The sequence below is a fragment of the Antedon bifida genome, chromosome 11, assembly GCF_963402885.1.
Source record: "Antedon bifida chromosome 11, ecAntBifi1.1, whole genome shotgun sequence".
NCBI classification, from domain to species: Eukaryota; Metazoa; Echinodermata; class Crinoidea; order Comatulida; family Antedonidae; genus Antedon; species Antedon bifida.
Window position 1 is genome coordinate 6,918,171 of NC_136236.1, and position 58,245 is coordinate 6,976,415.

A 58,245-nucleotide genomic window follows, 5' to 3' on the forward strand; every position below is an offset into this window, starting at 1 on the left:
TCTGAGAACTTACCCTCGAGATCCACGTTTATACCATGTTTTATACATTTTATTTAAATATCAACTTTTTTGATTTCTATAAAATTGAGATTTAATTAATTATAATTATCGGAAATTGACGTCGTTATTCATAAATCTGATGTATATGAATTTCTTTTCCTTTGTTCGTGTTTATATTCGTCAGATTTTTTTTGGTCAAATTCGTTTGTTCCGCAGAAAATTGTATCGGGTGAAAATTATGTTGTCATTCAACCATTCAGTAGGCCTAATTATACTTATTTCCAAGCACAATTTGACCCCCTTAGAAATTAACACTTGTACGGTATCTGTCTATAAACATGTAAGTAAAGATATAAGGGCCAAAGTAACATCAACAATTAGTATTATTATTAATTGTTTGTATTTATATTTCTGTAGTGGCACGCCGATTCTTTTGGCGCACAATATAGTTATGTGCTGTTGTTGTTTGATTGCTTTCCGAAATTAAAACAATACGTACTGATTGTACCGTCCCTTAGTATGCATACTATACATTTAATTATGTGTTGCCTTTTTTTCACTTCTTTCAGGTGGCTGCACAATAACCAAATAACTACATTACCAGCAAATGTGTTTGATGGTTTGACATCATTGACATCACTGTGAGTGCTTTCTCTTGTTTATCATACTTTTGAAATGTGTATTTTCGTTGTAGGATAACCACAGTTATTATAGTCACATCAATTTAATTTGTTTATGCTTTGCTACTTAACAATTACAGAATATTCATCCAAATTTAAAATAATATAACCGATATTTTTTTTTAAAATTATGATTAATGTATTCTTAATATTGGTAAAAAATATGTACACATTTAACACAAGCTCTTCTACGTAGTTTGTTGTTTTGATACTTTGATTCCTAAGTTTTATTACAGTAATTTGTTATTATAACTGGTATGTTTTATTAAATGAGAAATTACATAATTATTAAAAATGTGTAATCATTAGATATTGTAGCAGACAATACGTCACACTGTGTTGCACTTTGTGACAAAAAAATATTTACAAATCATGTAATTCTTTAATTAATTGCACCACATACTACCATGATATAACGAACAGTTCTTATGACACGAATCCAATCAGCAGTACATTAGGGTTATATCTATGGATAACATTCCCCTAGAAGGTATAAGTGGGAACAAGTTTAAGAAAGGATTTAGCGAAGGCAATACATAGGTCTCTACACCAGGCTTCTAAGGCATACAAGGTATTGTTTTTGCCTAACATAATCTTACTGACACATTTCAGAACGTGGTTAAAGCAAAGACCTCCATTTTAAGCCGGAGTAACGTATTCTGGTCTAACACACCCGATTATCGGTACTGTATCCCGATTTCTCCAGTAACATTAAAATTCGATAAAACAGCATCATTAAACATTATGATTAATGTATTCTTAATATAAATGATAAAAAATATGTACTAATTTAACATAAGCTCGAGCTCCTGTACGTAGTGTGTTGTATAACTGGTATGTTTTATTAAATGAGAAATTATATAATTATTATAAATGTTTATTCTTAACCTAATGATACAAGAACCACATGTGATACATTTGAGATTCTGTATTACCAAATTGAAATAATTGTCATATGTCGAGATAGCATTGACAATCGTTTAAAATCACAGACAATCCAGACGCATGGCGTTAAATGTTAAAGTTTCTCTATGCGGTTGTCCACAGTAAAACAAGAAGGAATAGGCACACTCGACATAATTGTTTCGATTCACGTATAATCTACAATAGTGTTATAAGCTTATTTTGCACGCGGAACAAATGTTATATATCTTCCTCTAAGAAAACGTCATTATAAGAGCCATTTGTTATCTATATAGTGTGGTGGTACGTATACGTTTGCGTTATCCCTCCATTACTACAGTAGTGAACTATGACATATTGTTTCATTTCATGTATGATTTGCAATAGTGTTGTAATAAGCTTATTGTTCACACGGAACAAATGTAATATATCTTCCTCTCATGAAAACGTCATTATGTGAGGCATCTGTTATATAATGTAGTGTGGTACGTACATGAACAGCGTTATTCCTCCGTAGTTAGGTGAACTTAGGAAATATCAATTCCATCGGCACAAATGAGAGAATCATTCGAGAACTCGTCCTTATGATTATCGAAAATTGATGTCATTATAATAAGTCTGATGTATATTAATGACATTGCATGCTTTTTATTTCTTCATGTTCATATTTGTCAGATTTTTTAAAAAGAAATTTGGACAAATCAGAATTTTGTATCGGGTGAACTATTAAACGGTGTTAAGGCACAGTTAAGTGTAACTTTATGCTTTAGTGTAATAGTGTTGTAATAAGCTTATTGTGCACGAGGAACAAATATTGTATATCTTCCTCTCATGAAAACGTCAGTTTAACTCTTTTCTTCATAAAAACAATTATTTTATTTTAGAAATTAATACTTCAATGAAATATGTCTGTTTCATGCGTAATACGTTCAAATGTAATATCTTTCTTTTTGCTCTTTTTGAGTTTTTCTATTTTGGCATTGTTTATGCGAACTCAAGACTATTTAATTCAGTTACTGTAGCACCGTCGGCGGCCATAACGAAACGTAAAAATATAGCAGAACACATGGATCATCGTCATTTAACTGTTGTATTGTATTGTAGATATTGATCTATGTCATCATATGATATGGAAAGTACAACATGATTACAGTAAAATATAGATAAAACATAATTATATCATGTAGAAGCAGTTAATGAAAAACAGCTAAAACATGCAAATAATGATAATACGAGCTAAAGTAGCATTAAACAAGTATTAGTATGTCCTTGTATATACCTTGTAATGGTTTCACTGCTGGAGTGACACGCCTAATTAGACATAAGCTTTTTTATACCTCTGCTGGCACAATTAGATAGGCCTATTTGTTGTTATGTTTTGTTTGTTTTTCGAAATTAATAAAATAGATAATGTTTTATCATACTATCCCTTAATACTGTATATATTATTTATTACATTTTTCACGATTTTCAGGTGGTTGGCCAATAACCAAATAACAACATTACCAGCAAATGTGTTCGAATGTTTCTCTTGTTTATAATACTTTTGAAAATAGTATATTTTCGTTGTAATAAAACCACACTTATTGTCACATAATTTCATTTTTTACCCTTTGCAAATACAGAATATTCATCCAAAACTAAACTTATGTATTGCATTTTTCACGGTTTTCACAGATCGTTGTCCGGTAACCAAATAACTACAATACCAGCAAACGTGTTTGATGGTTTGACATCATTGACAAGACTGTGAGTGCTTTCTCTTGTTTATCATACTTTTGAAAATAGTATTTGTGTTACGCTAGCGACCGGACAGGACAACAAACAAACACAGATAAACCATCATTGGATGGAAATGTCATTTATTAAAATGACGAATATTAAAACGTGTATATTGGTAAAACATAGATGACATATCACTTCTAGTATAAAACTTAATTATATTACATAATATAAAAAGGGGTTACGCCCTATACGTTATGTCATCTGAAACCATAAATCAAATACTGCATAACGGTGTTGGTAATGTTGCCTTGCTTGGCTGTTTGATTTCTGGCCGTGGTATGTCCGAATCCAGAGGGGCGCTGTTTCCTGCAGCGGATCTTGGGATGAGGGAGGTCGCACAAGGGACAGTTGTGTTTGAAAGTACAGGGCTGTGCTGTGCAGGTTTTTCCTGTATGGAAGGCAAAGCAGTAGCCCTTGGGAACCCCACGAAAGGGCTGATTGAATCCCGTTCTCACCCCTGAAGTGGTCATCGGGACCGATTGATATGTTACTAGCTTTAGCATCAGTTCGGTGTGCAGTACCTCCCACTTCAAGGAGCGTCCTTGACGGGCTCTCCTGAATTGTTCATCGTATGCTCGCCATGCATTGTTCTGTGCGGTAATTGACAACTCCAAAATGTTGTTCGCATATTTTAAAATGTTAAAACATTCTTTTGGGAATTTTTCCAAGAAAATAGCTGCATAGATGTGGAACGCCTGTTGCCATTCTAAAACCGTGAGCGGTTTCCGTTTTTGGTCGCTCTCGACTCGCACTTGGTTTCCTGCTATAGTCACCGACATATGCGGGTCGCGTTGGTTGGGGAGCAGAGACCTTATTTCGATATATTGATCGTTCCAAATTTTAGTTTTGGTGGGAAGCGGAATGTCCGACCCCAAGGCAATAGTGTCCATCATTGTCAATTGACACCCAGTTGACGGCTCACCTTGGAGAAGGTCGCTGATTAAAGGGGTAACCGCTTCTTCCATCGCCGATGGTCCATCTCCCTCTGGTGAATTAGTAGCAGGAGGCGCGTCGGTCGGTTTCTTCATCTGTTTTGCTACGGCCTCTGCCAATTTTTCATAGTCGATATTAGCTGTTAGTTGTTCCATTGTGGTTGGTTTTGGTGCCGCTGACCGGCGGGTGGACTTTGATTTCGGCATTTTACCTAGATAATAGTATATTAAAGAACAAAAAAAAATATATATATATATAAAGTAGTTGCGGGTTTATATCCCGTGGTAACATGTATGATTCACCCATCGATTTGCAAGTAACCTGGCGGCACAGCATAGCTGGTTATTACCCAGGTAAACATCCAAACGTGGGTGAGCCAACCAACCAAATAGAAATATAATTAACATGGTATAAAAAGCTATAAAAGCATAGTATGGTCGGCCCCACCACTTGGCCTGGAGGCACAGCATAAAACTGCTGGAAGTTACCCAGGACCAATAGTTGGTGGCTACGTTATTAAAAATAAAAATACATTCGGCGGAGAGTAAAAAACTGCCAATCGATGGCATAGTATAACACCAACCGAAGATAAAATGGCCGACCATAAGATAAAAAGCCTGGAGGCACAGCTGAAATAGCTGGAAATTACCCAGGAAAACCATGTAATAAGTTGGTGGTTAGGTACCGTAGTTATAGGTAGTAGACTACTAAGTAATAGTAGAAAATGATAATGATATAGTATAAAATAATATATATATATATATATAATATAAAATAGTAGCATCAGTATTATTGCATATTCTTATAGAAAATATTTTTTATATTTACTGATAGAAACATTTATTTAAATACTGGCCTTTTAAGAATTTTTTCTGCGTGCATCATCGCTCCTCTTACACTCCTCATATACTTGTAAATGCCTGATGGACCGAGATGGACACCGTCTACATGTAGATGAGACAAATCGCCCCATAATCCTCTGTGCTTCCATAGGGTCTGTTTCTGCTGCATAACGCAATTTAACCGGTTATTTTAAAATAGATTAAAAAAAGATAACAATAACAAGACCGCGTTTCTGCTCAATTTGTGCTCCGAAATAACCGGTTAAATCTATGGGTGGTCGTCGAGCAAAACGTCATCATTACCCAAAATGCAATACACTCAGACGGAAGTAGTAAGTTGGCTGTTTGTTTACATCGACGTCAGTACAGTACACACGTGTGTGATATCGCCGAACATCTCAAACATGAACATAATAAAATGTTGTCTCCGGGTCTACAAGTTTTGTTTTTTGTAAAGCCTACTTACCATCACTAATAAAATTAATTCTCATGCCACCTTCAATAAACATGGGGAGGGTCGTGCAGCGTCCGATCGCCTAGGATCATTATTATCTAGCCTAATTCCTCAAAAAGGCGATGTCATACGGCCCTTCCCACGTGAACGACTGTCTTTCGCGAGCGCGGTCCCACTGACACCAAACGGAAAAAAAACCAGACTCAGAATGTTGCAATACCTACCAAACGAGAGTATACAATTGTTAATTAATTATGAAAACCCAACTTTTATAGCAAAAATCGTCCGAATTTATGTTAAAAACGATGAGTTTGACCGCAAAAACTTAAATCAAACGAGTGTATCCAAGTCATAGAATATCGCACGCACATAGTGCCTTTGATAGAATAATGAGTGTTGAACATTATTTCGTATATTTATGTACTAACATAAATAATAGCACATTTTTATGCTTAATAAAATCATATGTAATATATTATCAAAGGCTCTGATAACCTTTGTTTTCGGTCGATGTGATGTTTTTATAAAAAATGATGATGTAAAACGATCAAAGTAAGATTGTTCATTGTTCTCCTATTAAAGGCACTAAGGGCGTGCCATAAATACGCTCGTTTGGTTTCAGTTTTTGTTGCTAAAATTCATCTTTTTTAACATAAATTCGGACGATTTTTGCTATAAAATTTGGGTTTTCATAATTAATTAACCATTATCTATTCTCGTTTGGTAGGTATTTGCAACATTCTGAGTCCCTTTTGTTTCCGTTTTGGTATTTATAGGACCATACATATACCCTTCGCGAGCGTGTATTAACACCTCAAATTGTTTAGCTTGGGTAGTCCGGAACTCCACCCCGAATTCCTCTTTTACTTTCGCAAAAATGCTCTTATATATCTGTGAATCTTTTCTATTGCCTGCCATCCTTCCCCGTAGTTTCTCTTCCCCCCACAACTGAATAACATATCTTGTGATTTCATTCATCCACATACATGTTCACTTCTTCGTTCGATTGTCAAAACCACGAGGAAAACACACATGGTTCGCGACGGTATCTGACCCGGGGTCACAACTGTCAATCAAATAACCGTTATTTCGTGTTGCAGCTAAGAATTGCTCAGCGATAACCGGTTAAACGGCGTTCTAACACCGATTTAAATTGGTGTTTTTAACCGGTTATTTTGCGCTGCCTTTTAACCGGTTACCAAAAATGTGTCCTGTTTCTGCTGGCAAGAAAATGGAGTTAATTTATTCACACCGATTTTAATTTATTCACACCGATTTTAACCGGTTATTTTTATGCAGCAGAAACAGGCCCATAGTATAACATCATGCCTATTTGCAAACCGCCTTTCTAAAGTTCGGTTGAGTTCAATGATCCTGTCGTTAAAGCGACCACCCACTACGTTCGGCGATCGTTTAAGGAGTTGACAAATCATCACGAGTTTACAACCTGTTCCGCATAGCAGGAAGTCAACTAAAGTGCATAAGCGTGCGACTATGTAGCGATTATCTCGGTCAGCTAGGTGTTTTCTCCAAGTTGTATAATTACAACATCAGGCGACACAGGCCAAGCATATAATAAAGATGGGTATTGATGAAGTTTAAGACCCCCTCTACATCTGTAGCCAATAACAAAGTTGTGTTTCGACAGTCTCATATTAGCCGCGTTGCGTTGGCATAGTCACGTAGCCTCCGAATAAAGGAGTGCCCAAAAAGGCATACCGTAATTGGCATGATACCTTTATAAATTGAAACAGTTACTTACAGAAACGAGGGAGAATGCGTAAAATACAGTTGAATTCTGAAGAAATCACGAATAGTTAGGATGTGATACGAAAAATTACTCTCCAAATATATAATGACCACGATGAAATGGAATTTGAAAATTAAGTTTTGACGCAGGACGTAGGTTTAGTCTTAATTAAAACAAAGGAGAGGATTAAACCACATGCGCCGCCGCTTATAAAGCCCCTCCAGCGATAGTGAGTGCTTTCTCTTGTTTATCATACTTTTGAAAATAGTATATTTTCGTTGTAATATAACCACACTTATTGTCACATCATATCATTTTTTACCCTTTGTAAAGACAGAATATTCATCCAAAACTAAAATAATATAATATGCCCGTTTTTGTTTGATTATGATTGATCACAAACCTTTATTTTAACACAAGCTCCTGTATGTAGTTGTGTGTAATGAGGCCTACTTGTATTCGTTTGTTTTAGATTAAATTATTATTATCATTATTAGTAAATGTTATTGAATGAAAAATAATATTATTATGAGAGGCATCGTGTAGCTATCCTTCCGTACAGTGGAATAGCACTTGTTCTTTATTCGCACGTGTCATAATGGGGGCGCATCGGTTACCTAATGTGGTGGCACGTACATTATTAGCGTTATCCGTCCGTAAGATAAACTTAAGTTAAAATTTGAACCAGCGTTATAGGCATCTGGCAACAAACAAACATACACATTCTCCTCTTTTTTTCTGCTTTTCAAGTTCTATAAATAAAAGGAGCACAATAATTGGGGAGCAGGAACATCCCGTCAAACAACTAGTCTCTTGATTTCGGCCTTCACACTGGGTCAGTAATAGCTTGCGTGTGAGGTGATAATAGGCGATAATTGTGTTTTCCCTCGCCTGCGTGAAATCAAACCTGAGGCTTTGCAGCATTGTAGCGTCGTCGGTTCCCACTTGTGATTACGCAATACAGCAGTTTGCGTCGATACGTCGCTGCGTTACGTTGCGTTGCGTTCTAGTGGGAACCACGCTTAAGTAAACAATATTACTTTATTGATATTATTATAATTTATTTGAAATTAAGATGAAGTTTACAGGGAACATACAAATAACACAATAATAAATATACCACCGAACGTCTGAACCTCTATCATGTTATATCAAAATATTCCGACGGGGCGGATCCAGGGGTAGCGATTGCTTTGCGCTACCATTTTTGAAAGCCAAATTAAATACGAAAACAAAAATAGACACGCCTCCGTACAACTGCGCAAATGGAGCGCACTTGGCAAAACTCAGAAATTCACGTATACTCTGCAATAGTGTTGTAATAAGCTTAATGTGCACGTAGAACAAATATTATATACCTTTCTCTCATGAAAACGTCAGTTTAACTCTATGCCTCTTAAAACAATTATTTTATTTTTGGAATTAATACTCCTACGGAATATGTCTGTTTAATGTGTAATACGTTCAAATGTAATATCTTTCTGTTGCTCTTTTTGAGTTTTTCTATTTTGGCATTATTTGCGAACAAGACTATTTAATTCAGTTACTGTAGCACCATCGACGGCCATAACCAAACGTAACTAGAATTTAATTCGTCACTTTGACGAATTATAGGTGATCATTTTACTGAAATTATTTTTTTTTAAACATGCACGTACGTTAACATACGATCGGAAAATGTTGATGTATGCCATCCTATTATATACGCTTATAGTGCTGAGTTGTGCCTATATGCCATATGTACAGTATATACTGTATATCTATATACAGTGTAGCATAGGTGAAATTACGGGACACACATGTTCTAATTTTTTGGCATGATGACGTTATCAAACTAAACTTTAAGATGACAATTTCGAAAGATAATTAATTGAGCAAAAAAATATAAGATTTGGAAAAAAATTTGGCACGTAGAAGCGCTGTGCGCGCTCTTTGAAATGTGTATAACTTTGACGAAAAATATGAAAAAACTACTTTTTCACTTCAACTGGCCATATGTTAACGTCACAACATCCGATAGGCTTAATTTTTATATGAATTAATATCTACATTTCATCAGCTTTCATAATAAATTATAATCATCAAGGTAACCTTCAATTCTGAAGAGCTGTAAGATATTCAAATTTACTGCGAAGGTGAAATTACACGGCCTACGTTATTCAAGTTTTTACGCGTGATGACGTCAATAAAATGAAAATAGTGTCAACTCATGATAAAGATAATTAATTAAGCAAGCACATACTGAAATTTGTGCGAAATTCGAGCACACATAACCAAGATGCGCTCTGTTGAATGTGATAATCTACACAAGAAGATAACAAATCCTAATATTTAAATTCAAGTGGCCATTTGATGACGTCAAAACATTTTGTACGTCAAATGTGTACATGAATTCATATCTACAACTCAATGGCTTCCAGAATAAGTTAAAAAAATCGGGGGTCATCTTGCATTCTGAAGAATTATTTTCATTTTAAAAAAGACCTATTTTTCACCATTTTCAGAACTTTTGTAAAATTAATGTGCGCATTTTGTCATTTTTAACGTGCTCGTATAGCGTTATTTTAAGTCGGAACTGACTCAAATTTGGTGAATGTACTAAGGATGGTGAGTAGAATGAGATTTGTAAAAAAAATTCATATTTTTTACGCTTTTTAAGTATCGCGCGCGCAAAATTTTTTTTTGCGCAGTAATTTTTGGAAACACGCAAATGGCCTAATTCATGCTCTAAATTGATCAAAACCTAATTTTGCGCGTTTTAAATTTTTAGCGCGCGGTTTCACATGCATGACCTTGAAACGCGCAACTTTTTATTTGCTAATATTTTTACCCTTGATCTGAAGTTTACGTGTAGTGAATTTCATTAATATGTGATAATGAATTTTGGAGATATGATTGATAATGTGATTTCGCAAAATGGCGTATAAATGTCGTCACGGATGAGTGATCACGCTGGAAAGCTTATTAGGATTAAGTTATATTAAGATATTAAGATATTCTGAAATTTTTGTAATCATTGACATTAAACTTTTTGAGATAATTGTTACACAAAATAGTGTACAGAAACAATAAAAAGAAAAAAAAAAAAAAAAAAAAAATAATAATAAAGATTTTATACAATAACAATAGGTGATCATTTTATTCTAAATGATCACCTAAAAATATAGCAGAACACATGGATCATAGGCATTAAACGGTTGTATTGTATATCGTAGATGTTGATCTATGTCCAGAAATCATATGATATGGAAAGTATTTCTAAATTAATAAAATAGATAATTAGGTGATCATTTAGAATAAAATGATCACCTATTGTTATTGTATAAAATCTTTATTAGGTGATCATTTAGAATAAAATGATCACCTATTGTTATTGTATAAAATCTTTATTAGTTATCCGCACTATGGCGGATAACTCCTTGTAACTGTCCTGTTTCATCATCTTTTTTTTTTTTTTTCTGTATTATTCTTCTTTCTTTCTGTCATTTTTGTGCAGAGCGTATCTCTAAAACGTGTAAAGTTAACATTTTATAACTTTGTCAACATATGGGCAATCACGTGAAGTTGTGCTTTCCTATAATTGAATGACGTCAGAGTTGCGCAACATGACTTACGCGCGTTTTTATGAATTTCGTGTATTTAACATAGATCGAAAACCATATAACAATTTAAATTGAAACTTAGCAAAAGTCTAATTTATATCGTGCGCTAACTTTTTGTGCACTAAAAATGGCATGTTTTACACGAAGTTACACGCGCACACGCGTTTAAAATTTTACAATGCGAAAAATCAATTTCTAATCAAATTTCTACGCGTTTCATGTCATTTTGAGCATGTCAAAAATTCCCACACGTGCGCAAATTTTTACGCGCGTGGTGCACACGTAGCGTTAAAAACGTCATTTTTTCGAGTGATTTATGTTTTTCCAGCCTTTTCTAGTAATTTTACCAACTTTTAAACAATTTCGACTTCAAATTACGTCATACGAGCACGTAGAATATGATAATTTGCGCGCTTTTTTGATAAAAAACTTCAAAAATTCGTCAAAATTAAGCCTTTTTTTAAACAATCGTAGTTTTTAAACTAAACGGTAAAAATTATTTTTATTAAACCTTCTGGAAGTTGATGAGTTGTAGATATCAGATCATGCATTAATTTGGCTAACTGGACATTGTGACGTCATCGTATGGCCACGCGAATATGAAATTTAGGATTTTTGTATCTTTTGTCATAACTCCTCACATTTAATAGAGCGCATCTCCACTTATCCGTTTTCCATTTTCACCCCGATTTTGATATTGTCTAGGTCAATGAACTATCTTTAGCATGAGTTAAAAATATTTTAATTTTTATGACGTCATCATGCCTAAAAATTTAAATTACGTGTGGCATTAATTTCATCTTTACAGTAAATTTCAATCTGTTATAGCTCGTAAGAATAAAATGTGATAATCACGATTAAAACGTTTTCTTGAAGCTATTGGATTGTAGATACAAAATCATGTGAAAATTTTGCCAATCGGATGTGGTGACGTCATCATATGGCCAGTTAAATAAAAAAAGTCGTATTTTCATATTTTACGTCATAGTTCATTACATTTAAAAGAGCGCGCATTAATATTTCACCTATTCAAATTTCTTCTACACGTTAATATGTTGTTGCTGAGATAATTTCCTTCCAAAATTGCTACCTTCGCGTTTCATTTTAAAACCATCAACATGTTAAAAATTGCAATAAATAGCGGGTCCCGTAATTTCCCCTATTCTACACTGTATGTGATATGTATACAGATTACACTGTGTATACTATTATTATATGAATCAAAATAATAGAATTCAGCAATAACAACATATCATAGTCTTCAGTTCAGGTCATAATGCCATAATCTTTTTCCGTGTGCAATATTCCAACGTATGGCGTGCACGTGGCGTTTGTCGTGCGGATAACTAACTCGTCAAAGTGACGAGTTTCATGTCTAGTTATTTTTTAGGTGATCATTTAGAATAAAATGATCACCTATTGTTATTGTACTTGCATTAAAATATTTTTCTTCTTTCTGTACACTTTTTGTGTAACAAATATCTCAAAAAGTTAAATGTCAATGATTACCAAAATTTCACAATGTCTTTCAAATACTGTAACTTAGTCCTAATAAGCTTTTGAGCGTGATCACTCACCCGTGACGTCATTTATACGCCATTTTGTGAAATCACATTATCAATCATATCTCCATAATTCATTATCACATATTAATAAAATTCACTACACGTAAGGTTCAGGCCAAGGGTAAAAATATTAGCAAATAAAAACGCACGTGCACGTTGGGTCATGCGCGTGAAATCGCGCGTTAAAAATTAAAAAAGCTCAAAATTACGTTTTGATCAATTTAGAGCATGAGTTAGGCCATTTGCGTGTTTTAAAAAATTACTGCGCAAAAACACGTTTTTGCGCGTGCGTACATAGAAAGCGTAAAAAATACCAATTTTTTGTACAAATTGCATTCTACTCATCTTCCTTAGTACATTCACCAAATTTGAGTCCATTTCGACTTAAAATAGTGCTATACGAGCACGTTAAAAATGACAAAATGCGCACATTAATTGTACAAAAATGCTAAAAATCGTAAAAAATAAGGCCTTTTTAAAATGAATATAACTCTTCAGAATGGAAGGTGACCCCTAATTTTTTTAACTTATTATGGAAGCCAATGAGTTGTAGATATAAGTGTAAATACACATTAGACGTACAAAATGGTACAACGTCATCATTTGGCCACATGAATTTTAAAAATAGGGTTTTTACCTCTTTTGTCATAGACCACCATATTCAACAGAGCGCAACTTGCTTATCTGTGATCGATTTTCTTTTAATTTTTAATATGTTCTACCTCAACCAATTATGTTACTCATGAGTTGCCAATATTTTCATTTTTAAACGTCATCACGTATTAAAACTTGAATAACGTAGGTCGTGTAATTTCACCTTCGCCGTAAATTTGAATATCTTACAGCTCTTCAGAATTGAAGGTAAACTTGATGACTATAATTTATTATGGTAGCTGATGAAATGTAGATATGAATTCATATAAAAATCAAGCCTATCGGATGTTGTGATGTTAACATATGGCCAGTTGAAGTTAAAAAGTAGTTTTTTCATCTTTTTCGTCAAAGTTATACAAATTTCAACGAGCGCGCACAGCGCTTCTACGTGCCAAATTCTCTTCCAATTCTTATATTTATTTGCTCAATTCATTATCTTTCGAAATTGTCATCTTCGAGTTTATTTTGATAATTCCATCATACCAAAAAATTTGAACATGATGTGTGTCCCGTAATTTCACCTATGCTACACTGTATATAGATATACAGTATGTACTGTACATATTGTATATGGCATATAATAGGCACAACTCAGCACTATAAGCGTATAAAAGGATGGCATACATCAATATTTTCCGATCGTATGTTAACGTACGTGCATGTTAATTAATGTCAAAATTAATTTCAGTAAAATGATAAAAATGATCACCTATAATTCGTCAAAGTGACGAATTAAATTCTAGTTTCTTTCTTTTTATTGTTTCTGTACACTATTTTGTGTAACAATTATCTCAAAAAGTTTAATGTCAATGATTACAAAAATTTCAGAATATCTTTCAAATAATATAACTTAATCCTAATAAGCTTTCCAGCGTGATCACTCATCCGTGACGACATTTATACGCCATTTTGCGAAATCACATTATCAATCATATCTCCAAAATTCATTATCACATATTAATGAAATTCACTACACGTAAACTTCAGATCAAGGGTAAAAATATTAGCAAATAAAAAGTTGCGCGTTTCAAGGTCATGCATGTGAAACCGCGCGCTAAAAATTTAAAACGCGCAAAATTAGGTTTTGATCAATTTAGAGCATGAATTAGGCCATTTGCGTGTTTCCAAAAATTACTGCGCAAAAAAAAATTTTGCGCGCGCGATACTTAAAAAGCGTAAAAAATATGAATTTTTTATACAAATCTCATTCTACTCACCATCCTTAGTACATTCACCAAATTTGAGTCAGTTCCGACTTAAAATAACGCTATACGAGCACGTTAAAAATGACAAAATGCGCACATTAATTTTACAAAAGTTCTGAAAATGGTGAAAAATAGGTCTTTTTTAAAATGAAAATAATTCTTCAGAATGCAAGATGACCCCCGATTTTTTTAACTTATTCTGGAAGCCATTGAGTTGTAGATATGAATTCATGTACACATTTGACGTACAAAATGTTTTGACGTCATCAAATGGCCACTTGAATTTAAATATTAGGATTTGTTATCTTCTTGTGTAGATTATCACATTCAACAGAGCGCATCTTGGTTATGTGTGCTCGAATTTCGCACAAATTTCAGTATGTGCTTGCTTAATTAATTACCTTTATCATGAGTTGACACTATTTTCATTTTATTGACGTCATCACGCGTAAAAACTTGAATAACGTAGGCCGTGTAATTTCACCTTCGCAGTAAATTTGAATATCTTACAGCTCTTCAGAATTGAAGGGTACCTTGATGATTATAATTTATTATGAAAGCTGATGAAATGTAGATATTAATTCATATAAAAATTAAGCCTATCGGATGTTGTGACGTTAACATATGGCCAGTTGAAGTGAAAAAGTAGTTTTTTCATATTTTTCGTCAAAGTTATACACATTTCAAAGAGCGCGCACAGCGCTTCTACGTGCCAAATTTTTTTCCAAATCTTATATTTTTTTGCTCAATTAATTATCTTTCGAAATTGTCATCTTAAAGTTTAGTTTGATAACGTCATCATGCCAAAAAATTAGAACATGTGTGTCCCGTAATTTCACCTATGCTACACTGTATATAGATATACAGTATATACTGTACATATGGCATATAGGCACAACTCAGCACTATAAGCGTATATAATAGGATGGCATACATCAACATTTTCCGATCGTATGTTAACGTACGTGCATGTTTTAAAAAAAATAATTTCAGTAAAATGATCACCTATAATTCGTCAAAGTGACGAATTAAATTCTAGTTTTTATCTTACTATTCTTTGGTACTGTATATATACTGTACTTATTTATTGCATTTTTTCACGGTTTTCAGGTACTTGTACAATAACCAAATAACTACATTAACAGCAAATGTGTTTGATGGTTTGACATCATTGACAGAACTGAGAGTGCTTTCTCTTGTTTATCATACTTTTGAAAATAGTATATTTTCGTTGTAATATAACCACACTTATTGTCACATCATTTTATTTTTTACCCTTTGCCCTATTCGTATAATTATTATTATCATTATTAGTAAATGTTATTTTTTTCGCGTGATTTATGTTTTTCCAGCCTTTTCTAGTAATGTTACCAGCTTTCAAACAATTTCGCCTTAAAATCACGTCATACGAGCACGTCGAATTGGACAATTTGCGCCCGTTTTTGATTAAAAAGTAAAAAAAATCGTCAAAATTATGCCTTTTTTTAAACAGTCATAGTTTCTAAACTACATGGTGAAGTTTTTTTTTACATATTCTGGAAGTAGATGAGTTGTTGATATCGGATCATGTATCAATATGACTAACTAGACATTTTGACGTCATCGTATGGCCACTCGAATATAAAATATAGGATTTTTGTCTCTTTTGTTATAGCTCATCACATTTAATAGAACGCATCTCCACTTATCCGTATTCCATTTTCCCCCATATTTTTATATTGTCTAGGTCAATCAATTATCTTTCGCATGATTTACCATTTTTAAAATTGTGATGACTTCATCATGTTCAAAAGCGTGAATAACTTTGGTCACTTTTTTTCATCATTCCAATAAATTTAAATTTATTATAGCTCCTCAGAATAAAAAGTGATACTCATGATTAAAACGTTTTCTGGAAGCTGTTGAATTGTAGATAGGAATTCATGTACAAATTATGCGAATCGGATGTTGTGACGTCATCATATGGCCAGTTCAATTATAACAGTCGTAATTTCATATTTTGCGTCATAGTTCAAGACATTTAAAAGAGCGCGCTTCCGTATTCTACGTATCCAAATTTATTCAACACGTTGATATGTTGTTGCTCAGATAATTTCCTTCCAAAATTGCTATCTACGTGTTTCATTTTGATGACATCATCATGGTAAAAATTGGATGAAAAAGCGGGTCCCGGTATTTTCACCTATTCTGCACTGTATGTAGTACGTATACAGATATATAGTGTATACTCTATATACTTAGACGTGACACAAAATAGAGAGCACACTAACATTTTTTCAATGGCATAATCGTTTTTCTGTGCGCAATATTCTAAAGTATGACGTGCACGTGGCGTTTGCGTTGCGGATAACCTAACTCGTCCATAGTGACGAGTTCAAATCTAGTTGTTATTATCATTATTAGTAAATATTATTAAATGAAAAATAATGTTATTATGAGAGGCATTGGTTATCTTTCCCTCCGTACGGTGAAATAGCTGCACTTGTTCTTTATTCGCACGCGCAACACATGGTTTGTATCTTTCTCTTATAAAAAACGTCATAATGGGGGCGCATCGGTTACCTAATGTGGTGATACGTACATTCAGTTTCAGTTTTATTTCACACAGCATAGTGCACTATATACATTTGTACTTTGTGTTTAAGTCTGAACCTCCAAATAAAACAAACATTAACTATTGTGATGACTGAAATAATCTAGAAGGAAAACAATACTTAATGCACTTTAAATAAGTTCTTATAAGTGCAAGAAAAAAAAAACTAAAAGCTATAAAGCATTATGAATTAGTAATTGTTATTATTAGCGTTATCCGTCCGTAAGATAAACTTAATTTATCATTTTCTAGAGTTTAGGCATCTGGCAACAACCACAAATCATACACTACCTTCTCCCATTTTTTTATGTTCAAGTTTATAAATAAAGGTGAGGTGATATCTGTTTGTACACATTACATTTTCCCCTCTCCCTCAGATTTGCACCTCCTCATGGCAATATTAGCTTGCCTTTCATTTGACATTGTTTCGAGTGCCAAACAAAGTCTAAATCGCCCACTGAAATGCTGAATACAAATAACTGTACTGTGAAATATAGCTGAAAAGCTTAATGGTTATCTATTTATTGTATTGTTATACAGTATTGTTATTAATATTGTTTTAAATCAATCCGTTTGAAATGTGTGTCTTTTTTTTCAATATTTGCAGGTCTTTATATGATAACGATATAACTACCATAGATGAAGGTGCATTCGACATTAGATTCACGTATAATCTGCAATAGTGTTGTAAAAACCGTATTGTACGCACGCGGAACAATTATTATTAAATATTTTGTTCATATCTCCCTCTTATGAAAACCTTAATATGAGAGGCACCTGTTATCTAATTTTGTGTGGTACGTACACGCATATCGTTATCTCGCCGTAGTAAGGTGAACTTAGGACGTATCTATTTCATCGGCACGAATGAGAGAATCATCTGAGAACTCACCCTCGAGATCCACGTTTATACCATGTTTTATACATTTTATTTTAATATCAACTTTTTTGATTTCTATAAAATTGAGATTTAATTAATTATAATTATCGGAAATTGACGTCGTTATTCATAAATCTGATGTATATGAATTTCTTTTCCTTTGTTCGTGTTTATATTCGTCAGATTTTTTTTGGTCAAATTCGTTTGTTCCGCAGAAAATTGTATCGGGTGAAAATTATGTTGTCATTCAACCATTCAGTAGGCCTAATTATACTTATTTCCAAGCACAGTTTGACCCCCTTAGAAATTAACACTTGTACGGTATCTGTCTATAAACATGTAAGTAAAGATATAAGGGCCAAAGTAACATCAACAATTAGTATTATTATTAATTGTTTGTATTTATATTTCTGTAGTGGCACGCCGATTCTTTTGGCGCACAATATAGTTATGTGCTGTTGTTGTTTGATTGCTTTCCGAAATTAAAACAATACGTACTGATTGTACCGTCCCTTAGTATGCATACTATACATTTAATTATGTGTTGCCTTTTTTTCACTTCTTTCAGGTGGTTGCACAGTAACCAAATAACTACATTACCAGCAAATGTGTTTGATGGTTTGACATCATTGACAACACTGTGAGTGCTTTCTCTTGTTTATCATACTTTTGAAATGTGTATTTTCGTTGTAGGATAACCACAGTTATTATAGTCACATCAATTTAATTTGTTTATGCTTTGCTACTTAACAATTACAGAATATTCATCCAAATTTAAAATAATTATAATTAATATATATATAATAATAATAATAATAATATTTTTTTTTAAAATTATGATTAATGTATTCTTAATATTGGTAAAAAATATGTACACATTTAACACAAGCTCTTCTACGTAGTTTGTTGTTTTGATACTTTGATTCCTAAATTTTATTACAGTAATTTGTTATTATAACTGGTATGTTTTATTAAATGAGAAATTACATAATTATTAAAAATGTGTAATCATTAGATATTGTAGCAGACAATACGTCACACTGTGTTGCACTTTGTGACAAAAAAATATTTACAAATCATGTAATTCTTTAATTAATTGCACCACATACTACCATGATATAACGAACAGTTCTTATGACACGAATCCAATCAGCAGTACATTAGGGTTATATCTATGGATAACATTCCCCTAGAAGGTATAAGTGGGAACAAGTTTAAGAAAGGATTTAGCGAAGGCAATACATAGGTCTCTACACCAGGCTGCTAAGGCATACAAGGTATTGTTTTTGCCTAACATAATCTTACTGACACATTTCAGAACGTGGTTAAAGCAAAGACCTCCATTTTAAGCCGGAGTAACGTATTCTGGTCTAACACACCCGATTATCGGTACTGTATCCCGATTTCTCCAGTAACATTAAAATTCGATAAAACAGCATCATTTAACATTATGATTAATGTAGGCCTATTCTTAATATAAATGATAAAAAATATGTACTAATTTAACACAAGCTCGAGCTCCTGCACGTATTTTGTTGTATAACTGGTATGTTTTATTAAATGAGAAATTATATAATTATTATAAATGTTTATTCTTAACCTAATGATACAAGAACCACATGTGATACATTTAAGATTCTGTATTACGAAATTGAAATAATTGTCATATGTGGAGATAGCATTGACAATCGTTTAAAATCACAGACAATCCAGACGCATGGCGTTAAATGTTTCTCTATGCGGTTGTCCACAGTAAATTTAAACAAGAAGGAATAGGCACACTCGACATAATTGTTTCGATTCACGTATAATCTACAATAGTGTTATAAGCTTATTTTGCACGCGGAACAAATATTATATATCTTCCTCTAAGAAAACGTCATTATAAGAGCCATTTGTTATCTATATAGTGTGGTGGTACGTATACGTTTGCGTTATCCCTCCATTACTACAGTAGTGAACTATGACATATTGTTTCATTTCATGTATGATTTGCAATAGTGTTGTAATAAGCTTATTGTTCACACGGAACAAATGTGATATATCTTCCTCTCATGAAAACGTCATTATGTGAGGCATCTGTTATCTAATGTAGTGTGGTACGTACATGAACAGCGTTATTCCTCCGTAGTTAGGTGAACTTAGGAAGTATCAATTCCATCGGCACAAATGAGAGAATCATTCGAGAACTCGTCCTTATGATTATCGAAAATTGATGTCATTATTCATAAATCTGATGTATATTAACGACATTACTTTTTATTTCTTCATGTTTATATTTGTCAGATTTTTTAAAAAATAAATTTGGACAAATCAGAATTTTGTATTGGGTGAACTATTAAACGGTGTTAAGGCACAGTTAAGTGTAACTTTATGCTTTAGTGTAATAGTGTTGTAATAAGCTTATTGTGCACGAGGAACAAATATTGTATATCTTCCTCTCATGAAAACGTCAGTTTAACTCTTTTTCTCATAAAAAAAATTATTTTATTTTAGGAATTAATACTTCAATGAAATATGTCTGTTTCATGCGTAATACGATCAAATGTAATATCTTTCTTTTTGCTCTTTTTAAGTTTTTTTATTTTGGCATTATTTATGCGAACTCAAGACTATTTAATTCAGTTACTGTAGCACCATCGGCGGCCATAACGAAACGTAAAAATATAGCAGAACACATGGATCATCGTCATTTAACTGTTGATGTATTGTATTGTAGATATTGATCTATGTCATCATATGATATGGAAAGTACAACATGATTACAGTAAAATATAGATAAAACATAATTATATCATGTAGAAGCAGTTAATGAAAAACAGCTAAAACATGCAAATAATGATAATACGAGCTAAAGTAGCATTAAACAAGTATTAGTATGTCCTTGTATATACCTTGTAATGGTTTCACTGCTGGAGTGACACGCCTAATTAGACATAAGCTTTTTTTTACCTCTGCTGGCACAATTAGATAGGCCTATTTGTTGTTATGTTTTGTTTGTTTTTCGAAATTAATAAAATAGATAATGTTTTATCATACTATCCCTTAATACTGTATATATTATTTATTACATTTTTCACGATTTTCAGGTGGTTGGCCAATAACCAAATAACAACATTACCAGCAAATGTGTTCGAATGTTTCTCTTGTTTATAATACTTTTGAAAATAGTATATTTTCGTTGTAATAAAACCACACTTATTGTCACATAATTTCATTTTTTACCCTTTGCAAAGACAGAATATTCATCCAAAACTAAACTTATGTATTGCATTTTTCACGGTTTTCACAGATCGTTGTCCGATAACCAAATAACTACAATACCAGCAAACGTGTTTGATGGTTTGACATCATTGACAAGCCTGTGAGTGCTTTCTCTTGTTTATCATACTTTTGAAAATAGCATATTTTCGTTGTAATATAACCACACTTATTGTCACATCATATCATTTTTTACCCTTTGTAAAGACAGAATATTCATCCAAAACTAAAATAATATAATATGCCCGTTTTTGTTTGATTATGATTGATCACTAAACCTTTATTTTAACACAAGCTCCTGTATGTAGTTGTATTGTGTGTAATGAGGCCTACTTGTATTCGTTTGTTTTAGAGTAAATTATTATTATCATTATTAGTAAATGTTATTGAATGAAAAATAATATTATTATGAGAGGCATCGTGTAGCTATCCCTCCGTACAGTGGAATAGCACTTGTTCTTTATTCGCACGTGTCATAATGGGGGCGCATCGGTTACCTAATGTGGTGGCACGTACATTATTAGCGTTATCCGTCCGTAAGATAAACTTAAGTTAAAATTTGAACCAGCGTTATAGGCATCTGGCAACAAACAAACATACACATTCTCCTCTTTTTTCTGCTTTTCAAGTTCTATAAATAAAAGGATCACAATAATTGGGGAGCAGGAACATCCCGTCAAACAACTAGTCTCTTGATTTCGGCCTTCACACTGGGTCAGTAATAGCTTGCGTGTGAGGTGATATCTGTGTCTACACTTTATATTTCCCCTCCCTCCATATTTGCACTTCCTCATGCTAAAATCAGCCTATGTGCTTTACATCTCAATAATTAACACACTTAGCTTTAATAATGTTTAAAAAAACGTGGTCACATGTGTTTAAATTTTTTCCGATTTTGTTTTCTTCAGTGCTGAATAACTGGCACTTTTCTAACTTCTAGCGACGCAACGTAACGCAACCTACGCAACGTAAGAAAATGCCCTTCCGATAATTGTGTTTTCCCTCGCCTGCGTGAAATCAAACCTGCGGCTTTGCAGCATTGTAGCGTCGTCGGTTCCCACTTGTGATTACGCATTCTAGTGGGAACCACGCTTAAGTAAACAATATTACTTTATTGATATTATTATATTTGAAATTAAGATGAAGTTTACAGGGAACATACAAATAACACAATAATAAATATACCCTAATTGCCCTATTCGTATAATTATTATTATCATTATTAGTAAATGTTATTTTTTTCGCGTGATTTATGTTTTTCCAGCCTTTTCTAGTAATGTTACCAGCTTTCAAACAATTTCGCCTTAAAATCACGTCATACGAGCACGTCGAATTGGACAATTTGCGCCCGTTTTTGATTAAAAAGTTAAAAAAATCGTCAAAATTATGCCTTTTTTTAAAGAGTCATAGTTTCTAAACTACATGGTGAAGTTTTTTTTTACATATTCTGGAAGTAGATGAGTTGTTGATATCGGATCATGTATCAATATGACTAACTAGACATTTTGACGTCATCGTATGGCCACTCGAATATAAAATATAGGATTTTTGTCTCTTTTGTTATAGCTCATCACATTTAATAGAACGCATCTCCACTTATCCGTATTCCATTTTCCCCCATATTTTTATATTGTCTAGGTCAATCAATTATCTTTCGCATGATTTACCATTTTTAAAATTGTGATGACTTCATCATGTTCAAAAGCGTGAATAACTTTGGTCACTTTTTTTCATCATTCCAATAAATTTAAATTTATTATAGCTCCTCAGAATAAAAAGTGATACTCATGATTAAAACGTTTTCTGGAAGCTGTTGAATTGTAGATAGGAATTCATGTACAAATTATGCGAATCGGATGTTGTGACGTCATCATATGGCCAGTTCAATTATAACAGTCGTAATTTCATATTTTGCGTCATAGTTCAAGACATTTAAAAGAGCGCGCTTCCGTATTCTACGTATCCAAATTTATTCAACACGTTGATATGTTGTTGCTCAGATAATTTCCTTCCAAAATTGCTATCTACGTGTTTCATTTTGACATGATCATGGTAAAAATTGGATGAAAAAGCGGGTCCCGGTATTTTCACCTATTCTGCACTGTATGTAGTACGTATACAGATATATAGTGTATACTCTATATACTTAGACGTGACACAAAATAGAGAGCACACTAACATTTTTTCAATGGCATAATCGTTTTTCTGTGCGCAATATTCTAAAGTATGACGTGCACGTGGCGTTTGCGTTGCGGATAACCTAACTCGTCCATAGTGACTAGTTCAAATCTAGTTGTTATTATCATTATTAGTAAATATTATTAAATGAAAAATAATGTTATTATGAGAGGCATTGGTTATCTTTCCCTCCGTACGGTGAAATAGCTGCACTTGTTCTTTATTCGCACGCGCAACACATGGTTTGTATCTTTCTCTTATAAAAAACGTCATAATGGGGGCGCATCGGTTACCTAATGTGGTGATACGTACATTCAGTTTCAGTTTTATTTCACACAGCATAGTGCACTATATACATTTGTACTTTGTGTTTAAGTCTGAACCTCCAAATAAAACAAACATTAACTATTGTGATGACTGAAATAATCTAGAAGAAAAACAATACTTAATTCACTTTAAATAAGTTCTTATAAGTGCAAGAAATAAAAACTAAAAGCTATAAAGCATAACTATGAATTAATAATTGTTATTATTAGCGTTATCCGTCCGTAAGATAAACTTAATTTATCATTTTCTAGAGTTTAGGCATCTGGCAACAACAACAAATAATACACTACCTTCTCCCCTTTTTTTCTGATTTTCAAGTTTTATAAATAAAGGTGAGGTGATATCTATATATTTTATATACATTTTCCCCTCTCCCTCAGATTTGCACCTCCTCATGGCAATATTAGCTTGCCTTTCATTTGACATTGTTTCGAGTGCCAAACAAAGTCTAAATCGCCCACTGAAATGCTGAATACAAATAACTGTACTGTGAAATATAGCAGACAAATGTAGTGGTTATCTATTTATTGTATTGTTGTACAGTATTATTATTATTAATATTGTTTTAAATCAATCCGTTTGAAATGTGTGTCCTTTTTTTCAATATTTGCAGGCATTTATATAATAACGCTATAACTACAATAGATCAAGGTGCATTTTCTGCTTTTGCTTCATCACTGTCAACACTGTAAGTTAATATTGTATAGACTTGTCATAATTGTCTTTTTTCTGTTTTCGTGTTTCGATGTTTTCTATACAGTGTGTACAAATACTATACGTATGTTTGTCAAAATATTTAATAATATACATGTAGTTGTTTGATGCTCTGTAAAATTATCGGAATCATATTCATTAATTCTTGTAGTAACTTTGCCATACAACAGCTTATGTGTCGTAGACATAGTCTGCAAAATCTGTACATTTTATAATAGCTTTGCTCTCGATATACACACATGGTACACCTGCAGTTTCCTTTCTCTCACTAAAAATTTCATTGCTTTCTTTTCAAATATGATGTTTGACTATTAAGTCTAATTTAAAATACCATAACAGTGCCATATTTAACACAGTGTCACCCCGGTCATAGACATGAACGCGCATTTGAGCACAACACGACTTTAAAACATTGGCATGAGGTCATTGTATCTTTGTCCAGTAAAGAAAAGTCAACATTAGAACAAATTGCAACAACAATTTTGTTTGGTTTTGTTTGCTTGATATGGTCCAAATGAACATCATATCTAAAGTTTACCAAAAAGAAATTGAGTTAATTAACATATATTCAAAATGACCGCCATTTACAACTTGAAGCCTCATAATATATTCTAAGTGATAGCACGGATAGATATAACAAATGATATGATAAATGTTATAACTATAATTATTAGCATATTTAAATTACAGTTTGACGTCATAACGTGTAGTTAAATATGTCTGTTTTGTAATGAAATTAGTTTAAATTATTGTAAATGTAATAGTACTATATAGGCTTAGATATAATATCTAAAATGAGCTGACGTAAACAATGATAACAAGAAGTGTTCCTTACCTTTCCGAGTAGCAAACAATAATTTGTGGATAAAATGTACTTACTACCCCAGATCTAGGCAAAACGCAAATGAGATGACCAATCGCAAGCAACAGTTCGGATGACCTATTTTTATATCGTGATTTGGCAAATTACTTACAGCGTCCGTGCGTTACGTCCAAGTTACGAACGAACAGGATAAACCACTAAAGACATAAGAATGAGAAATGTCTTCATGACTTAATACCACTGAATCTTTTACTCATTTAAATTTTAAAATGTTTTTTTGCAGTTGGATATATGGCAACGAATTAAAAAATTACAAAGATAGTACTTTTGAAAACTTGATCAACATAAACGAATTGTAAGTATTAACATGGTTTTTTAAAGCTAAGATCATCGTCAAAAGTGTGCAATTTATTAATATATACAATTAATATAAAAAAACATGAACCAACAAGTCGGTGTAAAGTTTACATTGATATTGTTATTGGTCCGATGGTCACATACTTCCATCAAATTAACTTAAAAACATGAATTTCGCATAAAATTTAAGATAACTTAAATCTAATCAAATAAAATCGACTTAAAAGTACGAACGTATATTCAGGTAAGACATCATTATCAAATTACTAAGTCGATATAGCAAGAAATTTCAATAATAAGTGTTTTTTCCAAAAAACATTAAAGATTGAATAGGCTATTTGTAGTTTTAATAAAGTTTACTACTAAAAAAAAAAGAAAAAAACAAATGTTTTCACTTATAAAACATAAACGCTAATCTGAATTTTTGGCTATAAATTACAGTTTGTTTAGAAATATTATTTAATATACTATTTAATATAATACAATTATATTATAATATAATGCATTTTATTTAATATAATAGTAAATGTTCATAATATAACGCTAAAACCAAATAATATAATACAAAACGTCAATAACTTGTTATATTTTTCACATAATATATTAGAAATAGATATAATATAATGTATTTTGATACATTAATTTGTATAATATAATGCTAAAACCAAGTAGGCCTAATATAATGCAAAACGTATAATTCATTACAATACAATATTTATAATATAATAACAATTGATATAATAATATAATATTTCGAATACTTCAGACAGCTGAGGCTTGCCATAATTTTAGGCTATAAATTACAGTTTGTTTAGGAAAAAACTTTTTTTTTTCTTGATCCATGGTCAAAGTGAATAACTATCATGTTTTTATTTATACATCACCAAAAATAGGCAATCGGATCATCGCCGAATTTGCTGCCTTGTTTATAAAATTGAAGTCTGCTATCCGAGAGTTACCCTTGCAGCATGTAAAGAAATATTAAAGGGAAAATTCCGAGAGTTGATGTGTCCGATGGATTCGACAAGAAGCACCGATGATTTTACGGTATTGTACAGTAGTATATGAATACACAGCACTGTGTTATTTTACCTTAACACTGACAATCCACCAAACTAAGTAACATTTTATTCTTCTTTTTTTGGTCTTTTATTTCATTCTGCTGTACACTTTACACGATCTCTATATATTCTCTGTATATTATAGACAAACAAAAATTAAAATTGTATTTTTTAAACAGTTACATTAATGTGTCGGGTAAAAGGACATTCTTAAATACCAATTCCATTAAGTTTTACAAATTCAGAAGCATTTTACAGAAATCCCTTTCTCGCGACAAGGGCCTAGTTTCGGTCTGGCTGTTATTATATTATCATATTTGTATTGCTGAGCGAAAGGAGTTATAAGAATATGTTGTTGAAAAGAAATCTCTTTAAAATGCTATTTTTATTTGCCATCCCATGATTTAAGTTTTGCTCTCCCTCTCACCGTTCCCATGCCTGTGTTAAACGTCAGTGGATTTTCATTTAAAGCGGTGAATTTGCAACGCGCGGAATCGATAGAACTTTGTCTAGTTTCGGGCGAATCTTTTCGCGTGACGTGTAAATGCTCAGTGGGTTGGCTCTTACCTAGTTTGCATGTGGACATATAGGCAATTGTACAATCCCAACCGAGGCCGATCAGGAATATCCCACTACCCCGTTTCTGAAGAGAAACGCATTATGATTATCGGAAACAACAACAGAAATCGGTAAAAAATATGATACCTAATTTACTTTCCATTTTTAATAATTGTTTTTACGTTTTTTTTTCTTGTGCAGACGGTGGCTCCTGATTTCTGAACTGAGAAGGCGATAAAGCATATTCCGTTAACAACGTTACAACCAAGATGGCCACGGATACTTTCATTCTGGCCATCGGCTTCTGGTTAGCGGAAGTGGCAGACATACGCTCTGCTTTCCATAGTAATTGTGGAAATACACTGTTTGTCGATTACGCTTTGTGTACAACTCGTAAAACTTAAAAACAAGGTTTCCTCTGAAATTTCCAGACGAAGACTAATAATTTAATCGTGTTTATATCAATTATTTTTACAGTTTATTGTTTTCTAAATGTTTTTTTATTGCATTTTGGATTTTGCATTAATGACCTTACAACACTTCATTATCACAACAATCAAGCCTAATGTATTTATTGTACAATGATTGTTTTTTCCAAATGCTACTTCATGTAATTCTGCACAAAACAATATTCAATACTGCAGACTTTAATTCCATCTTTCTGTTTCTATCCGATCCGATTTACTACAAATAAATAACAAACTTTATTTTGAGAAATAATACATTTATAGGCCTGATTTATGCAATGGAAAAGTCATGATAAGGCAAATTATACAATACATAACCATTGGTTATACTATAATTACAACGATATAATGATATGCCTATAAAGTGAATATAATACAAACACGTGCTTTTCCTAGCTGAGCTGTGGGCTACATAAGACTTATACTACTACTGTAGGTCATTCAGCAGCTTCATGCTTCTAAATAAACCCATTAATCCAGCCCTCACTCTAACTCTAGGCTTCTTTAAGCCTCTTAACCTCAGTCCATCTTCAGGCTAAGCTGTAATTGTATCTACTCAACAAGCTACATATTACAAAAGAACACTGCACAAGTATACATAATAAATAGGTCTAATTTGCATAAACCATATGGTTGTGCTGCGCTTGTGTTGATACCCATCACAATAGAATCACTGAAGTGTGACGGTTAGTTAAGTATAATACAAACACAGGCACAACACACAATAAAGCTAGGATTGGCACTTACACTTTCATTGGATTGTATTAGTTTTATGTAAGATTTGGTAGATAAGATTGTGTTTTATTTCAATTGATGTTGGCTTATTTCATTAATATAACCTATACATTTATCGATGCAGTTTGGTGGATTGTATTAGTTTTATGTAAGATTTGGTAGTTAAAATTTAGCATTTATTTCAATTGATGTTGGCTTTTTCATTAATATAACCTATACATTTATGGATGTAGTTTGGTGGATTGTATTAGTTTTATGTAAGATTTGGTAGATAAGATTGTGTTTTATTGATGTTGGCTTATTTCATTAATATAACCTATACATTTATCGGTGTTGTTTGGTGGATTGTATTAGTTTTATGTAAGATTTGGTAGATAAAATGTAGTATTTATTTCAATTGATGTTAGCTTTTTCATTAATATAACCTATACATTTATGGATGTAGTTTGGTGGATTGTATTAGTTTTATGTAAGATTTGGTAGATAGAATGTAGTTTTATTACAATTGATGTTGGCTTTTTCATTAATATAACATTTTTACATTTATCGATGTAGTTTGGTGGATTGTATTTGTTTTGTAAGATTTGGTAGATAAAATGTAGTATGTATTTCAATTGATGTTGGCTTATTTCATTAATATAACCTATACATTTATCGATGTCGTTTGGTGGATTGTATTAGTTTTATGTAAGATTTGGTAGATAAAATGTAGTATTTACTTCAATTGATGTTGGCTTATTTCATTAATATAACCTATACATTTATCGATGTCGTTTGGTGGATTGTATTAGTTTTATGCAAGATTTAGTAGATAAAATGTAGTTTTTATTTCAATTGATGATGTTGGCTTATTTCATTAATATAACCTATACATTTATCGATGTAGTTTAGTGGATTGTATTAGTTTTATGTAAGATTTGGTAGATACAATGTTGTTATATTTTAATTGATGTTGGCTTATTTCATTATACCTATACATGGATGTAGTTTGGTGGATTGTATTAGTTTTATGTAAGATTTGATAGATAAAGTATACTATATTATTATAAATAATGTTCGCTTTTCACTAAAATGAAGATAAAGTTATTATTATGAATATTTCATAGGCCATATAAAACAAATACTATAATTGTTTGTATCTCGATCCCCACTGATGAAATTCCTTTTTAAAGAAAAACGAATTTCAAGAGCTGATGTGGGCTAGCCGACCTCGTAAAGAAGCCCACCTCCCAAAAATAACAAATCAAAAAGAAACCACTCTTTATTTTGAAAAGGTAATCTCGAAAAGAGGCCCACCATCGATATAAAGCCTCATGTGATTATCTTACTTCTTTTTAAGATACGGTAGTTTAGGCTTCTCTTTTCTAGAGTGTGTCGGTTTGGCAGTGCAACGGATGTTATGCGAAGACATTTGTTGACCGCTCGTTTTCCGTTGATTTTCCATTGCAATTTGCCAAGTAACATTAACAATGTGGATTACTATAATCTATATAAATTAACAATTTAAAAATCAATTAAAAACGTTTTATTTCAAATAATATTATTACAGTAGGCCTATGTGAAGCGCCGCTGATTATGTGCTTATCATCTATAATGTATATCGCTAAATAAGTGTTAATGTTAATACCTTAGTTGGATAATACTGTAGGCATATAACGAATGTGTTAACATGAACAGAAACATGAATCTGCTTCAAGATTTGTTTGGACGAGATATATGTTATTATAGTGGAAATTCAGTAATTTAGTGATAATTGACCTATGACCCCTATCGTTCGTTTAACGTTTTTGGTACCAAAATATATCGGATAATATGACCAATACTGACGAATAGACAAACAGTACGGTAGGCTACTTACTTGCCGTTTACGCTGTTGTCGGTCCACTATATGAGAGAAGCCGCCTTTATTCTCATCTAATTATTTCCTTAGAAAAAAAAAACTTAAAAAACTTAAATATGCGAATCAATTTTTATCGAAATTACCAGACCAAATTTAAAAAACATCGTTATTGGAACAGTTTATAGGCCCCCCTCTTTTGACCCAAACACATTTTCAGATGAATTAGATTCTGTTCTTTCAACATTATCCAAAGAAAACAAGATTGTGTATATCCTTGGCGATTTCAATATTGACATTCTCAAATATGAATTTGATAATGAAGCCCGCCATTTTATAAATTCACTGTTTAGTAACCATTACCTTCCATGTATTCACAAACCATCCCGTATATCTAAAACCACTGCTACTCTGCTTGACAACATTTTTACAAATCAGTTCGATCATCACAACATATGTGGTTTACTTTATTGTGATATCTCTGATCATCTTCCTGTTTTCAATATTTCTTTTATTAATAATATTCCAACTGGCTCAGATGGGGAAGAAATTCATGAGTTTAGAAAAATAAACTATACATCCCTGGAAAACTTTCGCATTGATGTGGCTTCACAACAATGGCTTGAAGTTATAAATACTGACGATCCCAACACTGCATATAACAATTTTGACAATAAATTAAAATCACTTTATAATAAACACTTTCCCCTCCAAAAATCAAAAAAAAAAAAAAAATAAAATAAAATCCTGGATGACTAATGGATTGCTAAATTCAGAAACTTTATTCTAAATTCCTCCACTGTCCTTCTGTCGCCAATGAAAAAACATACAAAAAATTTCGCAATAAACTAAATACTTTGGTCAAACTGGCTAAAAAATTACATTACAAGGACACCTTCATTAAACATAAAAATAATATCAAGGCAACCTGGAAAACCATCAATTCACTACTCAACAACCCCAATAATCGAAACTCTGATATCTCTATCAACTATAACGGTGAACTGACTAAAGATCCCAATACAATATGTAATGCTTTTAACAAATACTTTGTAGAAATCGGTCCCTCCCTTGCTAACAAAATTCCCAATGTCAACAACTCATTTAAAGACTTTCTGCCAAATCCAACTCATAATTCTTTATTTCTTAATCCAGTTGATGAGACGGAAGTTATAAAAATTATCACATCCTTTGAAACAAACAAATCCCCTGGCATTGACGATTTTAAAACTAAACCCATTAAATATGTCGCCAATTTGATCTCCTTCCCTTTATCCCATATTTTTAATCTTGTTTTAACTAATGGTGTGTTCCCAGACAGGATGAAGATAGCGCGCGTTACTCCTATTTATAAGTCCGGAAACAAATCTGATCTCTCCAACTATCGTCCTATCTCAATTCTTTCAATTTTCTCGAAAGCCTTGGAGAGAGTGATTTATGAACGTACGTCCTCATTCATAAATAAATACAACATTCTCTACAAAAAACAATTTGGATTTAGAAAAAGCCACAATACTGCATCCGCTCTAATCGACCTAACTAATAAAATTGTTGATGGTTTCGAAGACCGTCACCTCACATTAGGAATTTTTATAGACCTCTCCAAGGCTTTCGATACAATTGATCACAATATACTCTTATTCAAATTATCTCACTATGGAATCCGTGGCCCTGCTTTAAATCTCTTCAAAAGTTACCTCTCTAATCGTGTCCAATGCACAAAATTCTCCAATTCAATCTCTAATTTCAATCATGTAACTTGTGGTGTTCCCCAAGGCTCCTTACTCGGTCCCCTTTTATTTATTCTGTACATTAACGATATCTATCTTTCTTCCCCATTACTTGATTTTTACCTATACGCTGACGACACAACTGTCACTTATTCTCACCCTGAAATCCAAACTCTGTTTAATACTACCAACTCCCACCTAGAGATGTTGTCCCAATACTTTGCTGCTAATAAACTTTCTATAAACCATAAAAAATGTAACTTCATCCTGTTTGGGACTCCCCAGAAGTTAAAAAATGTTGACCCATCACTATACAATATTACCATTGAAAATATTAACATCCCCTCTGTTCAATCAGCAAAATTCTTAGGTGTCCATCTTGACTCTGGCCTGACGTGGAAAACACACATTAGTGTAACTGAAAACAAAATTTCCAAAAGCCTTGGTATTATTTTTCGTTTGTCTTCATATTTACCCCCTAATATCCTACGCATCCTGTATTGCTCTATGATTCTTCCCTATTTGAGTTATTGTAATATTGTTTGGTGCAACACATACCCCACAAACCTTAATAAATTGCATACCCTCCAAAAGAAGGCTATCAGAATTATATCTGGCGCGCCTCCGCTTTCCCATTCCTCTCATTTATTTTCAAATCTTAATCTCATCAAACTTAATGATATCAACTTAATTCAACAAACCATTTTTGTCTACTCTGCCTTAAACAACATCCTTCCTCACCATCTTTGTTATATATTTACTTCCAATTCCTTCTATCATTCCCATCACACACGTACTAAAAATAAATTATCTATACCCTCCCATAGAACAAATTTTTTCCAACATAACATTCGATACTCTGGACCCACCCTATGGAACAACCTACCACCCTCCATTTTAAAATCTGCTTCCCCTAAGATACTTCTCTCAAAATTAAAAAAATACACCTTTTCTACTTATTAAATATTTATTAATCGGTCATGTCTCGATCTGCAGTACCAACAGATTTTTTTTTTTTTCTGTTATTCATATTTTAGATTATGAAATTTATTATGATTTTCTTCAATGCATTTCTTTTCTTTTTTATTTGTGTTAAGGCTCGCCCAACACAAGATGTTACAAACATCTTTCTGGGCTTTTGCCTTCATTTTCTGATATACTTTTATAATTCTGTACAATCCTGTTTCTTGTTTTCCTACTGTATGTATTCAGATTTTGTAAATAAATGTCTATTGAATTGAATTGAATTGTACTTATTTTATTTGGCCTTTTAAAAAATATTGATGTAATTGAATTTTATTGTTACAGTTATAGCATACAAGAGTTTTTGATTTAATGTAATAAATGTAATTTCCATTGGGTTGGTGAACCTGTCCATTATTATTATACCGTCATGGGAGTAATGGGCTTTTGAGTATATAAATATATATTTTATATTTTATTTTTTATATAACATCACCTGTAACATCAACATTGTTCCTGTTGGAATGTTTTTGAATAAATAAATAAATATTGGGGTTTTACTGTCCACAACAACAACATTATAATGGACAAATTAAACACTTATAATGACATATTTCATCAACCCCAATCTGTAACTTTGTTTGCTTTATCATGTTGTGATTAATTGTTATAACCATATCAATGTATAGTCTGGTGAAGATTCTGTGAAAAAAGTATTACTGCAAGCTTGGTATATTACTAATGCTTGGTTCCACTAGAGAGACGCAATGCACAGAGCGCAACGTTAGTGACCAATTACAAGTGATGGATTTTGTGATTGGTCAACTCACTTGCATCCAGCCTAGGTATTTTTTATGTATTTATAATTTATTTAATTCGGGTATAAAAACACATATATACAAAAAGCAGCAGAAGCTGAAAGTATTTAATTTATATAAAAAGTACACAATGTAACCAATATTAGCCTACAAGCGATGGGTTATTCGAACTACTTTCGCTTATGTGATTGGTCAACTCACTTGCTTTGCGTCTACCTATAGGCCTATCCTCTTGCATTGCGTCTCTTGTGGGAACCACAAGCTTTACTTTGTGTGAACATTTAGTAATATTTGATTTAAATAAAACATAGTTGTGAAAATAAAATCGTTAAAGTTTTTTTGTTGTACTTTTAGTCCTTTAATATTGTTTGGTGATATAGGCTATCGAGGCTCTGTGGTCAGATGTAAATAATATTATATTATAATATTATAATATTTCGTATTTAATTATTAGGCAAATGACCGATAGGCCTACACATAATATCGATGCCCTTTTCGGGAAGACATATTAAACTGGGTGCGGTGAGATGTACGACGGGACAGACAGCCGATTACAGAATATGGCAGAGATATTGAATGATATAGGACAAGGATCAAATTTCTAATTGTAACTGAATAGAATAGAATGCATGATTAGACGCAACCATTAGCGGCATGACTGATGTGAGTGATTAATGTGTTTTACGGACGGTTTCAAGGACTATCCTACCAGTGGGCAGTTCACTGGTCAAATGATTGACACTTTGTATCACCGTTTGTAACTGGAACTGTGACGACATTGCAAGAATACTAGGCCAACATTTTTAATTGAAAAGTGCTTTGGTATTAACATGGAGCTGAAAACTTTTTCTATCTTTCTTTCTAAAATAAATGGTCACTATAGATTCAAACTAGGCATAGTCCACCACCGTAGTAATTAAATTAACTAAATTAAAATTGTTGGTATTCTTTGGCCGTTGTTTGATAATTACATCTTGCCACGTTTTTTTTTTATAATGATTTGGCGATACGCTCCTATTAATTAGGCCTACTAGCAGAGGGTTCGATGAGTTTTGAAAAGTTATGGAAATGTGGTCTAACATATAGCAATTCAGTTTTTTAAGGCCCTTCTTACATGTCCGAGCCTTTGGAAATATCTATATCTTATCTATTTTTTTTCTCTTTTGTGGGGGCAACCCACTTTTATTGCAATGATAAACAATATGGTGAAGGTTACAGTATATATGTCTATCTATCTATATCTTATCTATTAATAATGCAACTAAATTTCTTCTTCTCCAAAACCACTGAAAGGTACGTGATCACATTTGGCACACTGATGTTTATTGAGGGGCCACACACGACAGGCTATGTCACTTTTCTGAATTTTAAGGATAAACACTAAAAAAAGGCAAAAAATAGCAGTAATTTGACGTCTCAGCGACCATGTTACGTCACTGTATAAACTACGCAACCTCCTATGTTGTGTACCGCCATGGCCGGATCTACAAATACCATTCCGGGCCGTTAAATAAACAGTCTTTAGTCAACCGATATCGAATGATCGCGCCGTTGAAATTTTAATGAATTATCCTTGGAACAGAATGTATTTTGTAAATCACGGTTTGGCTCAGTGAGGAAATCGCCGTGACCATTGATATCAATGCTTAGTAGGTTCGAGTTCAATCCGCGACATGTGTACTAATTAGGTATCACCGTTTGAAGCTAAAAATCAAAACTAAACCACAATGTCATTATAAAACTAGCAAAAAAGATACGAACAAATGCACACAACAAAATAGAAAAAAAAAACACATGAAAAAAATGTAAATGAAAAAAAAAAAAACACACAAATAAAACGAATCCAATAGCCTAGGTGTCGTGTTTCCACAAAACAAATGTATAGTTTTGTGTCATTGTTTCAAAAATGTCAATAAAAAAACACACACAAATAAAAGGAATCCAATCCGCTAAATATCAAATATCAACAAAAATACACCCAAAATGTTTGTGTCCGAGCGCATTACTGTTATTATTGCAATACTTCACATCTTAATTCGATAACTTACCAATTCATATTTTATCATTAAATAGTTTTAATCTCTGCCGACTGAAAAGTCTATCCCGCTCATGCACGTTGTCATTTTCTGAGGCCTACCCCAAATCCAGTATTGCTTTCATTTTGTAGCTTACATATATTTCAAAGTAATAGTAGTAATACTCCGTGTATAACAAAATCTTAAGTAGTTCCGAATTGAATTGTTGACATTTGTTCGTTTAAAAAAAAAACAATTTGTCGGGAAGCAAATTTTTATTTCGTACAAAAGTTGGGGCCCCTTATGTGAAAGATAGCCGAACTACTTAAGTTCCTAAATATAACTAAACCTAACCCTCTAAATAATCACTCTCTCACTATAAAGTAAAAAGAACCCCATAGGCCTACATCGACATGTAAGGTCCATAGCCTAATCCACTCGACTACACAGACGGCTCGACAGAAAACCTTTATTAGCGAATTGTAGTTAGCTCATTTCTGACGTAGCTTATGGACATTATTAATGAATATCCATGTTTATTCTATGTACAAAAAGAAATATTGTGGCCGGGAAAAGTACGCTTTTATTATACTTAATAATCATTTCATGCGAATAATTATTAAGGTAGGCAAAACGTGCGGAGCACTGGTTTCTGGTAGACCACACTTTAATTACAAAAGTAGCAAGTACGTAACAAATCTCCCATGCAAAAAAATTGCAAAATATCAAAACCAGTGAAATAAAAATAAAATATAAATAAATAAACTTAATTCGTGTTTCCGCAGCAATGTGTTTTTTTCATTCGATTTTTTATCCACTTTTTTTTTATCTCTACGTATCAAGTTTTATTTATTTTAAAAGGCCAAAACTCGATAAGCGAAAGCTTTTTTTTTTTTTTTTTTTTTTTTTGGTCTTTTGTCTTTAGTTTTGATTTTATGTATATGAAAATGAACAAACAAGAAAGAAAGACAATAAAGATTATATCAATAAAATAATTAATACACCACGAAAAACACCCAAAATAATTTACACAGCACAATTTTTCTTAAGCGTCTTTTATTTTCCAGTCAAAAGTAAAGTCAAAGTTCCATATCCACTGTACTATTGCTTTAATTTTTAGCCTACATATATTGAAGGGAAGGAATAGCGTATTACAAACCAATGGCCTTAAATACAGTAGTTCCGAATTTTATTCTTGATACAATTTGTTTTTATTTTAATAATTTGTCAAAGTACCTTTATCAAAGTGCGCTGTTATTATACTTGCCCATGCAAAGCTGTTTAAAGACCGTGCGGAGCACGGGTTACTGATAGTTATAGTTATATATAATATATTCTGTATTTTCATTTTGTAGGAAATTGTATATCATTTCAGATGTTTCGCGCTGCGTTTTTATTTGTTTCGCGCTTCGTCTTGTTGGCAAAAGTAACCCTCGATTTCCGCTCGAGCTTTCTCCGTACATACCGGTAATTAATGGGATGGTATTCATTTCATTTTTTGCACATTATTAAAAAATAGTTTTTTTAATAGTGGTTGAGAGGGCGCTAAGCTACGATGCAGTAAAGACGTGTATACTTGTAGCTCCTGAAATTTACACACAAATCATCACATTGTTTTAGCGCTCCGTTCAAAAACAACTAAATCAGTGCCGTATTTACATAATTTGTACACTGAAAGTAAAACTCTCTATTGAATATGGAAAAATCGAAAGCTAAAAAGGACAAAATAACCTATCATCTGAGGTCCACCCCTGGCCAAGACAGCCAATGGTCAGATTCGGAGCGGAAAAAATATGGGTGCGGCTCAACTGAACCAGAACATCATCCGTCAAATGCGATAACTCTCTTCAAAACTTGACCTAATACTCAACAAACTGGAGTCGATGGATAAACGAGTCAATAAGCTAGAAGGGTAAGGTGACCAAAATTGAGGAAAACGCGAAAAAAAAACTGTTGACCTACGTGGGCAGGCAAATTTGTTCTAAGCCAAGCAGCGAAAACATTGAAGGGCAATCCACTAAACAATAACAGTATTTTTATATAAGCGATGACGTATCCCGTAAGGTAAGACTTCTAAGACAAACACTAAAAGTAAAACATTTTAAAAAAATTAGGCAAAGATCGGACGTAAAGTTTGCCTTCATCCCTTTTAGTGTGCCACCAGTAATCAAGTACAAGACACATGATGGACTTTTAAAAACATATGTTAGATAAACAATAATTTAAAATAGGAGAAACAAGTAATTTTTATGCTAAGCCCTATAAAACAATAATTGTATTGCATTAGTCTGATATTCTATGACTTTGCAAATGTATGTTAAATTGTGTATGTTTGTTTTTTTATTTTTATTGGCTAGAGGTAGTACGTAATATTAAAACAGTCATTTATCATAGCAATACAGGTAGCCATTTGAACAGTACAGTAAAGCAATGGCTGAAATGCCAAGCTCAACGTTTACCATATTTTGTACATGCTAAGTAACCACACAATAGAAACCAATGGAACGATGCTCATGAACAATGCTGTACATGCCAACATACCATACTCAATGAATGAGGCTAACGTCATTACGAATACGATTCGCAACCAACGTTTACCTTTGAAACATCATTCAAGGGATATTCATTGCTTTAAAAATGTATGTATGTTTACTTTGTTATTATTGATTATTAACTGTAAATTAATGTAATGATTTGTTATATGCTTAGAAATGCAGACGGACGATTACACAGTGAACGATGGCAAAAACACTATGTCCATGGCATACCATATTTGGATAATCTATATATAAATTATGGTTAATTCCGACATAGGCGAGCACAATGGAAAAACTTCGATATAAATCTCCGCCTTGGATACCTATCTTATCTATCTTAGATGTACCGCGAAACGTAGATTTGATAGCATTAGTTTTCAGTACTACGCTATTGTTCCATTTTTAGTCGCGTGGACGCGACTCTATAGTTCACTATGTCGGTCGGTCGGTCGGTCTGTCGGTCTGTTGGTCTGTCGGTCTGTCTGTCGGTCCGGTATCACTATGCGTTTTATCGCTTTCTGACCTTATCTTGATATCAGTTTAATCTAGCTAAGTCAATTTTTCACAGTATATTCCTTATGGCCAGGAATCGATGTGGTTATGTTTTCACGGTGCGCAATAAAAAATTACGCGGTCTACGCACGATTTAACGAAATCACGTTTGTAATCATATCTTCAAAACCATGAATCACAATTAAATAAAATTTGGTACTCATAAATTTCAGGGCATAAATCATCATATGGCAATACAATTACATGCGTAGCGCATGTAACGCATGCGTACGCGCGCTTAAAATTGTCAAAATTTTTTTTCGATGAAATAGGAGTACGTTGCAGGCAATTTTAAGCGTTTACAAATTTTTTTGCGCGCGCACTGCGCGTTAAATGTTATTGCGCACTCTATTTGCCCGATTTCTGTTTTCTTGACTTACTTTTCAACTCGAAATTACGTTATACGAGCACGTCAAAAGTGACAGGCTACGCAGGTGTAAATTAAAAAAATATAAATGTTTTTACATTTCAACATTTTTAAACATGTTCAGTAATTTCGGTCAGTTGGTAGGTTGGTCGGTCGGTAAACACTAATGAGCACGCGACTGCAGCCATCTATATGGCCTTGTTTTTTTTACAACGACAAAATTTAGCGTTACCTATCGGAATTTGTGGATATCACAGGATTATTTTCACACACTTCCGCTGTTGTTCAACTGGCTTCCGGGTCCGTCACTTCCGGCAAAATGGCCGTTGGTGGCGACATTCAATAATAAATACAAATATTTTAGTGGTTCAACGTATTGTGAACTAGGCCTAGCAATTAATTTGTTTTAGATATTCAGCTGATCAATTATATTGATTAAAAGCATTTACTTTAGGTGAACTACAATTTGTTTTAGTAATTTATCTATTATTGAAGGCCTTTACTTTAATTAATTCTTGGATTGTGACACTTTTGAGTACAAATTTATGTCACCCTGTCACACACTGGAGAAGGCCAGAGGCATTGGCCATGTTTTCGAGGACCATTCGGGTACACCCACTAGAGGGTGCGCGAGCGAACCCTCTAGTATTGCTAATTATCAATCAACCAATAGGAACCAATAAAATAACGTACATGAATAACAATAATCTTGTCTACATAATGCCGGTACTCAACGTCGTGCAGGGCAGGCAGATAGGCATTGCCGAATACACCGTGGTTATTTTGGGTAATAACTATCACAATCAAATATCTTTCCTTTATCCAGTAAATGTTATTAATGATGCATTTAATTTCAAATTCCACACCAAAACAGGTTATTATTGACCTTCTTAATTATAATTACATGACGCTCACTTGATGAGCTGTTGTTTAGCGGTAATAGGACGAGCCATGTAGGCCTGGCTACCTATTTTCAAGAGCCATACCATGTTTTTGTACTTTATTAGATACGTTATCACTACCTTAATGTATGAATTGTATATATATATCACATGCACTGATGAAGTGCTAGTGTTGCCCGAAAGCTCTGCTAACTTTTCTGGCTGGCAAATGTAGAAATATGTAGTTTGAATTTACGGTGCCTAAGGAATTCGTTTAAGCGTCGGACGGTTTTTAATTGGTTACATGATCATCCCTTTTCCATTTACTTTCTACAAGAAACACACTGCACAAGCGAATTAGAATCAACATGGCGAAAAGAATGGGGAAACAACATATTATTCAGTAATGGCACATCCAATTCTGCCGGAGTATGTGTACTTTTTAAACCAAATGCTACATACAAATTTGATAATGGTTATCGGGATGACAATGGTAGAATAATCATTGCAAAAAATTAATGAAAAATCATTTACCATTGGAGGTGATTTTAATACACTTTCGAATTCGTCTGTCGATAAAAAAACATGGCAAGGGAAAAACGCATCCAAAATGCACCGAGAAAATTAATCAAGTTATAGACAAATTAGATTTAATTGATATTTGGAGAGTACAGAACCCAAAGAAACAATTATTTACATGGCACTCAAATCATGACTCCACACTAATATATTGTAGAATTGACTATTTTCTTATCTCATATTCTCTATGGGCACACGTAAACGACACTGCAATTATATCAGGCTTTAAAACTGACCATTCATTAATAACACTTTCAATAAAATGAATAAAATGAAATAAAATATAAAATGGATTAATACACATTTATTACAGGATTCCAACTACGTAAAGGATATTATAGAAACAATAAAAATCACCAAGATAGAATGTGCAGAAAATAACCCTAACACTATTTGGGAAATGACAAAATGTAAGATAAGAAGAAACACAATCAAATTTGCTAGTAAAAAAAATAAAATGAAAAAAAACAAAACATAAAATTAAAAAATTACAAAATGAAATACTAATAATATAGAAGAGCAATTTTGCAATAAAAATGATCAAACACTAAACGAACAAATTCAAATTTTAAAAAATGAACAATTTTATGAATTTAAAACACGTGGTTTTATGATTAGATCAAGAGTCAAATTTGTGGAGGAAGGTGAAATAAAAAACGAAATACTTCCTAAATTTAGAACGTGGAAATTATATAAAAAAAAAACATTACAAAACTTATTACTGAGAACAGTGAAATAACCGATCCAAAACTAATATTAAATGAAGAAAAAGTTTTTTACCAAACACTGTACAAATCTGAAGAAAATAACGACTTACAACACGCCTTTCTTAAACAAATTAAAAATAAAAAAATTAGTGACGAAGATAAAACAAAATGTGAACTCCCATTCTCCGAAAAAGATTATTTTGAGGCCCTAAATGAAACGGATAACAATAAAACACCAGGAACCGATGGTCTCCCAGCTGAATTTTACGAATGTTTTTGGACTGAAATTAGCCAAACCCCAACAAATTCATTCAAATACTCCTTTCAAAGAGGAAGTCTTTCTATTTCACAAAAGCGTGGGGTAATATCATTGATTCTAAAAAAAGACTTTGAAAAAGCATTCGATAATATAAGATGGGACTTTGTTTACTATGCAATAGAACAATTTGGATTTGAAAATAAATTTATAAATTGGATAAAAGTTCTTATAATGATATTTTTAGTTGTGTTATTAATAACGGTTTTTCTTCTGAATTTTTAAATCTTAGTCGTGGTTTACGACAAGGACGCCCTCTATCACAATACTTGTTTATTCTATGTGCGGAAATCCTAGGCAATGCAGTCCGTAAAACAGAAAAAATAGAAGGTATATCCTATATTTGCTGACAACACAGTATTCTATATAAACGATTCCAATTCAATAAAGCCCATCATGGACACTTTGGACTTATTTGCTTTATTCTCAGGGCTTAAGATAAATTATGAAAAAAGTAATATAATGAGATTGGGCTCATTAAGAGATTCGGTTTTAAAAATCCCACCAAACAAAACATAATATGGACTAACGAACCCATACGATACCTTGGTATAAATGTTTCAAGTAATTTAGATAATATATTTGATTTAAATTTTTGACCAAAATCTTAAGATATGATAAAATACTAAACATGTGGAGCCAAAGATCCATAACCTTATTTGGAAAAAATACTATAATAAAAACACTGGTTCTGCAAATTTTAACTTTTCATTTTTCAAACTTACCGGACCCACCAAATCACTTTCTTCAATAATATGCAAGGTAAGATGTTTAATTTGTTATGGAACGGAAAACCCGATAAGATAAAAAGGAAAATCATGAGCAACGAACAAGAAAAAGGAGGTTTGAAATGCCACATGTTACTGTCAAGCTCTAAAAGCATGTTAGGTTAAAAGATATCTAGGAAAAAACGATGGTAAATGGAAACTTTTTTTTTTTTCAAAGCGGCCTACATAAATTTGGAAACGACATTATTTTTTATAGTAACTTTTCAAAATCCCTTTTTTACCCATATCTTGTCAATAGACCAAAGGGTTATGGAGATATGATCAGAGACTACTGAATGAAAATCCTTTTAAGCTATTCTCTATGTCAAAGTTCAATAACTTTGCTTCCGGACATTTTTTAACAAAATATTGCATTACAATAAATATAAATATATAAGGTCTAAGCAATTTGAGACCATTTTTAAATGTTTATGACGAGCCGTTTTTAAGATACAGTACGAGGCAAGGTCAAGGGTCAATAGTACAGAAAATAGCATTTCCGGTTGCATTTAGTAAAAATGTTTCATTACAACACATATAAATATATATATTCCGAGTATTTTGATACTAATATCTTGTCAATAGACCAAAGGGTTATGGAGATATGGCCATTTGGTCGCCATTTTGAACTTGGGGCTGTTACCATGGTTACAGGATCGTGAAAATTTGTTACCTAGCATTTTTGGTATCCTAGCACTATAATAAAGTAAAATCAAGTGAAATCTCACTTTGGGCATTAAAATCCTACGAAACCCCTATTTTCATACATGAGGAACCTGACTATCATCTTTTGTGACATAATTCGCCGGTACGTGTCCTACCGTACCGGATTGATCGGACATAACTTGCCACCAATGACCGTTGCTTTTGCCAAGCAAGGTAAACCGTTGCCCTTTCTGAAAGTTTATAGACTTCCCATCTTTACTTTGATAGTCATACAAAGCTCTAAACATTTTTTGTTGTTTATTTACAACAATCATTCCGCGAACTGAAAGAAGTATCATGGGCGTCGCCATCACCGTTTATATGGGAGGCCCTCTATTGTCGACAAGAAAGCACACACTTTTTAAAAATAAACCTTGTTGTTGGCGCGCTGCAATACTGAATACACTTTTAAAACGTTTCATTTCATTTATTTAAAACATATTTATACAGAATAACATAATTCAGAAAATAAAATTTTGGTCAACTCGCTTGCGTTGCGTCTACGTTCTTACGTTGCGTCCAATTGGGAACCAAGCTTTATATAATAAGAGGAGAGAAGAACAATGAGGTTGTTATGATCTATTTATCAACAATTTGTCTAGCAGTACGTTAGCAAAGGAGTGAATTGTTAGTATTTAAATAATTTCATTTTAATATGAATAATAACTATGTGTGTGTTTGACATGAACATAATGAAAACAACAAACAGATACTACTTTTGGTTAAACAAAGATATTTTTATCTGGAGTGGAGTTGTGGCTTGGTGGTTATGATGCTTGACTATACCACTCCAATGGTCCTAGGTTCAATTCCCGTCATGTCAGGATTTTTTCTATGGTCAAAATTACAACTCCCCTCATTAAATAAATAAAAAAGCAGATAAGAAGATTTAATAATTATTACTTCTTTGAAACATAAATATTACGATGAAATACGTTAATGTATATATGCATTATGTATACAACTAATGGCTAAATGAAGACTTTAACAGATGTACTCGTATACAATCAATCAATCTTCTCTCAACGGTTGATAAACAAATAAATAATTAATCAAAAGATATATCTGATAATTCAATTAAACGTTTACAAGATCGGAGGTGATTTTTTTCAGGAGTTTAGTGATAAGACGGAAAAGTAAACTTTATTTAACACACGCTTTTGTATCAGCGGCACACGTTTATAAGACGCACCGGGCCGGCTGGTCCCCACATCCCATTGAATTCGCCTCTGAATTTCGTCACATTATGGTTACTCAAATGTTATTTTACTTTCTTTTAATTACTTTGGGATAACAATCCTGTAAATCCAACTGAAACTGTATATACAATGCCGTGTAGGCCCACGTCGCCAGATAACGAGAACTCTATATCGACACACATACATTGTCATCTCTTGTCTGAAAAAAAAGCACATAAAAACGCTTCTACCAGATCTAAGTTTAAATAATAGAATAACATAATTATTGCAACATCTGTAACAAACTCATAATTTATTTAGTATAGGCCTGGTTATACGATTTATCTGATCAATTTTTAAAATTGTCTAAAAGCAATATCATAATTTAATAAAGACCACCGAAAACAAGTGTTATAAGTTGAAAAGAATCACGGAGGTAAGTTTAATTCGCGAATATGAGTGAGTGAACTTACGGAATTGCGTAAAATCGTCAACAAATCAGTACAGAATTACGTAACAAGATGTTTATCTTTAGCGTTATCATGTTGATGGTTGTTGTACCGTTTTCAAGCTGTTCTAGTCGTGAGTATGCTTTCAAGTACTTCAACTTGTTTTACTTTTTAAATCAAAAAAATATCTGAGAATTGATTGAAAGTTGTAATTCTCCACAGTTTTACACAATCGTTTCTATCTTTAGCAACCGTGATACTCTTTCTACAGAAAACTGGCCAATACTGTAGAACATAGAAACAACAATTGCCCGACTGATTTTTTTTTTAAACTTATAATGTGTGGATTGAAAAATTTAATTCTCCGCAATTTTACACAATCATTTCTACCTTGAGCAACCGTCATTCCTTTTCTACAGAAAACTGGTTAATTCTGTAGAACATAATTATAAACAACAACTGCCCGACTAATTGTCTTTTTAAATCAATAACATTTGAGAATCCATTGGAAATTATAATTGGCTACAATTTTACACAAATGGTTTATCTCTCTTGATCAATCGTGATTCTGTTTCTACATAACATACTAAAAATTGTCTGACTATGAGTTTAAACAATAACATGAAGTCAGTCAGACGATTGTTGTTTATTTAATTTTACATTAAGTTAAGAAGGCTATGTTATTGGTAAATTGTATTTACCTGGTACATACATGTGTGTGAACACCAAGCTTTGGCGCATGTGCAGATTTAGGTTAATGGTAGGTGCTAACTTTCCTTGTACAGTTAAAACTGGACACCTGGTAGTAAACGGACTCGATTTATTTACCAGTATTTACGAAGTATACACACAAATCAAATATTTTTCATCAATACGTAATAATTGATAAAATTCACACTTTTATAAATGGGATAACTGGACTGTAGCAATTACGGATTAATTACCGTTTGTACATTTTTGTAATTTAATGTAATTTTATGTATTATGTGTACCCTATTTTATACTGTAGCATGGCCTGATTGAATGACCATAATTGTTGTTAAAACTATATATAAAAACACATGGATAGGTAAAAATAACTATTATTATGGGAGTATGTTTCCATACGTGTATGATCCAAAGAATTACCGGGGTAATAATGTGTAGCGCATTGAGAGCATGCTTATGCGCTATATAAGAATGAATTATTATCATTATCATTATCAGATTATAACCATCAATAACATTTAGATAGTAGGCCTATACAGGATTATCCGGATATATTACCTTTAAGGTTATTTTGAAAATATCAAATATTATGATTACCTAAATTATTAATCAGGCTATTTTTCTATCAATACAATAGTAACAGTAGGCCTATATACATTTATCCGTGTATTAATATTATTATCTTATTTCTCTTTTTGCAGAAGGTAACATGGATATTCATCTTGAATCTGAGAACTCATCATATGTATTTTGGTCTCCTAATTATCCGAATGATTTAAACAACAATTTTAAGTATGAATGGAAGGTTACAACCTCACCGGAGTTGGTTATTCGTATTGAGTTCAACGACTTTCAACTGGTGGACGGATTGGATTTTTTGAATATAGGATTTGCAGAAAAGGAAAAAAAAGTTAGCTTTACAGGTTTAGCATTTGATTCTATAGTTTCCAACAACAACACAATGTGGATTGCCTTATCCTTATCTACTGAGCGTTGGATAACAATTATGCCTAGAGGATTTAATGCAACAGTTACAGCAGTTGTTCCAAAGGGTAAGTGATTTTTCAAAATTTAGAAAAATAATTATTTGTTTATAAATTGAATTGATGCAAGAAAGTATTCACATTTTATGCTAACCTGAGTTTACACAAACTTAACATATAAGTGAAATGATAATTGAAGTTATTATTGTCCGCTGGAAAAAAAATGTGTTGGATTTTTTTTTATGAATATGTCATTTAAATGTCACATCAGAATTTATTCACATTGACCAAAACTTGGATTTTAATAAATAAACTTACTTGAAAGAAACTTTAATTTAATTTAAAGCAGCCCAATGAGGTTTTGTTGAAATTACAGTAGAAACACCATTTGTTACCGTTTTTTCTACGGAATTGATTAACTTTAGGCCTATTAAAACTACAGTCTTCCTTTTTCATGTTTTTGTTGGAAAATGAGACGAGAATGGGTGCGTTTAAGATCAATTTTAAAAGTAGGATACTATGAAAATACTTGGTTTTAATATTTTTTAAATTAATAAAACATTATTGTACTTTAAATATTTAAGAAAATGTCATACCATGCTAGGCCTACCTGGTTAGGCTTATTGACGATTTCATAGAAGAAAACGCAACTCCTTGCGAACATCCTAAAACACTGTAGATAACATACTCAAGTATGTTATTGTTTTTTTCGTTTGTGGTTTTGATTTTTTCCAGATCAAGTTTTTATAACAAAAATTAAGCCGAACCGCCGTCTATACTTTAGAATGTTTCTGCCATAAATTAAATATTTAATTATAACCTAGTCTATGCTCTTTTACTTGATTCAACCACAACATTTAGATTACTCTACTTGTCACCCTAAAATCTCAGAAAACTTCAAGCAATTGACGTCGAAATATCAATTGATCAATTGTAAGAAATTCACAACCGTTATGGAGATTTCCAAACATAACACAAAGCTTCTTTTTGCAAAAGAGACTTCATCCCGGTAAAAATTCCGATATTGTTAGAAACGAGAAAATAATGAATCACCTGAATTATAAAAAATGATTCCACCAAAACACCGGCTCTATGATAACTACTCTGGAGAAGGCAGCCAATTAGCCAACTCTGTGATGGTGCATTGTTAGAGACTATACCAATTCCACCGGCAGACGAAATTAATTTGGACACATTGAGAGACCTTTGAAGCAACAGGAGATTTCTTTTGTAATCAATATTTATCGCGGCAAATCCACAAATCCAAAATTGCAGATGTACAACAATAGTGTATCAAAATGATATTAGATTATGATATCTTTGAAGAATGACCTATCAGAATTAAGATACACCTACCTTTTAACAACATCCAATCCTACTCAAGAGCCAAATCCTATACAATCAATAGTTAAATGACAAGCATAGTTAATACATTTTTATTGCTATTGTTTTACTGTCCATTTAATTAAATTCGAAACTAGTAGCTAATTTCACAAACATGTTTTTTTTACAGAACAATTAATATTCCTAACACAGATATGTCCAACTGGATGCGATTGTATATCTAACTACTTAAGCTGTCGGAAATATATTAATACAACAGCAGAATCCGTCAAGAACTACAATAATCATCAACCAATAACATTCTTGTAAGTATCATCCAAGAACCTGTTTTGTGCAAACTGTAAACCTACATAAGACAAATGTGGTTACATATTGAAACGTTGATCGCAGTTACGTTATTTCTAAAGCTTATTAAAAAAAAGGTAATGTTATTATGATTATATTATTTTTAATACAAATTATAGAAATGAAAATGATACAACGGAAAATGAAAATTAGTTAATTGTAAAAATACAGGACTATCGTGGACGAATCATTCCAATTAGCACCATCCACACAAAACCACGATTTCAGTCCGTGGTGTTTTTTTCTTCGATACTTAAGTTCTGTAAATTGGTTAAAACATCGTACACTCATTCGAATTGTATAAAAAATGTATTTCCAAAATGCCCCTCACTTTTTACTACCTCAAATAGTAACAAAAAGAATAATACAATCGTGCGAGAACAGAACTGAAAAATCCTCAATTGAAAACCAGCATTGAACCGCACAATAACCACAGAAACAGGCACTATTATATTAGTACACGGTGGGTTAACACATAAAGTAACGGATTTTAGAATCAAAGGTACTACTAAATAACAAATATGTACATATATTAAATGTTTGACTTCCTACGTCCGTAAATTAGAAAACGAACGGTATTTTAAACAATTTTATTATTATTTTGGTACTTGATTATTCATAACTTTAAAGTGGAGCTCCACCCAGAAAAATTGCTATTTTTCATACATTTCAACTATTCTTTAAAAATATCATCCCTCATACTTCATATTTTTTTGAAAATGTTTTCAATGAGTATGATTTTCTTGAAAATCACGCCTTTTTGCGTTTTTTTTTTTGGGGGGGGGGGGGGGGGTGGGGGGGATACCTTGTAATTTCCTATTCTTTTACATGCAAAAGGGGGGTATATTTGAATATTCCTAAAAAATTAATTTCTTCACTAAAAAAAGAATGTAAAATGTTTTTATATGTAATTTTTCCAGATCTTTTTATTTCTGGTATTGTTATTGCGTATACATTGCGCAATTTCGCGTAAATAGACACTCTCCCCCGTTGGGTCCAATTGGGTTTTTTTTACTTTGCGAGGGAGTATGATCACGTGACATTTCTCACGACATTTTTCACACTGCAGCTGGCGATCTGTTATTGTCGCGATGTTATTTTTGACGGGCGAAAAGTATATTAAAACATTCTGGATGTGACCCTATCATGTTTCACTGTGTAATAAGTGATTATGAGATTATTACTAAAATGTCAAATTTAACGAGATTTGAGAAAGACGTGGCTATATATTCAATAAAGCTAGGCCTAGGCCTACTAGAGTCTAGGTATGTAACGATGCTGCTTGGCCTCTAGCTGGCTGCCTGATAGCCTTACAGCAGTGAAGTTTCAATTCTGGCACCCAATCTCGGCCTACCCATGGGCCATGATAGGGTGCCTGAATAATTGCTTTTCAGTCAGACATAAGCTTCCACATCCGTTACTATTCTTTACTATTCTGAGCAATACCAGTCTTGTTTTGTAGAGAATTTTGTGTTTCACAATTCTTAATGTGCGAGAAAACCCAGGAACGATAAATGGGACGAAACGACCGAGCATTTTCGAACCCATGACTACAGTCCTACCTAGAAATGAATTCAAGCCTAGCTAGCTAGGCTGAGCAGACGATTTAGCTAGGCCTAGCTTAAAATTAATAAGCAATTTGATTAAGATTATTATGCTGTTGTTGTACAGTGCAACTCATGATGTTACATGTAAATTATGCTGACATTTTTATCGGAAATATTACTTGGGCCTAAACAAATCGTATTAATTGTGTGTATAAACAGAAAAATTATTTTACAACTCCCTGGTGTAAAATTGATTCGCCATTTTCCAACACATAATTTACCAAAGGGGATACATTTCACCAACGCGTTCACCGGCGACTAAAACGCGTCAGTCGCTAAGTGTAACTCGTTTTGCGACGTATTGTAAACTAATAACCCCTAAGTTACTGAAAAAGTGTAATGTAGTAAAAAAACACTATTTTCTGACCGATTTTTTAGAAATTAGTTTTTGGGAAATATTGGCAAATCTTCCCTGTTTTTTGTATGTAATCACTTTCAATTAAACATACTTAACATAATATAAGCTGAGAAAGTCTGAGTGTAGCGCCACTTTAAAAAAAAAAGGCTGACTTTTGGATTGAATCAATGTGTGAGTCTGTAGATGCACCGTTTGATCTCATCGGGCTAGTTATCAGATAACATCGATCTTTTGTACATATTCTTCATCGTTTAGTTATACTTTAATTATTGCACATGTAGGCTACCATCAGATTGCTGTGTTGGTTTGAGTCTAAACATATACTATCGTTATCAGATAACATCGATCTTCTGTATAAATGTCTTTCTTTATCGTTTAGTTATACTTTAATTATTGTAGGCTACCCTCAGGTTACATCAGCTGTGTTGGTTTGAGTCTAAACATGTACTATTTTTCTCTATTCTATAACAAATAAGTTACACACTCTTGCTACGTTTCTGCTTATAGTAAGGGATTGATTATTTATCAATTGCCTTTAAGGTATATTAAAATGTTATCTCTCCGTCTTAGATTAGTAATTATATAAACGAACAACCTATTCCTGACGTACTACAGTACGTACTAAATCGATATATTTTGTATTTATAATTTGACTAATATTTTAACGTTTGTTGTACCGTTATCGACTCTTTTACTCTTTCACTAACACGTACAGTACACAATAATAGTACATTTCAGATAAATTATTTTACGGGTCACTATTTTATCCACTGACACATACACACCAAACTGTAACTATTTTCCCCAAAGAAGAAAACCTCAACTCGTGAACTGTTATTTACCAACTGTTTTTATTTCGAAGGGATTTAAGTAATACCGGCATTACTACATTGCATGAAAATGCATTTGGTGGTTTGACATCATTGGTTACACTGTAAGTGTTTATTCTCATTTTGTTTTCTTACTTATAAAAATTCAAATAAATCATGTTATTTGTGAAATTATACATTTAACGGTATGTTTAACTGTTAATCTTACTTTTAAAATTACGGTACGTTAGGGTGTATTAATCGAAGTGAAGCGTTATGGTGGTATGACTGTGAACAATAACACATTATTTGATTTATTCTTAATTGTCAAAGCAGATAAAAGGGTATTTTAGTTGATGATTTTAAGTTATATTACTATTGTGATTTATTGAATTACAGGTATTCATGGTTTTTCTTAAATCCACCTATGTTATTGTTTCAGTCGTTGATCCTTACATACGTAGTATACTATATTATAGAAAAAACGCTTCGTATCTTTCAGTATCTGCTTAAATTATTAAACAAATAATGTGCGAGTATGTAGCGGCGCTATATGAGATTATTATATATTTTTATCGAGTATTCTTTATACTTTTATGTCACTTTTTGGCAAATGTATACTGATGTTTTCCTTCACATTCTGCCTTAGGCACAGAGAAGGAAGAATACTTTCACGTGCTAGACGGCAAATACATCATTACATCATTGATTTTCTGTAATTCTAAAAATGTGGTAGGCAAACATCAGATTACATTTCAGCAAGGTGCAGAGACTTTACCTATATAATAAATAAATTACAAAGCTAAATCATATAAATTATTAACATCTTAACCAAAGGAAAAATGAATTCGTAAGAATTAAAAAAACTACCAAATCTAGTTAAAAACCCAATGATCTACAATCTGTCAATAAACTTTACACTGTTTTTTAAATAATAATTTAACGTTCTTATTGTTATCGACCATCTACTAATACACGTAATACAATACAGAAAAAATACTTATAAAAATGTAAAGGCTCTTAGAGCTGATACGTCAAGAAACCGACTGTCTTTTGTACCAAATTCAACACATATTTTAACTCAAAGATTGTTAAGATCATAATAGCGCACATGCAATATATATTTTAAAGTTTTACAGTTGATGGATGTTTTAATTAATGTTTTTGTTCTATGTATGATGTAATTGTGAATGTTTTACCATATTTTTCTGTCGAGGAAAACAATGTACATTTTTTATTTAATAAATAAATGTTAACTTTTTGGTTAAACCAGTTGACAAGTACTTACTTGCTACGTTTTTATATATGAAACGAATATAGATTTGATTTGATTTGATTTTATTTGAGGTTGCTGTTTACAATTGTCAGTAAATCATGTTAATTGTGATTATTATACATTTAAGGGTAGGTTTAACTGTTTCTAAATACCATGACGTTCAGGATGACGTGCTGATGTCTTACAATATATTGTAATATTAGTACACTATAGCATTAATACGTGGAAAGGTTAAAATGTTTGTTTGTTAAAGCGTTGTAATGGTGGTATGACCGTAAACAATAACAAATTCTTTTATTTATTACATAAAATATGTTTTTCCTAATTTAGTGTATTTTGCAAAAGAAATATTCACAATTTTGTCCTCAAAGATGAAAACCTCAACTCGTGAACTGTTATTTACCAAGTATTCATGTTTTTATTTTAAAGGGATTTAAGAGGTAACGACATTACTACATTGCATGAAAATGCATTTGGTGGTTTGACGTCATTGGTTACACTGTAAGTGTTTATTCTCATTTTTGTCCTTACTTGTAAAAATTTAAAAGCTTTACAATTGTAAGTAAATCATGTTAATTGTGATTATTATACATTTAAGTGTAGGTTTAGTCTAAATACCATGACGTCCAGGGTAACGTGGTTATATCTTACAATATAGGCCTAATGTAATATTAATACACTATATCATCAATACATTGAAAGGTTAAAATGTTTATTTTGTCAATGCGTTATGGTGGTGGTATGACCCTGAACTAATTATTATTAAAGCGGATGCAACATAAAATCTGTTTTTTTCCTAATTTAGTGTATTTTGCAAATAAATCAAACGATACATTTAAGTTGTATTAACACGTTAACAGAAAGTGGTACTCATCTTCAATGTCATTCCTGTTACAAACTTGACATAGTCTACTTTCTCCTTTTTTCTCACACCATCTAACATTAATTCTTAAACAAAATGTTAAACCTTCTATAGATTAAATAAATAAAACAATACTATCCTGGAAGAATAAAAAAAAAAAACAGCACCACAGTGGGTTAACCCAGGCCTAATGTAGGCATAATGAATGTCACAATTAAAGGCACTAAGATATGTGCGTATCATATTAATTTTGAGGCTTCCTAAGTTCGTGAATTATAGCTTTGGATCATGTTGTATCATTTCGTGATCTGACCGCCCAATGCTTGGACATCTCGTTGCTGTATAAGCATTTTTAACATTTCCATAGAACATATCAAGTATATAGTGCCTTCTCTCGTAGCAACGTTTACATATTGATAAAGGCGTGGAATTACCTTTGTAAGCTCTTTATAGGATCCTTTGTGGAAATCACCTAGCTTTATTGAATCGGGAGATTTGTAGCGTATGTGTCTATCTCAGCGACTTTAGCACAAGTTACTTTAAAGTATTCTTTCGGGTGTATAGGCCTATAGATAATGATGACTATAGAACCTGCTAAAATTCCCCTGGCGAGTAAAAGGTACGAAGAGCAATTCCAGATTACAAGAACAATTTTTGGATCCATGATTCGAAACAGATTCATTTAACCAAGTTTCAGTGAGCGCCATAAGGCAACTGTCCCTGTATTCGAATACTGGCATTTGCAGCCAATTCACTAAACTTGTTTTTGAGTGAGTGAGCATTACCAAAAATAACAGATTGATTGATTGATTTTATTTGATATTCATACATAAAAGTTAAAATATACAATGTATAAAAAGAATACCTGGATAACCCATTAAGTCGACAAAAAGTAAACTTATTTCCAATGGGGTCCAATCCGTAATGACTGAAAAGTGAGTGGTTGGGCCTAGTACAATTATCGTTAAGTATGACTCAGTAAAAATGAAAAAACAAGAAAATACATACAAGACAAGAAAACATAAAAAAAAACAATATTAAAAATAGCTTAATTAAACTGAAATACCAAGCTGTTCATTATTAAAATATTCTTTAAGTTTTATTTTGAAGGTTGCATTATTTTGTATTGATTTGAGTGAATTGGGGAGCCTGTTCCAGTCACGGATACCTAAGAAATAAAAAGTCGTATCATTAACGCCAGTAGCCTTAGGAGTGACAAAATTAAATGTTGTACCCCTGGTGAAATGGTTGTGATGATCAGAAATTAACAAAAAGTTATCCTTAAGGAAAGAAGGCGTATTAAAGTTATAACGAATTTTGTGAACATAATTTAATCTTAAAAACTTATTTCTGAGGCTGACATTAAGAAACCCAAGATCGGAAAGCTCTTTGGCACCTATGTGAGACCTCGGACCAACATTTAAAATGAAACGTGCCATCTTGTTTTGGGCAGTTTGTAATTTATGTTTAAGATTCTTATTGACACCGCCGTACCATGCCGAGGCAGAATAGTCAAATGTACATTGTATTAAAGCAGTGCTTAATAGTTTACGACATTTTTTATTCAAGCACGAACTTTGCCTATGTAAAAACTTCAACCTTGACTTAACTTTACTGATAACACTAGTTGCAATGATATCACATGATACATATTGGTCTAAATCAATACCCAAATATTTAACTTGCTTAGTACTTTTGATTCTACGGCCCATTAATTCTACAGAAAACTCTTTTACTTTGTTAAGCTTCGCTCTGCTACCAAAGATAATACTTTCGGTTTTGCCAACATGTAAAGATAATTTGTTTTCAGTTAACCAGTCCTGGCACTTAGCTAGGACAGTACTTAATTTATGAGCGATTTTGGTGGCATCGTGATGAGAATACAGAATCGTAGAATCATCAGCATAAAGCAATAATTGAACATCAGAATCAATACAAGAAGCAATATCATTTAAATAACATAGAAAAAGAATAGGGCCCAAGATGCTACCTTGCGGTACACCATGAGTAACTATAAGAGGTTCAGAGCAGGTACCATTCACACTGACAACTTGTGTGCGGTTAGCGAGATAAGATTGAAACCAGTCAGTACACTTAAAACCCATGCATTTTAGCTTGTTAATTAAAATCACATGATCGACGGTATCGAAAGCTTTTTGTAAGTCAATTAGAACCATTCCAGTAAGAAGGCCTTTGGACTTATTGTTTTTTAAACCGTCGATGAGATTTATGAGGTTGCTTTCAGTTGAATGGGCCTGCCGAAAACCGGATTGATAGGCATAAAGTATATTATTTTTGGAAAGATACCTTTCAACTTGTATAGCTACAGATTTTTCAAGAATCTTAGATACCGTAGGCAGAATACTAATCGGCCGATAATTCTCAACATTTGTTCTAGTATTTTTCTTAAATAGAGGGGTAACTTTAGCAGTTTTAAGATCATGAGGAAAACAATTAGTTTTAAACGAAAGGTTAATGATATGAGCTATCGGTTCAGCCAAGATTATCGCACCGTCACGTAAGAATCTTGAGGGAATATTATCTAGACCGACGCTTTTGTTTACATTTAGGCTTTCGAGTTGAGTTTTAACAAATTCTATGGTAACAGGCTCTAGCTTAAACATTTTTCCTTTTAATTTAACGTAGTATTTAAGAAGATCGTTAGTGGACATGGTGAAAAAACCTATGCATTTTGGGAGTTTTTTGACGAGTGTTGACGCAACATTCGTGAAAAACTCATTAAAACGAGAGGCAACGCCTTTTGGACAGAAAGTTTGTTTACCATTGTCATCGAGAACGATTTTAGTGTTTGTTTTACATTTCTTCTCGTATCCGAGCTGTTTGAGGGTTTTCCATAATTTTTTAGGGTTGTCTTTATTTTCATCAATCTTATTGAGAAAATAATTAGATTTAGCTTTTTTGATCAGCCGCTGAGCTTTGTTCCTAGAGGCACAATAATATTTGTATATATCTAGATTAGATTTATCTTTCTTGAATTGTTTTAAAAGTGTGTCTCTTACTTTGATTTCATCGGCAATTTCGGAGGTAAACCAGGGTGCTATGTTTTGTTTAAGTCTAACTTTTTTTATTGGCGCTATTGAGTCGATCACCTTAATGATGATATCTTTAAGAGTTAACCACGCGATATTTACATTGACATTATTAGTGACAACAGACCAATCGATATCGTTAAGTGTTTCAAGATAGTTATTTACATTATAGTTTTTTAAAGATCGTAATTTTGCGGAGTTGTGTTCATTTTTATGAACATGAGACTTAGGTATTTTTCTAGTGCAATAAATAAGAAAATGGTCACTAAGGCCAATGTTAATTACTCCAGATTGCTTCACATTATTTTGTACATTAGTAACAATGTGGTCCAAACATGAGCTTTTTTCTTTTCCTATTCTAGTTATATCCTTAATAACATTACTAAAACCATAAAAGATGGCATTGGATGTTTTAATTTTTACTTCGAAGTTTGACGCGTCTTCGACATTTGTCCACGCTTCCTGTGACGTGTTTGATAGTTTAAACTTGATCAGGATCCATCTCTCAGTTAGGCTTCGGATCTTTTGTTCTACGTACTTGATTGATTAACTTTGTATATTCAAGATTCAAGAAATTTTATTTGTCCATAAAAATGGAAATTTACTTTGCTTGGTAGATTAAAACAACAATATTGCAACAATTTAAAACGTGCAGAACTATAACAGATAAAATACAAGATAAAAAGTTAAAAATGTAAAACTATTTAAAAATTGCATTATCGTCTTACATTAGAATTAAAAATATGAATGCTATTTACAACGAAGGATTATCTAGTTCTACAAAGATTTGTTCTTGGAGGTCGTAGCCTAATACCTGATCTATTTAAGTTATAACAGTAATGCAACGGATGAGTGGGGTCTTTCATAATATTGTTTAGTTTTTTTTAAATACTCTTTTCATAGATAAATGAACAAGGCGTTAGATCAGCTTTAATAATACGTTGTGCAATTTTACGTGGTCTCTCAATATTTTTCTTATCATTTTCAGTAAAGTTACCATAAAAACATCCAATGCTAAAAGATAAAATACTTTGAATAATACTTTGATAAAATAGAATTAAAATAGTGTTATCAACTCTAATTTGCTTGAGTTTTCTGAGAAAGTAGAGCCTTTTAGATGCCTTCTTGGAAATCATGAGAGAGTTTGACTCCCAGTTTAATTTTTTGTCAATTATAGTACCTTAGTATTTGTATTGGGTTACTCTTTCAACCTCGGTTTCTTTAATAGTTATTACATTATGTTCAACTGCGCTTTTACGAAAATCTATTATCATCTCTTTGGTTTTAGTAATATTAAGTATTAAGTTCATATCCTCACACCAATTAACAAATCTTCCAACTTCATTAACAAATTCATTTACATTATGCTTACTACCGCAAAGAAAACCACTAATTACAGTATCGTCAGCGTATTTAACAATATTGCAATCTTTACTTAAAATATTAAAACTACTTGAATAAAAAGAGAACAAAATTGGAGAAATAACACATCCTTGAGGAGCTCCAACACTGATAGATTCTTTGTTGGATAGCATACCATTGCACTTAACCATCTGCGGTCTATTTATCAAAAAACTATATATAACTTTGGTTAGCCGAGGTGCGACATTAAAACTTAATAATCTATCAATTAAAACATGTGGTAAAATAGTATTAAAAGCACTGGAGAAATCGAAAAATATAGACCGTACATAATTTCTTTTTGAATCAAGGTGATGATATGTATCATGGAGATAAGAATTAACAGCATCGTCAACCCCTCTATTTTTCTTGTATGCAAATTGATTCTTATTTGCATTACCAATATTTTCCTTAAGTCTAGATACAATCAACCTTTCTAAGCATTTCATTATATTTGAAGTAATTGCAATTGGTCTAAAATCTTTTGGTACACTAGGTTGATTAACTTTAGGCAATGGATTTATAATAGAAGTGTTCCATATGCGTGGAACAGTACCATTTCTAAAAATAATATTACAAATATAAGTAAAAATTGGACATAGTTGGATATTGCCCACTTTTAAAATTCTGTTTGAAATCCCATCTGGTCCAGTTGCCTTATTTACTTTTACACGTGCAAATTCTCTTAAAACCTCGTCTTCATTAACAACAACATTATTATTATCATCATTACCAATATTGTTATTATTATTATTATTATTATTATTGTATTCA

General features: G+C 32.5%; 1 protein-coding gene across 1 annotated transcript; it reads left to right on the plus strand.

The window, feature by feature from the left end:
- The first annotated feature begins 3,231 nt into the window (after positions 1-3,231).
- LOC144856235 (uncharacterized) lies at positions 3,232-27,493 on the plus strand. The gene is made up of 6 exons (XM_078714185.1): positions 3,232-3,332; positions 18,415-18,486; positions 24,226-24,300; positions 25,433-25,504; positions 26,400-26,553; positions 27,327-27,493. The coding sequence occupies exons 1-6, from the start codon at positions 3,232-3,234 to the stop codon at positions 27,345-27,347; spliced, it is 495 nt and encodes a 164-aa protein (XP_078570311.1). The 3' UTR covers positions 27,348-27,493.
- Positions 27,494-58,245: the final 30,752 nt, after the last annotated feature.

Coding starts and splice junctions, on each gene's coding strand:
- LOC144856235 (XM_078714185.1), top strand. CDS start 3,232: ATGTATTGCATTTTTCACGGTTTTCACAGATCGTTGTCCGGTAACCAA. Junction 18,487..24,225: donor TTGACATCATTGACAACACT/GTGAGTGCTTTC, acceptor CAATATTTGCAG/GCATTTATATAATAACGCTA. Junction 25,505..26,399: donor TTGATCAACATAAACGAATT/GTAAGTATTAAC, acceptor CACCAAAAATAG/GCAATCGGATCATCGCCGAA.